The sequence below is a fragment of the Rhinolophus sinicus genome, linkage group LG05, assembly GCF_036562045.2.
Source record: "Rhinolophus sinicus isolate RSC01 linkage group LG05, ASM3656204v1, whole genome shotgun sequence".
NCBI lineage: Eukaryota > Metazoa > Chordata > Mammalia > Chiroptera > Rhinolophidae > Rhinolophus > Rhinolophus sinicus.
The window spans coordinates 11255657-11327745 of NC_133755.1; the positions used below are offsets into that span (position 1 = coordinate 11255657).

Sequence of the window (72089 nt, forward strand, 5' to 3'; positions counted from 1 at the left end):
TGGATAATGGAAGACCTTTAGAACACTTTAATTAAACTTACTCCTTCCTGATTTCTAGCTAAATATTATCAGCTATATTAAGCCTATTATTTTTCATAATCATTTTATATACCTTATTGCTTTTATATAATGTTTACATAATCCTGACTTTCTAATATAATTATCAGTTTTATACTTACTCAATAGTATTATTTTGGTGTTATTTCCTGTATCTCAGGACTTCCATCTGGAATTACTTGCCTTATGCCTGAAATGAATTGTTTAGAATGTCCTCTGATGCGGTTATTTGAGGCTAGTTCTCTCCATTTTTGTATGTTTGTTAACATTTTTATTTTACATCCATTCTGGATGTGTATTTTTCATTGAGTATAGAATTCTAGGTTGGCAGTTATTTTCATTCAGTCCATTACTATCTTTCATGTATGTATGTATTTTATATGTAGCCTTTCAGATTGGCTTCTTTCACTTAGCAATATACATTTAAGTTTCCTCCATGCCTTCTTATGGTTTGATAGTTCACTTCTTTTTAGCACAGAATAATATTTAATTGTGTGTATGTACCACAGTTTACTTATTCATTTACTTACTAATGTATATCTTTGTTGCTTCAAAGTTTTGGCACTTACAAATAAAGTTGCTATACATATCTGTGTGAGTTTGTGTATACCTTTATAATATTCCTGTTTAGAATTAGGCTTGTTGAAGCTGTGGATTATTGTTTTTCATCAGTTCTGGAAAATTCTCTCTCGTTATCCCTACAAATGTTGCCTCTGTCCCTATTCTCTCTGTTTTCTCTCTATAACTCCAATAAAAATGTATGATATATGTTCATTCTATCTACCACATTTCTTAACCCTTGTCCTAAAATTTCTGTATGTCTCTCTTTGCAGCGTTCTGGATCATTTTTTCTGATCTGTCCCTTTAGTTCATTGCATCTCTGTTCTGTTGTGTTAAGTCTGCAGCCAAATCCATCTTCTGAGTTTTTCGTTTTTTGTAAACGAAACTTTTCATTTCTAGAAGTTAAGTTATAAATTGTTCTAAAAGTTGTCACTTTTATAGATTTTTTTCCCTCTTCTGAAATTTTGAAGCTCATTTTTATTTCCTTAAATATAGTAAGCATGGTTATTCCATCATCTATGTCTGATGATTCTCATATCTGAAATTTTTGGATCAGTGTTCTCGTTCTCACTCATGGTGCCTGTACTTGTACCTTGTTGCTTGTCATTGCCCTTGATAAAATAATTCACAGAAGTTGTCCAAGCCCTTTTATAAATGTACCTCCCTCTGAAGAGGATTTTTTTCCCTTCCTGCTGGTCCTGTAAGGTATTACCAGTCTCTAACAATTTTAAAACAAATTGATGGTTTGACCTTTCTTGCATTGCTCTGGAGAAATCAGTTTGCATGACTGCATAGGGGTAGGGCTTGGTTTATAACCTTCCAGGGACAGGTTTCCTCCTTTTATGTGTACCCTCTTCTTCTCAGGGTTCAGACAACTCCCCTGTTCCATGGGGCAATTGGGAGTTTAATATACTGTTAATCCTTGCTGACCTTTACCTTGAGTGAGTAGTAGTTTAGAATTACAGTTTAATGTTAATTTGTGTGGGTGTCTATGAAGCCCCAGATTTTGTGTAGGCTTTCACTTCTGTCCTCCTTCAGGTTCTAGGCAGTCAAAACAAAACCTCATATTCATCATTGTCTCTTCCACGGTGACAAATGTCCTCCGGGAAAAAGTAATTTTGCCTTTTGTCTTGATTTTTAAGATTTTTACCTTCATGTTTACCTGATTTTGATTTAGGAATTTTCCACAATTTTGTCAGCACTTTGATGCTTTTTTGTTTTTTTAAATTTTTTCTTTCCTTTTTTCCTATTTTTATCAGAATTGTTAGTTGTTTTAAATAAGGATTGGTCTAAGTAACTGAGCCTGTCATTTCCAGAAGCCAAAGTCCCTGAAACAATTATTTGAAAAAGACACACAAAAATATTTTCTCTGTCACCACTCACATTATTCAGGAAATTTTACATGAAATAATATTGATATGTAAAGTGTGTTATCAGTTGCATATTAGGAAAACTATTCTAAGTATTTGAAATCTTTAATTAGTGGATTTTCACAAATAGGATATGTATAATGTCTGAATTCTCAGCAGATGTTGGAGAGTTAAAACTGTTGTATTTCAAAATAAATGGATGCATTTGCTATAAAGTACTGTAATATGGTTCTTTTGATCATTGTATTATGATTTAACTCAGACATCTTTATTGTTTGTGCAATTTCTCCAAACCCATGAAAGGTGATATATATCCCTCTGGCATGAGACCAACACTCTGGATTGGGCACTGGATTATTTAACCACCCTGCTAAATAATTTACACTTGGGGATATTATGCAGAAACCTTTTCAATTAACTTGTGTTGACAGAGAAACTAAATATAGTAGTCAATGAAAAAAAAATTAGCGCATTCTTGACCTATTGGGCAGAAAAAAAAAAAACTTATTCAAAATATTTTCTACTCTACAAAATAAAGGGAAAGATTGAAAATGATAATGATTATAAATGGGAGAATTAAATGTCTATTATTTTTATTTTAGAGAAAAGTTTAACTTTCTCTATGTTTATTATTTTAGTTCACTAAAAGAAGTAAACTGGTACAGTGGAAGGAGCCAGAGGCTCTGAAATCTGAAAAATTTTCGTTCAAATCCTGTGCTCATCAGGCTTCAGACAAGTCGTTTGGCTTTCTAAAGCTAACTTCCCTTATCTGTTAATTAGGAATAAGAATACCTTGCAGTGTTTTTATGAGAATTAAAGATGATATATGTTAAATATCTCAAGTAAATAGTAGTTAGTTTTCTAGAAAGAACTTTCTCCGGGCAGTTTAATCAAATCTCCTAATTTGTCCTATTATTGATGATCTTCGGTGTTAGTGATTTGCAAAAATGTGACATTATTTTGAAAATAAGCCCTTATAATATTTTTATACACATATACTTATTTGAAAATTAATTATGGGACCAAGTAAATACATACTGGTTGTGGTAGAATGAATTGTATTAGCGTTAGCAAATAATATCTAATCAACTAAAGGCAGATTGTTGACTGAAATGCACAGATATCTGCAGAAAAAAACTGGAAGACACTAGTCAATAATTTGACTGAACTGTAGAATAGCTTCCAGGGGAACGTGTGGCCTGATTAATTTTTTTTTTTTAGTCTGTGAGCTTTCTTTTTAGCTTTCCTCATACTAATACCAAATTTCCACTGACTATAGTTGTCAAAAATGATGACACACTTACTCAAAGCTTTTTCATACTTATCATTGCAAGTTTTGAATAAGAGTGTGAAGGAAAATCCAGCATTACTTTCACAAGCCAAAAGGGCCTGCTTCTCTCTGTGAAGATTGAACATATTTTCTAGAGTTTAGAAAGGAACCAGTTAAATCAGCTCCCTCTACTCTGACCATCAATAGAGTGACAGACATCTTAGTTTTTAGGTCATTAATTAACTAATTAAATGACCTAATATCTTGTGAGTAATTGATGTATTACAGTCCTGTCCCAGATGTTAGCAGGAGGCAGAGAATGTTTAAATCTGTCCCTGCCCTCAATACACTATAGTCTGCGTCTTGAAAACTCACATCCAGCCTTTGAATCTCCTCTTACCTTTACTTCTCTGACCTGATTTGCAGCAGATAAGTAGAAATAAATATTCCTAGAGTAGCCAGGGTTTCAGTTATGAATGTCTTTCTAATCCATTCACACTACCCAAAGCACTTAGGCAGGATTATCCATCACAAGTCATTCTACAATCTTAATCAAATTGCCTGCTGAAGGAAGCCCAGTATTTATTACATTTTTCCTAAATGGAAAACAGCTGTGATAAATTAATGTTCACCAGAAATCTCATATTAGGAAAGATTCTCAGATACTCTCTCAACTGTCACTTTTTCCCACTATGAATAATATATTCCTGTAGCCTAACCTGTGGCTAATTCACTTGGCCCCTTCCACCTCTCTGTGAGGTACACTGGAGATGAAATGTTTCCTGAACCAGACTGGCAATATTTAGAAGATAAACACATATTTTAAAAAGTAAAAAAGAAAATATCTCTAAGAAGGCGGCATCATTGGCAACAACGGAATGCACGTTACAAGGCTTACTTTAAGAGCCAAGTGTGTCCAGATCATAAATCTCCTGCCTATGGATTCACCAAATACAGGTATCACTGTGAATGTCACCAAACACTCCACCTCAGAATTAACTTCGTCTCCTCTGATCCTATAACTAATCAAGTTCAGATTGTAAATTGGGCTCCCCAAATGGATTTCCTCACTGGGGTACAATATGCTACCCAAAGGAGAGAGGTTTCCAATTCCTTTGGTGGTTTCTCATTGTGAATTGATATTTCAATAAATTCAAATATCTGAGGCTGCTGAGCTAAGACACAAGCATTGTATTATTGTGATTTCACCAAAGGAATTCCATGTTGACTGTATCTCTTTCATTAGCCCCCTCCCTTTCAAGCTGTAGTACTCAATTTCTTTGTGCCTTCTATATATGCTTTCACTTGCTCACTTGCAAGGTGCTTTTTATTTGCAAATTTATTTTTTTTCCTCTCTGGTCAGTAATCCTACTGATCTAGTTTCTTTATAGGGAACAGTATCCATCACAGATATTTTGAGGAGGAATGGATAGAGTACAGTAAAATAGGTGCCTACTCCTAATGGGATGGTCCGCAAAAGTGAGATAAGTTACAGTAACAGGAGTGACTCCAAAAATACTACAGCACTGACCCACGAGGAGAAGCTACTACTTCAGCCAGGATTAGGAAGGTGGGAAACTCCACAGTGCTGATGGAAACACTGGGTTACAGCACACAGCACCACAGCTACGAGTCAGCTATCGGGAAACCGGAAGCAGTATGCCACCATTTCTGTAACCTCCTCCCAGCATCCATTAAGAAGTGCAGGCTCTATCCCAATTGCCTCTTGTTATTAAAAAAACACACAAAAGAAACAAAACTAAACAAAAAGAGACATCTCAGTATCCACAACCTTTCTTGCCAGCAGAAAATAGCCAAAAACAGTAGGAAGAAGGCCTCTTTTTCAATTCCCTCTTTCAGAATCTCACTTTAGGGGCATCTGTTTGTTGGAAACTGGTTTCCATCCAGAACGTATGCAATGTGGTTTGTGTTTATTGTTTTAAAACTCTTCAGCCTATGAAAGATGAAAAGGGCACTCTAGCGGTAGGTAGGAAAAGAAAACGGAATGCCAATCGACCGTATCCTTCAGGTTCTATTTGTCTTCTTATGTTCTTAATAAACAATAGAAGTTGTATCGATGGTATCCTGTCTTGCACATAGCCTACTGCTCACACATAGTCTTTTAATGCATGCATATGCATATATGGATATGATCAAAATTGTGAACTGGAGTTAGTTGTAAGTTATACTTAGTGTAATGTACCGTGTGAGATCCTGGAGAGTTTCATACCCAAGGAGGCTACAACTATGATTAAGTGTGTAATGTGTGTATCATTGAACGTCCTCCTATCACATACAGTGTGGAGAAATAGCAAGACACACCCCCACTGAAAAGAAGAGCATACTTGCTTGACTTCTTAAATCTACATTTTCTGCACTGATATATAAATCCCCACGTCTGCTGTTCCTGTCCTTTCTACCCTGTTAGATATCCTTTTCTAACTTAAGTACAGTCACTCTTTTATAGCTTTGATTATTTCTTTCAAAATATTCAAATATAGTTTTCTTCTAGTTCACAGAGAACTGTAGAATTAAAAAAATATGCATTCAGAGAAATATGAAAAATAGATATCCAAGCTTTTCTCCACCCTCCTGCAAAAGGCTCCAGTGACTTTTGCAACACCCCTAACTTCATTTATCTATAGGATGGCTCTTGATAGCTTTGTGTGAGCTTTTGAAAGTTCAGCCAAGTCAGCTGCATGATGAACACAAAGACAATAGCTCCCACACACGGGGCTACATGGATTAAAGAACCCTATCCATCAGTAAATCTGCCAGATGGCAGTGGAAGAAAGCTTGTAACTCTCTCACTTTCATTTCAACAGCAGCAAACAATGTTCAATGTTTAAAATAAACTCTTCCAGATGAGCTAAAGATAAACTCTGAGGTGGGTGGACTTGAGCTTGCTAGGCTGCAGCTCTGAAGTGTTTGATTACATTAACACAAAACCCCTGGGTAGAACCCGCTTCTGTCAACAGAATGCTTAGACTGGAACACCTACTACATGGAGCCATTTCCTGTGCTTTCATGGGTTGGTGGCAGAAACGGGCTTTGCTTTAGGCACAAACTAATAATGATTCTGTATTTCTCTGTGCGCAGCATTTCCTCAAACCATGTGTACAGCTTCAAAATATACCTAAAACGCCAACACTATATTGGGCTGCACAGATAAAAATATTTTACATATATCTATAACTTAAACTTCTGGTGATTCATTCAGCCTATCATTCACCTTACTGTTCTCATAGTATCAGGAAATGCGCCATTAGGATGTAGAACCGTGCTGCTAATAACTGGATAACTATTTAGATATTGGAGGTATATAACTATTTAGATATGTGCAAAAAAAGGTGTATTTATTTTCTAAAGTCAGAATGTATACGGGAAGTTAGGAGTATTTTGTTGTTGTTGTTGTTTTTAATAGACTTTAAAACCTACAACTTAGGACAGGTCAGGCTGTAATACACTGTATGTAGCATGGCAACTTTTAAAGATAAAATGATGTACCGAAAAATAACTTTATTAAATATTCAGGAACATAGCTATTTAACACAATTAGTAGATGCCTTAAATGGGGAGAGAAGAAAACACAGGGTTGATGATGAAAATAAATATTAGGCTGCAAAGACACTCAGGAACAAATACATCAACAAATTATCAAGTGTACTGGGACGTATTAAAAAATAAAAATCCCAAATTTAGATTAGAAGTCTTAGGGAAAATATGATTCACACTATGGAGAAAACAGTTCTTGCGAATTCCTCTAAAATGAAACTTTTTTATGTCAGTGATAACTCTGTTTTATACAATGGAAGCGCTTTTCTTTGGAATCAGTTGGTTACGTGAAAAAGTTGATTAAAGAAGGAAATCATAAAGATGAGTCACATGCACCTCAGAATTATTATTTGGATTTAAAACATCTAACACGTTCATTCTTTTGCCTCTTCTGATGTAAAGTTAAGGGCTTGTCACTTGTTTTTCGGCGTGTGAGTTTACTTGGAATTCCACGTTCTTACATTATACTCAAATAGGATAGTCTATGCTTTCCAGCTTTTGTGTCTTTAAAAGGGAGTCAAAGTTTAAAGTCACTTGCAAAGCACTAAATATAGACCCTTTTAGATTTTTGTAGTATCTATTTTTAATATTTGACAGTTGTTTTGAAAGTTTGTTCAACAGTTTGTAGTAATTGGCCTTAGTTTTGCAAAACACTCAGCTTACTTTTCATAGAAATTCTCTCTCTTTGTACTCATAAGTCATTGGTTTGTATTATGATTAATAACTTCTACTATAAATGATAACAAGCACAGCTGACACAGACACACAAGTTTGGTGGGGTTTTCTCTGTTGCTTCCTGCATCCCCAGAGCCTAGGATAATGCATGACACGTAATAGGCATTCAATAAATTCTTGCAAAATGACAAATGAATGGTACATGACCCACTCTTCTTAAGTATATAATAGAACAGGTGGGAGCAGAAGTGCCAGGGGTGGTCTAGAGGGGAGACTGTCAGCCTAGAGTATTTGCATGCTATGGGCATCAGTCAGTATGTTTTACAAAAAAAAAAAAGAAAAAGAAAGAGAGAGAGAGAGAGAGAGAGAGAGAGAGAGAGAGAGAGAGAGAAATGGAGAACCAGTTATTACAGCAAGTCTGTTACATGGTGGTTGGTTAAGAGTGCTTCTACTATATTTTGATCAGATATCTAACTTAGCAAAAGCTCTTCCTTGCGGTCTGCATAAAACTGAGCACTCCATCTAACTTTCCTCTGGGAATAAACCACCTTCCTCCATGTTATAACCTGAAACTAATTTAACTCCCCATTGTCTAGAGAAGGTTTGTGAAACATCTGAAGCTGCCTGTGGGGGCCAAGTTCCTGAAGGGTGATTAGTAACATGTTCTCTCTTCAGTGTTCTTAGGACATTTGGAATCAATTAAATATTCAAATATAGGTTCTCTCAGATCTCTAGCCAGACCCAGCAAGTTTGTGAGGGGAGGGAGTTGAAAGCAGATAACTGGTATTCCTCACACCAAAATCTATAGCTGGAGATTTAAAAAATACTCTCTAGACTTCCTGGGACTGCAAGCAAATAGTCATACAAGATTAGACATAAGGAGAAACAGCAGGAGCCTTATTAAGAAGTAGGAGTTACAGCATACACGAGAACTGCTACCATACCCGGAGTCTTAAAGACAAATAAGTGACTACCTTGGGCTGTGGCATAAGTACAACAGTATGGCCCTGTGAGCTAAGAATGGTTTTCACATTTTTTAAAGGATTGTAAATATATATATATATATATATACCTGACTGTATATGGCCTAATAACTTAAAATATTTACAATCTGGCCTTTTATAAAAAGTTTGCTGACCCTTGCTTTAGTTTTGTTGCATATGTACTAATACAATTATTACTATTTCTAATTATTCTTAATAGTGATGATTAGGTGTAGGTGCATTAGGGAAGGGGAAATTGACGAGGGCTCACATGTGTCAGGCACTTTGCTAAATGCGTTACATACTCTGCCATTTCTTCACTAGGCAATCCTTTAAAGTTGGCATCATTTCAATGATAGAGATGGGAAAAACAGAAGCTCAGAGAGGTGAAGCAACTTGCCAACATCACAGATGGAATTAAGTAGTGGAGTAGTTGAACCCAACACGGTTGTATGTTTAAGCTGTGAAATTGCTTTTCCAATTAAACATTACTTAGAACTTCACTATATAGTTACTCTGAGTAAAATGGAGGCAGAAGACCCAGCAACCTCACCCCTTTCTAGAATAAGCTGCTTGAAACAGATGTCAGTATGTCAAAAGATGGTCAATAACCAACATGAAAATGAGTTTCCAACTCAGTTACTCCATTAGCTGGCACATTACACACTCTAACAATATTTTGCTAGGGGTCAGAGGAAGTATCAAAGTGACAGGATTGCCTTTTACTTCTTTGCCCAGTGAAATGGTTAGAAGTTAGTCAGGAGAAAGGAGAAAGAAGAGAGCAGCAAAAGGTTTAAATAATCTTCAAAATCTAACTAGTCATACTATAGCTATTAGTTCTCGATTCCATCAAACACCGGGTGGGAAGGACATCTTCCAAATGGCAGCTCGTTTTACCTTAATAGTTGGTGTTTCCAGATGAGTTTCTAGTTTTCCATCATGATAAATTAATATATCCTATTTTATTATGGTGCCACAAACAAGAGCTCTGAAAGGCTCAATTCTTACAAAAGGCCTAAATCCCCTGAAAAGCATCAGGTATCAAAATGCAGCCAGAAAAGATGGTATTAAAAGAGAAAAATAAAAAGGGCTCCTTTTTAATGAAGTTGAGGTGTAGGACAGATTTATTAGCTTCCATTTTTCCAAGTTGCATTCTGGTGTATTTCCTGCCCATATTTCTAAGTTCAGCAGGTCTCTTTGTAGGATTTTTAAAAAAATATGTTTCAAAGAACACGATGCAGCTCTACCCACTACACCTGCAAAGACACACCTGTGATGATACGTACAAACACGAAGTGTTCTTCATACTCGCAACATAATTCTCTGACAGAAAACAGACCTTCTGTATGCTCTGCCAAGTTCCCGCCATTTTCAGAAAGAACTGATTCTGGTAACCAGATATAAAAAGCCTTAAGAATAATAACCTATCAAAGATTACCTCTAACCAAAACGGCCATTAAATTCAGTGTAGTTCAGTCTATCTTTTACTGTCATAATTCCTTTTCCCCAAAATTGAGATGGTTAAGACAAATAATTATTTTTGATGCTGTAACACAGATGCCTACAGCATTCCTACTTATTTTTATGCACACTACTGATTCTTTATTATTCATTCAAATATTATCATTAAATGTTTACTGTGTGTCAGGTATACTTGACTCTTGAGGAAGAAAAACTGATGAGAATATAACAATAAAATCTTTCCTTGGAAAATTGCAATTGTCTAACTGGGCTTGTGAAAAAATAATCAGTGCACTAAATTCCTAGTAAAGCTGCCAAGATCAATGAAAACAAAGTAGAAAGAGAATTGGTTCTGCCTACAGGAACTGGATGGAGATGGGACATATTTCAAGGAAATGTTGAAGGGTAAGTAGTATTCCCAGTGAAAAGGAGGAGGGTATTCCAGACTGGATACGATAGAAGGAAAGGGCAAGAGGCAATTGAGTAGGTGACTGGTCTATACTGAGGACTGGATTATACAATAGAGATGGGCTAAGACATTAGTCACTAGGGACGTGTGCCTATTTAAGATTAGATATTCAGTTCTCAGTCATATTTCAAGTACCCAGTAACGTTACGTCAATTCTACCATATTAGACAGTGCAGAGAATTACTTTTCATTGTACAAAGTTCTACTGCACAGAACTAAGAATACAAGGTAAGCCTTTGGCAGTTCATGGAGAGTCTAAAATGTGTATTAAAGAGTTTAAACTTTAAGTAGACAGGATTTATAAATATGTTCTACCAAGCCCCTTCAGGAATAGCTTGGGGGGGACTGCATCCCTGTAGCATTTCTATGACCTCTTTTACCAATCCAGCTTCTACATTTGAGTGACTTATTTTAAAGAAAAGAATTCTGCAGCTTAAAAAAAAAAAAAATACTGGAAATTCACTGTTATGGATCATTGGAAACCACCACAGGTTTTTAAGCAGGGACATGACAACCTGACAAAGATTTGGGTTTTAGAAATACTCATTCTTAAAGCAGCAAGCAAGATATGTGGGAAGGAAAGACACTTGGCATACCAAGATCAGTAGAGGCTAATGAGATGATAAAGGGCTCATTTCAGTGAAATTTCTAAAGAAACAGACAATTAAGAATTTGCATCAGTAAATTTATTCCAATTAAGAACTGTGTACACACACCAGCCATATTATTTCCACACCAGCATTGTAATAAAAATATTTAACACTTTGGCCATGAAGTTCAAAGATATTTTAAAAACTTCTCAAGGGTCTATTTTAAGTGAGTTAACATTTGTAATCCATGCTTTATCAATTATAATTTTAAAAACATACTATAATTGTATTGTCCATTATGCTTATTGATCATAACATCTTTTCTGAAATTTAGTTTTCCAACATATAACTTTTTTGTAACTTCATTGAACTTATGTACCATCTAGCAGTACTATGTAAAACCAAAATTATGTTTTCAAGTAGCAAGTGCTCAAGCCACACCATTTCTGAACACAGATATAACTGATGTTCGGTTTTATAAATAGCTCTCTTACACTCCTTGTGCCTATTTTAAAATGCCAACCATTACTTCACTGATATCCCAGAGTTTCCTTGCAACAGACTCATCCATGGCTTTAGGCAGTAGTTCTTCCTCTTTACAGTCCCCAAAGTACTTTCCTGACACACCTTCAACCTCGGATGAAGAGGCTAAATAAATCGAAGTCTGGGCACCTTCCACTGGGGTTTTGAAGAAAGCCCATGACATCAAATTGAAAAGTGGTTTGACCAACAGTGGAATGTGTATGTGTCTCCCAAGATTAGTCCGCACAATTCCAGGATGTAAAACATTGACAGTAACATTTGTGCCTTCTAAGCGGCGGGCTAGTTCTCTGGTAAAAAGAATGTTAGCCAGTTTGCTCCGACTGTAACAAAAGCTTTTATTATAGCTTTGTTCACTGTTCAAGTCTTCAAAGTTGATGTCTCCGTATTTATAAAGTTTGGAAGACACTACCACAATCCTGCTGGGAGCTGAACTTTTGAGGAGACCAAGGAGAAGATTGGTGAGTAGGAAGTGCCCCAGATGGTTCACTCCAAACTGCATCTCAAAGCCATCTTCTGTCTTCATGTATGGGCACTGGAAGATCCCTGCATTATTGATCAAGACATCCAGTCTAGGCTCTTCCTTTAAACGTCAAAAAGAGAACGGCAGAATTATGAACATGGGCCTTAAATATACCTAAAATAAAAAAATTTTAAAGTCTGGCAAACTATTAAAATGCCTCTATCAGTTTTAAACAATTGAGAAATAAAACAAAAACAAAAAATGCTTGCATGCTTAATAGGGGCCTGGCCTTGTACTTTTCACACATTCTCATCTACGCTCAACAACTCTGTACGGAAACAGGAACACTGAAGTTAGGTGACTTGTCTAGTATCACAGGGCTCCTAAGTGGCCAACAAAAATCTGAAGATGACATCTTCTGACGCCAATGTCCGGGCTCTTAAATAATAAGCCAGCTTGCTTTTCTAATTGGCCTTTTCAAACCAGAGAGTCCCTATGAGCTAGAGAGTGGAAGACAGGTCAGCACTGTATATTCCCAGAGCTACAAGTGTCAACACCAGGGCAATTTAGGATTGCTATATTTTTTAGTTTTCTAAGGGTAAATGGTACCATGGAGATGGAGCAACTTCAAGTCGTTTTCCTTAAAACTGGGACAAGCAGTTGAGTGGGTCAGGGATGCAAATTAAGAAAGAAAATCATGAGTAAATCAAATAAATATTTTTAAAAAATTATGCTGGTAATATTAAAATATCAGAAACAACATAATGAATCATAAATACGAACGCTCACAATAACAGCAAAGGAGATTAACAGAGGGGGTAGGGCCAACACACACCTTTAACCTCTATTATGACTCTAGAATTCAGTTTTTTTTTCACTACATGAAACCTAGTTCTTTCATGCTTTGAGGGGCCCCCCAACTTAGGAGATCTACAGAGTCAAAATTCTGCTCTATGACCAGATCCTGCAGCAGCTTTCCAGATTAAAGGCCTAAAATTTAGGCTGTTTCAAAGGGAAATCTTTTCATTCCTTCAACCATATAAGTTGGTTTTCCCTAGTCTTTCCTGGCTCCTCTTTGTCTCTTTTGATGGGCAGAGAAAATAAATGTACAACATGTTCCAGGTGTAAAGACAGAGTGATGACCCACGATTAAATTAATTTGAGGTCAAATTTCAAATTTCACTGGCCCTTCTGCCAAGTGTAAGTGAAAAGAAAAATGTGTTAAATTTCACAACTGTTATCAAAGCCTACCCGTCAGAGGATTAACTATTTCTCATTCTGTCTGTCTAAGCACCTTTAGCTTTTCGAATAGTCAGCTTCAAAAAGAAGGCAAAAGTTCACCCGTGGGGGAAAGAAAGGAGTGTTCTTTTTCACTAATCCTTTGGAAGAGTTTCCTGTATTAATCATTTCTGAGCCATCATTCTTTGCTGGGCTTGTGTTATTTTAAGACTTTATCATTTACTATTTTTTAAATTCTAGGAGATAAATGACATAAATACCACGAATACCAACCTGTGGGAAATTTACATTTCAATTAAAAAAAAAATTCTGGTTATAGTCACTGAACTTCAGAGCCAGAAGGAGCTTAATATTTAGGAGCAAGGACAACTTACTTATCTCCTTAATTTTTAATTGGTTCTGTCCCAAGTGGCCAAAGTCGTAAAATACCACAGGTAGGTATCAGGAATGAGAAGTATATCCAGCCACACTTACATTTTAATGACGAATAGGAATACCCATTTTCAGTGCTTCTAACATCTTACACATCAGTGTTATTTCTTAATTTTAATGTTTTACCTGAAAATGAAGTGGCCATAAAAACAAAACACCCCCCCCAAAACAAAATAAAAACCTCTCTAGATCTGCAACAGCTCCCAACCTGTGCATCAAAGTACCCTCGAGTTACAAGAAACTCCCAGGGTGCTATGGAGTATTAAATGTTCAAGGGAAACAAAGTGATACTCTGCTCAACATCTCAAAAACCACTATTTCCAGGGGGTTCATAACTGCAGCATTATATTGTGCTGTATTCTTTTTGATGATGTCACATCTTTGCAAAGCTGTTTTTAGCAGTTGCTGCAATGAGACGAAAGTACAAGGTTAAAAATCAATGCAGAACAAGAAATGAGGGTGGCGATGTCCAGTCTGATTCAAGTCTGAGCAGCTAATGCAGTGAACAGGTACACATTTCCCGTTAGTAATTATGGTTACTGAAGAATGAAATAAATATCTTTTCTTTCATTATGTTATTATTTTTTTCAAACAGCTACTAAGTTGTTACGACATCAATACCTATTAGGTTGTTTGAACATAATTACTTAACATAAATGAACTGGTAGATATTTCTATTGGCCTAAGGACATTATGGACAAATTGGTACGTTTTGGAATCTCCAAACTTTCTCCAGACTCGAGATTCTACCATTTCATACAAGCACCTTTCCTATGCCGGCTGACTTTAAATCTCACTTTTCTGAATGCTCTCTTGCAAGTCACCTCTGTAGGAAACCCTTCTATCTCAATTTCAACAGAGGACATCCACTTCAGTGGAATATTTATAATCTTAACATAGAAATCTTCCATCTCACTGGCAGGCAGCGAAGTGATAAACAGGAGTTAAAAGCAAGGGCTCTGGAGACGTACTGGGCAAAGGAATTAACCTACTGATGCCTTAGTTCCCTTATGTTTTAAAATGGGGATAACAATGCTTATCTCACAGGGTTACTGTGAGGATTCGATGACTGTAATAGCCAAGGGCTCTTGAATTTCATTATTTTTTTTCCAAACTATCTGAAATGCTTGGAATAGTTCCTGGCATATAGGAAATTGTATAATGGTATTATATATTTATTTAACATGGTAAGAATTATATATTTATTTCTGTCTCTGTTTAGAGCACACGACCACTGGGATGCCAAGCTCCAGTCTATTTGGATCTGGCTAGAGCGTGGTTAAGAATGGTACTAACGAGACTGCTGGTGGCAGAAAGCTCAACTTCCTACCCCGGAAGGCGGGTGGGGGAAAGGCGTGTTCCAAGGTCCTTGCCTAGCAGCTTCCCCTACTTGCTCTCAGGCTTGGTGCCCATTCACTTGGAACACAGGGAAAGCAATCCGGAGACCTGGCTGATCTCCTGGGCCCTCGTCCTCACGTAACTAAAAGAAATGTTCTGACACTGGCTGATTTTCCTCTAGGGCCTGTTTTTTGCTCAACATCTTCGTGAGACAGAAGACTGCCCTACCAATTTTTCCAGTCTGCAACTCCCATGCCGCTTCACAATTATGTAATTGTTTCTACTCTTGGTCTCAGTCATTCCAAGGTCACACCCCCTCGAGTCCGGGCGGACGCCTCCTGGCTCAGCCCTGGGCTGCGAGGCCCCGCTTCACCCAGCCCTCCGAGGCCCCGCGCTCGTCCCCGATCTCCAGCTGGCTCACGGAGCCCACACCTGGAGCATCTCCTGACAGAAGGCGCGCACCGAGCGCAGCGAGGCGAGGTCCAACTCCTTGACGACGAGCTCGCCCGGCCCGCTGGCGTCAGGGCCTGGCTCCGAGCCACCTGCCTGGCGGAGGTCGCGGCGGAGCTGACCCGCCGCCTCCTCGGCGCGCGCGCGGTCCCGGCAGCCCATGATCACCCGCGCCCCCAGGCGCAGCAGCTCGGCGGCCGTGGCGCGGCCCAGGCCGCTGTTGGCCCCAGTGATCAGTACTGTCTTTCCGTGCATGCGGCCGGCGTCCCCGCCTCCGTGCAGCCGCTGGACGCTGGGCCCCATGAACCGCCGAGCCGCCAGCCACAGGGTCCCACCCAGTGCGGCCAGTATTGCCGCCACTGCAGCCACTGCCATAGCAGCCGGGGCTCAGGCCCCACCGGTCCCTGCACGGGACTTCCGGAGTCGCCGCGCGCCGCGGCCGAAAGCTGCCACCTGCACGCGAGGAACTCTGGGGCACAGCCTGTCGTCCCGTGACGGTGCGGCGTGGGGCATGCTGGGACTTGTAGTTTTCCTGCCGAAGGCATCTGCTTGGTTATGAGATGACCACCGTGTAGGTCTTGGTGACTCTTTGGAGGCGGTTTCCAGCCTGACATTGGAGGGTGAGCACAATCCTCGGTTTTCTGGCTGCCGGGGTTCCTGCCCATGGAAATCCCAGAGTGGTGGTGGCTTTCTCCGTGTGAATGCCTAATGAATACTTTGAATTTACAAATCTCTTTATAGGCTGGTTTACAGATCCCACACTTCAGGGCTGGCTTAGTGTTTTCCGTTAAGGACTTCTGGGACTTGTTAACCCTCAGTTCACTTTTATTTTCACCCTCTGGAGAATTGTCCCTGCCCACAGGGACAATTTATTCCACACTTATGTAATTTGAAGCTGCCGAAGTCTGAGGACGCGCTTGTTCTCCCCTCCCCCCGCCCCCATAGATTAGGCCAAGAACTTAGCAACATGAATTAGTTGAGATGGAATGGACCAGTGGTTATCAAACTTTAGCATCACATCAGAATTACCTGAAGGGCTTGTAGAAACAAAGTTAAAAAAAAAAAAAAAAGGTTTTGGGGCTCTGGTACCAGAGTTTCAAATTTAATGGGTCCAAGATGGGATCTGAGAATTAGAAGTTCTAACAAGTACCCAGGTTTCTGATGCTGCTGGTCTGAGGACTGCAGTTTGAGAACGGGAGACCGTTATGGTATTGATCCTTACAGAAAAAGGAATGCTCAAACGGTGTTATTTGACACTGGCACAGATACAGTAGGAGAAGCTCGCATTTACTGTAAACATAGACTTCTGAGCAGGCCACTTCATAAGTACTTCCCCACCCCCTCCACGAGAATATTAAATGTACAAATGGATGGGAAAGTGCTTTATACACTGAAAAATACTTCAGAAATGTCAGGGGTTATTGCCCAACCACTCTTAAGTGGTCACTCATCGACTCACCCATCTGATATGTGCCAGGCCCAGTGCCTTGTGAGACTCACAGGGAAATAGGGTGTTTATTGCCTGGTGCAGAAAATTTCACTGCCCCAGCACCATTCTAGAATCTTCAGAACAAGAGAAGAGACACAAAATGCGTATCTTTTGAAATATACTCCCTGTAAGGTGGGCCTTTATTCCACACTTCTATAATTTGAAGTTGCCTTTCAAACTCACTGAGCCCAGGACACGTCTGTTTCTTCTCTCCAGTTTTATTCGTTTTCTGTCCTTCACAGCCTGGCTCAGTTCCTTTCATTTCCTGACCACTGCCAGCCCATACAGATACCTGCTTCACCCTCACGTATGACCCTCACTTGGCACTGAGGACTAACAGCCCTCTGGTGTTGGCTATTTGAGTTTGCACGTTTGACTTCCCCTAGGGGATCATTACGGTTTTGCATTTCCTAAAGGATGGGATTATGCCTGAGACTCTTGTGGTCTTCACATCAGGGAGTGCATAAAACACACTAGGTACTCAATGAATGTCATGACTGATACAGTTTGGATTGGCTTACATCAAATTGGGAAGCAGATCAAAAGTTGTATTTCAGCAGGGGCCTTCTTTCACTAGAGCCAGGGTAGAATATGCATATGTAGGTGGGGTAGAGATGGAGGACCAACCGAGTGCAGGGAGAAGAGAGGAGAGGGACCCTCAGACCTGCTATGTTACTGCTGTGTAGCTTAAGCATAGAACTTAATGGAATGACTAATCTGTTCAGGGTGGGTCCTATATCCGTGGAAGCAATAGGAATAACTCAATTTGAAAGGCTGTATAACACAGGACAAGAAATAGACATGGCTTTTGAAGTAAATAAGACCTGAATTTGAACCTTAGTCCTACTATTTATTAGCTGCTATTCTTGGACACGGTAGTTAATCTTTTTTGCATCTTAGGTTCTTTATTGATTAAAAAGGAGGGTAACAATATGATGTCACAAATGTTTGGTTTGATGAGAAAATGAGGTAACATGAAAACAACCAGCTGACTGTGCCTTAACATGTCGATTATGGTTAAGAAACAATCAATGTTTTTTGAAAAGAAAAGAAAAATCACAACAGAATGAAAACAATGAAAGGCCAGGATACTGCATGCCACATTTTGAAGCAGTGGCCAAGGCTTATTGCCATGCAAACATTGGGCCTACTTGCCAGGCCTAAAACCAGAGACTTCAAATATGAAGCCCTGTGGTCCAGACGCAATGAACCCATCAAATAAGCTTCAAAATACCCTTCCTAGGGTGTTCTGTCTGGAGCTCATCTTAGGTGGCAAATGCCCTGTATGAATAACCAGCTGATTTATTTCTGAATGACTACTATCAAAATTGATGGATATATGCAGGTGGAGTCACATTTTCATTCTGCATTGATTTAAAGGCTGATCATAGAAGCAACAGACTAAAAAGCTCTAATTTTCAAGAGTGTACTTAACCATACTCTTTCCATCTTTGAAGACCACTGTTCCATAATGATGATGGGTAACAATTTATTCTACCAACATCCAAAAAAGAGCAAAACTTTGTCAGACTAAATAGGCTTCTGACATAGCCCTTAAAACATTCAGGCATTTAAGTTCTAAACATATTCTGCAAAGTCATCAGTATGACTTACGTACAAAGGTAGGTGCAGTCGTATTTGACAGCATTGACAGCTCAGAGTAGCTTGAAGGTAAATTGAGGTTTCAAAATGTTTTCAAAAAAATTAAGAGAAAATCTTTCCAATGAACTAAGTCCTGAGTCTAATCTTCTGAAATACCTATCTAATTACCCTAGAGAGCCACAAGAAGTGGCTTCTGTAATACCACGCTCACTGCTTTATTCCTCCTCCCCATCACTAATTGTTCATTTTTTGATTAACGCCATAAGGTACATGAGCTGTGACAGTGCCAAATTTCTGTGTGCTTTCACTGTGGAACATGCGGTCATCAAAGAAGATGTGGGGCCGTATTTTCACTAAGATGGGCCCTTTGGGGGCTCCAGCAAGGAAAAGAGCTTCGTCTATCTCTAGACCCCAGCGGCGAAGGGTTTTCAGCACTCGGGCACCTGAACTGGCTGCACTCCTGGCTGTAACCAGGTAGGTCCTGATGGGGCAACATAACCGTTCGTCTTTGGCATAGAACTTCTTTTGCAGTCTGCCTAATTCTTCCAGAAAGCCTTTCAAGGCACCCTGTAAAAGGAATATATGTCACAGCTGTGATTCAGTGGGTCAAAGGAAATGAATGCTAAAAAAGCAGAGGCTTATAAGAGCTTATAAACAAATACAATACTGCATGCAGTATTATAAAACCTATGGCACAATGCTGAAACCCATTGCATTTATGTAAGTATATTTCCTTATATGGAACCATCCTTGCATTCCTGGAATAAACGTAGGGTGATCATATAATTTATTGTCTAAATACAGATATTTTACGATTGAAAGAAGTCTCTATTAAAAAGTTAAACCAAGGCAAGAGACATAAACCACTGATGGCAAAGTGGGATACTCTAAATCAAATTCAGTTAATTACCAAAAGCACTATTCTTTTAATTTGCTTTTTGTGAATTGCACATTTTAATGTTAGGAGATGTATTCCTTTATCTTGTTTAATGTCCTGTTGGCTTGGATTTAGCCTTGTCTTATATTTACAAATACTTGGTATTTCGTCACACTTACTTTTATCTTCAGCCTTCCTGAACACTTAGTTTTTGCTGTAACTCTGGGATAGAGCATAGAATTGGATTTTGCTATGTGATCCAATCTGAAAGTCTTAATTTTTAAAATAAGAGTTTTAGGACATTTATATTTATTGGTATTACAAATATACATGGTAATGGTTCTGTCTTATGATTTTTATAGTATTTTTCACGTTTAAAGCTTTTAAAGGATTGTTAACCAAGTGTCTTTTTTTCTTTATGTGTGTATATATATGTTTCTTCTAACATTTAGGAAGGTTTGTATCATTTCCTTCTATTGATTACCTTTATAACCATAACTTTTTATAGTACCGTTAGTACTTTGTTTTTTAAAATCTAGGATCTGTTATTTTTTACAATGAGAAATGATGAAATTAGGGAACTTCTTTACCTCTCTCTTACTCTCTATTTCTTCTTTAGCCATCCAGTTATACTTGTTTCATCTTTTTTAGTGTTCACGTTTATATTAGGAAAGATTCTCATATTTCTACTTATCAGCTTTACATTTTATCCTTTGATTAGCTATTGTAAATGAACATATCAGCATACTTAGTCTTCCTTAGACCTTTTCCCTTCACATTTTTCCAGTTTTCATTAGTTACATAATTTCTACATTGTTAGGGCACATAATATTTCTGCTTCATAATCCCTACAATTGTTTTAGTTTTGGTTCTATGGTTAAATATATATATTTCAGGCCCAGTTGTGTCTCTGCATTTCTAGTCATCTACATATTGGCCAAATATGTCCAACTGTACTAGTTTTGTCAAGAAAGTCTTGTGGAAATAATAATTCCTGGAATATAGTATGTTCTCAACTATTGACCTATTTCCTTTTAACTTGAATGAACTTTTGGTTGGATATAGAATTTGTGACTTATATTTTCTCTATATATGATATGTAGTGATCCACTGTCTTTTACAATACTATTGAGTGCTTCTGTGGAGAAGACTGATTTCCCCCCTGCAACTTGGATGTGCAGGTTGCCCAAAGAATTATTTCTTCGCCTTTGAAGTCAAATAATTTTACTAGGTCATGTATTATAATCATTCTGTTCTATTTCCCTATTACGTAATGTGGCCTTTCATCTTTTAATTGTTTAATGTATGTATAAAAATCTTCTGGTAACTCAGGATTTTTTCTTGATTTATGTTTTTATACACATATGCATCTTTATGTTGACCACACACAACCCTCTTCTCCTCTCCCCAGAACATAATTTCAGTGTTTTTCTTTAAGGACTCCAATTATGCATATGTTGGATTTTCTTTACCTGTGATCTATTTCTGTCATTTTTCTATCTAAAATCTTACTTTTCAATTGTACTAATTTCCAGAGTTCTACCATTTAACATCTTATCATCTCTTCCCTGATTCTTGCATTTCCATTTTATGACCCTGCTTTTAACGTTTTTAAAATTCATGGCAAATGCCTAGTCACAACTTTCACCTGTACTTTGGCAGCTATTTGTAGTGAGAGTTTTTTATCTGTTACTTGATCTTGCTCTTCTTTGTCTGCCTTTTTCTCATAGTATCTTTGCATATGTTCTGTGCTGGTCCCCTTCTTATTATTCATCACCGAAGTAGATTGCTTTTCGTAGGAACCATTGGGGGGTTTCTGGGAAGGTGAGGCATAGTGTTTGAACACTGACTTGTTTTCACAATTCAAAAGGTCTCTTTTCTGCTGTCGTGGAAACAAACTTTTCTGTAAGCATGACTATGGATGTGATTATTTATTTTGCTTTCTCCGAGGCTGCATATATCAGAAAACAACAAATAAAAATTCACTTCCTAAAGGTGAAAGGCACGTACATAGGTGAAAAAAATATAACTTTTTTTGGCAGAACAACAGGAGCAAAGAGGTGTAGGGACCATTGGTAGGAGCCACTTTGCTCACAGTTTGGCTTTGAAACATGGAGGGACACAGTTTTTGAGTACCTCCCAAAAGTCAGTTTATGTCACCATATTAAAATCAGGTATCAGTCTCTCTTCTATTTTTGGGTATGTTTTATAATTTATATATTTGTACAGTAGTGTAAGCATATAATTTATCAATGACAATACAGAACTATGAAGGAGAGTTATTCAAAAATACCTTTTTGAAGAGCTGTGTGATTTAAAACATTTGGTATCTACGTAGGATGTAGAAAGCTGGAAAGACTGTTACTCCTAACAACAAGGAAAAGCCAGATAATCTGAAAAATCGTAACTTTTCTAGACTCTATTAGAGAGCTGAGGTAATAGAGCAACCGACTAATGTGAAATCTAAGGGGAAAAAAAAATCTAAGGAAACATCTAAGGTATCTTCAAGAGCAGATGGAATTCCAGAACTGGCATGTCTTTGGTAGAGCACTTGAAGGAAGGCATACCAGACGCCATACAAGCAAGTATGAAAAATTCAGGCAATTTAAAAACAATTAATAAAGGCAGTGTAGGCTAATGAGAGAGCATGGAAGTCCTGGAAGCCACAAACACAAGAAATACTTCCTTATGGGCTTTTTTCCATGGACTTGGCTAGTTGCTTATGAGAAAGACCGCAGGCAGGGTGAGAGATGAAAGAATGCAGTCCTTGGTGGTGCAGGCTTGGAAGAGAGGACCAACTGCCACTGTGAGAAAAGACTAAAGCTCCACATTGTCCCATATCTCCTAAGGAACAAAATGCAAACACTGTTACCCCCAGAGCACAGGTAAAGATACAATACTATGGGGTGAGGGGAAAGGAGAACTCTCCACTCCTGGGAAAGACAGGAGACTCTTATGGACCCAGACCATTAGATATCTGCGATCACTGTGGGGAAGGCAAGATCAATGATAAAACTTCATCCCTAAGACCTAGGGAGATATAGGTTCTGGCCTAGATTTAGGCTGAACTAGGACAGCAGAGAATCCCCCATCCCCCGCCCCCATACCACTGAGCTAGCTGGAACAGACAAACAAGCAACCACTGGAGTGGAGTAACAACATGGAGACCATCTCTGAGGCACATGCACAAAGGGAAGACAATACCTAAAGCTGAAAGTGGACCAGGAATATTGTGACAAACCCTTCACCACCCTATCAGAGGAATTTGAAGCCTGTGGAGAAATGAAGGTAACAGCAGCAACAACAAAATGCATAGCTAGTCAAACTCCTGATTTGTTTGATTCAAGCCATCACACTAATTCCTAGCAGAAGAGGAGGCATGCCTATAACCAGGCAAAAAGTTTTACCAATTTTTTTTTTTTTTTGGTATTTACCGAAATATATACTATTTACCAAAACCTGTAGTATATACACACTATGATTGGAAATTAATCAAAGATGTATGAGAATACAATAAAACAAAACAAACAAAAATCTTTCAAGAGAAAGTAATTAACAGATGAAGACTCAGTGATGACTTAGATCCATAAATATGAGAGAGGGAATTGCACACACACACATACACCCCACACCATATTCAAACTTCTGAAACACAGACAAATATAGAAAATCGTGAAGGCATCCAGAGAAAATTAGACACGTTACATATACAGGACCATAGATAAGAATCTCAAAACCATTTGTTGTCAGAATCTATGCAAGTGAGAAGACAAGGGATGGGTATCTTTAAAGTGCTGGGAAAAAAAAAAAAAAACATGATCAATGCAGAAAGTCGTATTAAGTCAAAATAAAATATTTTTCAAAAATGAAGGAGAATAAAGAGTTTTTCAGAAAAAGAAAAACTAAAAGTTTTTGGTTACAGCATGTGAGTTCTACATGGAATGTTCAAAGATGATCTTCTGGCAAAAGGAATATGCTACCTGGGAGCAACCTGGATCTACACAAAGAAATGAAGATCCCTGGAAATGTTGAAAATGAAGATGAGTACAAAAGACACATTTTTGTCTTAAAGATAATTGATTACCCAAATGAAAAATAGGAGCGAGGTATTGTGAGTTGATAGTATAGATGAAAGTAAAATGTATTACAACGGCACTATTGTAAGGTTCTTACGCTAGATATGATGTGACATAATGTTGTTTGGAAGTAGATTGGGATGACTTAAAGTTGTAGATTGTAAATGCCTAGCAAGGGCCATAAGACAAGAAAGAAAGATAAATGAAAGACATACAGAATGAAAACAGAAATAAAGGTGTTTTTATTCCCAGTCAACATTGTGTTCAAAGGAAATCTCAAATCTACAAAAGTTTTACTATGACTAACAAGTGACTTTAAGAAAGTTGCAGGATGCAAGGTTAATATACCAAACCAATTGTGTTTCTTTGTATTTTCAATAATCAAATTGGCAATTAAAAATTTAAAAGTATTATTTACCATAGCACCAAAAGTTATGAAATACTTAGTTATAAATCTAACAAAATATGGGTGATAGCTGTAGGAAACCTATAAAAAACTGATGAAAGAAATCAAAGATGACCTAAATAAATGGAGAGATACACCATGCCAGTGGGCTGCAAGACTTGATATTATTAAAATACCTATTCTTCCAAGACTAAGGTATAAATTCAACAAAATCACAGCTGGATTTATTTTTCCCCAGAAATGGACAAGCCAATTCTTAAATCTATGTGAAAATGCAAAGCAGTCGGAATATTCAAAGGATAATCGAAGAATAACAAATTTGGAGGACTTGCACCACCCGATCTCAAGAATTAGTATAAAACTATGGTAATTGATAAATTATCAATTTATCAAAACTATGATAAATAATTGCGACAGAGTGATATTGGTAAACAATAGATACCTATGTTAAAGGGACAGAAAGCCAGTCCTTTCCACAAATTGTGTTGGGATAAGTAGGATGCCTATGAGAGGCAAAAATGAACCTTAACCAAGTATTTTGCACAAATAGAAAATTAACTCACAATAGGTCAATTCCCCTCAAAAAACCCCTAAAATTATAAAACTTCTATACAAAAACAGACGAGGAAATTTTTGTGACATTGCACTAGGCAAAGATTTCTTAGGTATGACATTGAAAACATAATTCATAAAAGAACAAATTGGTAAATTGAGCTTCATCAAATTTATAAGTTTCTGTTCATGAAAGACACTGAAAGATGTTAAGAGAATGAAAAGGGAAGCACAGACTGAGAAAATATTTGCAAAACACATAACTGATAAAGAACTTGTATACAGAACATATACACTCTCAAACCTCAGTAATAAAGAAAAAAACTAAACAAGCCAATACAAATGAGCATGAGATTTGAACAGATATTTTTGTCAAAGAATACATATGATGGCAAATAAGCACCTGATACGAGATAGGGACATGCAAATTGAAACTACAATGAGATAGCATTATATAACCACAAGACCAGGTTAAAACAAGCAACCAAAAATCAACTGACACAGTACCAAACACTGGTGCGGATGCAGAGCAACTAAATCTCTCAAGACAGTGCTGTTGGGAATGCAAATTGGTATGGTTAGTTTGGAAAATTATTTTGCAGTATCCTACAAAGTTTAACATATATTTATGTGACCTCGTAATCCTACTCCTAGATATTTACCCATGAAAAATGAGATTTTATGTTTACATAGAAGCCTGCATGTAAATGCTTAAAATGGTTTCATTTATAAATGCCCCAAACTGAAAATGACCTAACTATCCTCCAACAGATCCACAGAACAGAATACTACTCAGCAGTAAAAAGGAACCAACTACTGATCCGTGGAATGATAGTAAGGAATCTGAAATGCATTACGCTAAATTAAAAAGTCAGATTTGAAAGATTGCATCCTATGTGGTTCCATTTATATGGCATCTGGAAAAGGCAAAACTATAGGGATAGAAATCAGATTTGCAGTTGACAGATCCTGGAGATAGGAGGTTAAGGATAACTTCAAAGAGGCCTGAGGGAATTTTGAATATTAAGTATTTGGCGTTTGGTTGTGTTTTCACAACTGTAAGCGTTTGCCAAAACTCTTAGACCCATTCACTAAAAATTATGAATTTTGCTGTATGTACATGTAAATTATACCTCAACAACTCTGACTAACACACACACACACACACACACACACACACACACACACACACAGTTTAAGTATCACTTGCTGTAATGTGAGGTGAGCTAGTAAAACTTTTCAGCTTTCAGTCTCGTAATACTTTTATAAATGTAACAAAAACAACAATATTTAAGTCTATCTTAAGCTCAAGAAGAGCTGAGAAAAAAAGGCCAATTCCTTGGTAAAATTCGTAGATTTAAATTGATCAGTGAGGATTCGGTTTGTAGAATATTTTGATATTTCAAATTTCCTTTGGTTCAGAAGCTGTAGGTTTTGTTCATTTCTGACCATGACTCTAACACTTTAGTTCATGGATTGATTAAAAAAAAAACAAAGAACTTACTCAGTTTCAGTTTGATTAGGTTTTCATAGTTTATACTTGTTTGAGGCTCATTATTTGATTGAATTGAAGTTCTCAGTTTTACAGATTTTCTCAATTAAGCGATGCCTTTAGGAGTTTGAGGTTATGGACAGAGAGGTTCAACAGATGTTTACTGACCTGTTGGAAATGGCCTTACTATTTTAAGAACCTATTATGTAGAAATGGCTTGTTGGTAAGTCATTATACCTCTGTTACTCAAAATTTGGAGGAGGTGAACTCATTATCATGAGATCATAGAAACATTTCCAAAGGCTAGATAAAAGAAGGTTAACATTAAAAAATAAAGTCAGCAGCAGATGCTTCAAAGTGAGTTCAGGAAAGAAAGAAAGGCAGAAAACTGCAAAGAATCAGAAGTGAGGAGTGGCCTGCCTAAAATAATTGGAAAGCCATCACAATGAACAATTATTTATATCTATATGTTGTAAAATAAGTAGATCAAAATTCATTCGAGCTCCTGGAACCTACCTGAGCCGTGCATTTATTCTCATGTGTTTCCTGTTGAAAGAATTTGTCCATCCCGTGGTCTTTGGTAGGATGTTCGCAGTCTTCTGAGAAGATGGTGGCATCCCCATCAAAAGCCACACGGAGCTGTGTGTCACAGTAAGCCATGTCTTTGCCTCCATCAAACATTGTTGCAGAAGCGATCCCTGGGGATTGATTAATACTCATCTCAGGGCCATGAGTTTTAGTTTCTACCATTAAAAAAATAATAAAAAGTCCTCCCAGACCTTGCATTTTCTCTCTAGCTATTCCCTGATGGCTCAACCCCTCTTCACAACCACACATTTCAAAACAGTTGTCTATGCACTGGCTCCACTTTTATAAGGAATGGAAATGTGTAATGGGTGGATGTCCACTTCTAGAAAGGTCAAAGCTCGGAAGGTCAAACTTGAATGCTGCTAAGGCGGAAACACCTTACAGAAAATCCAGCAAGGGCATAAGCGACATAGTCACGTGGGAAGCCCATTGTAAGTAACTGCTAGTGCAAACCTCTTTATTAGCTAGAGGGATAAAACCAAGCTAATACCTTCTTGAATTGCTTCGTGGACTGTTTCAGAATCCGCAGAAAGATACAAGTTGGTAAGATAGGTCTTCAAATAGCCAACGGGGCTTTTTCCACCAGTCATACAGAAGCGGTCAATTAGTAAGCCTATTATTATCGGGCAAGAAAGACTTTGTTATGCCAGAGACTAAAGACAAAGTACTTACCGGAAATGCAAATGAGTTACCTTAGGAATAACTGAGTTCCTACTGAGCTTTTGGAATTACCTTCTTAGTGCCATTATTGACAAACGTCTCAGCTGTTTTAGGTGATAGTGGATGTGTTTGGTGTGTGATAGTTTAGAAAGTCCATCCACATAGTAGGTCATGCTGATTTAGTCTCCCAAGTGTATGACAGCCTTCATTACCTCCTTACAGAATGGGAAACTGAGACATAAGACTTGTCTAAGCCCACTGGCTCATACTGACTCTTGCCCTTCAACTATAGCCTCCTCACTCGATGAAAGGACCAATTAGCGTGACTCTGTTTTAAGTACCATGTCTGCATTTCTTCAGTAAAAATACAAAAGAAATAACAGGTAGTGCTAGGAATAAACCACAAAATTTCTGAAAGTGTCTCTCCTGACTTGAAATTTTAAATGGAATTATTAGCAGACTAAACACTAATATACCATCAAATGCCTTTCAAATCAGCAACAATGAAAACAAAAACACTAGATGTTGGTGAGAGGTTTGTAAAATAGGTACCCAAATACACTGTGGATGAAAGTATAAATTGGTACAAACTGTCTAGAAAATAACTTGACTATACGTACCAAGAGCTTTTAATAGGTTTATACCTTTTTATCTAGGATTCCTTTATTTTATTTTTTTTTTCCTTAGGAGTTTATTCTAAGGGAATAATCTGAAACTCTGAAACTGATAGAGATTTATGTAGAAAGATCTCAGCCTCAGTGAAGGACTATTTATAAAAGCAAAACATTGTTCACCAATGTTAACACTTCGTAGTTAAATGAAGTGTAACGTTATACATATAAAATATTATGTACCCATTCACAGTGTTTTTCGATATGTGATAAACTGGGTAGCTGCACATGCTATAAAGCAGAATTTTGAGTCTAGTCCGTTGTTTATCATCTGTGTGGACCACGAGAGTAGATGGGGCCCACCAGCCGTTGAGGTGGACGTGTTTGCTGTGGTATTAATAAATTACTCTCACTTTTTCACTTAGGCCAACATTGCGCAGAACACAGACAATACCAGCGATATTCAAATTGCCTTCTGCGCCCAGAGAATGGAAGTAACTAACTCTTCCAAGTAAAAGGTTGTCATCCCATGAATAGGCTGCATGAGAAGATTGCGCTACATCAGTTATTAGCAGAATTAATAGATAAATAACTGTGATTTTTTTATACTACTACCCTCAATGGGCTCAGTGTGGTGAGGGGTAGATAGACCTAAATCACTTACTAAATCAAATAAGAGTACGTTTTATAAAAATAATAGCTGCAGTTTGTTGAATAATCACTATACCAGTCATTTGTGCTAAACCTTTTATGTATGTTCTCTCTTTTCGTGTCATAACACTTTGATGGCTGCATTTTGGAAAGACGAGCATTCTTTAAAGTATGTCTCAGTAAGACATCAGCCTTATAGTTAGGAAACATAATATAAAACTCATAGCTTGTAGTATATCTTTATGATTTATAAATATGCCAAATTTAAACCTTATTTTGGCTTGACATACCCACAAAACACAAGACATGTCCCTTAGAAAATAGGCTAAAAGTCCCCAAATAAGTAGTCAGGTAATTCCCTAACAGGAAAAATGGTGACTTTCTTTGCATGTCTCCAGCATACTGATGGGAATGCTATAAAGAGACTAGAGTCCATCCAATTTTTGCATGCAACTTTGCTGGCGTGAGTACGGATTTGATGTGTGGGGAAAGCAGCCAGGGAGAATCAGATTTTAAGAGTGGAAAGGAAAGGTGAAAACCTTTAAACCTTTAACATGTATCTGTGGTGAGCAAGAAGTTTGATCACACAGAGAAAGCCTCTGGGTTGACGGCTCCTTGAAGTCAAGTTCAGAAGTGAAAAACATAAAACAGAAATATATTACAGGACCTGGGATTAAGACTTTGAAATTCACACTTGACAAGTTAAGGCCAGAGCTTTGGGCCCAACTCTGTGCTGAAGTTAAAAATGAACATGGCCTCTCTTGTTCTGACATGGGCAAATAAACATTCCGTGCGCAGAAGGGGGTGTCAGTATCAAAGACACTGCCTTCGTTAGGCCGCAGTTAGCAAAATAACATGGCTTCTCTCCTCCCGAGCAACGACTGTACTTGCACATGGTATTTATTTTACTTACCATAGTGATTGACGCTGTTTATAAGCCGCACTCCCACTTGGGCATGGTTATTAGTCATCAGTACAATATCAAATAAGTCCTGTTCTTCAGGATACAGATCTCGGAGTCTAGCATTGACATGCTGCAGAGCCTGCCGGTTGCAAACACGAGTGTATGTAAAGAGGGCCAGGCAAGGTGGGCATTGAGAATCTGCAGAGAAGTGAGCTCATCAGCATCCCATTCAAGCTCTGAAGATACGGCTCCTTAAGGCCGGCTTCTGCCATACATTTCTGTATTTTCTGCCTCATACACAGGACTTCAGTTAATCGTCATCGAATAGATAGGTCATAGTTGTTGAAAATTGTTACATTTGGTTAACTAGAAATATCTCTTGTTGGGTTGGTAGAAAGAAGGAGCAGGCTAACCCTTTTGTGGTTTGTCTATTTTTTTGGGGGGGAGGATTTTGTAAAATTGGACTTTTTTGATCACCTGATAATGATTTTTTGTGAAAAATATAGAATGCTTCATGAATTTGCATGTTAACCTTGCACAGGAGCCACGCTAATGGTCTGTATTGTTCCAATTTTAGTGTATGCGCTGCCAAAGGGAACATGTTGTCTATTTTTAAACAGGGATCTTTAGAATAGGTGCATGGTTTTTTCCCTGCCCCTACCATAGCCCATAAGTACTTTCTACACAACTTGTGGAGATGTCATTTGTTTCTGCCTGGTGACGATGTTATTGGGTAATCTTCCTTTAAGTCATAAAGGGGATCACAGTTATAAATGCTATATACATTTCTGTATGTGTTCAGAGAACCTTACTTTCTCTCTTAATATCGTGCCCTTAAGTGCCAAGAGCATCTTGATTTTCTTAACATGCTACGTCTGGGGCAAGAGCCTCAAAGGTGACTTTCATTTCATTTTAAGCAGGCATTTTAGTTCTACTAGTACCCGGAAGTATAAGCTCATAGTGCTTCTGGCCACTGCTCTTCCCAGGGAGGGAACCAGGTTTCTGTCACACGGCGCATGATGAGGAGTCTGCTTAGGGAAGCCCAACCTCCCAAATCTAGGGACACAGCCCCTTCTTCAGCAGTCTGGAAGCCTCTATGAAAGCATAAACTGACCCAGGGTCAATGTGAAAAGGGCAAAAATGACAGAAGTGGACGAGACATTATGAGACAACATGGAGGAGATCCCAAAGGTCAGCCCGAATCCTCCACCTCACCATCGAGCGTCCTGGCAGCCCAAAGACCTCTGCAGAGTACCTTGACAAAGCGGAATGCGGGTCCTGGAGTCAGGATGACGTTCTCGTTGGTGAGCTGATACTCCATGTACTTTTCCAGACCCTCTTCCTCGTAGATTTTCTTGCCGTCCATCATGTTGAAGAGAATTCGGGATGACACAGAGATGGTGATGGCATGCTTGGGTTTGGGCTGCAGAGAGGGGCGCCAATGGGGTACAGTCACACAGACCCCAAGGGCTCAGAAACGGGGCTCAGCCTGGGGCAAGGTGAGAAGAAAACAGCGGGCCGTTGCTTGGAGCCCTGGGGTGCTGGAGCTAGGAGGCAGGTTTAGGGCGGAGAAGCAGGGGGCTGAGCTGACTTCCCTGCAGTAGGGAGAGGAGGGAGGCTGGGAGAGGCTTGGCCTCTGAGGCAAAGGGTCGCCCGAGGTACCAGGGGCGGTGGGCCCTGCTCACCGGCCGGGGTCGCGAGCAGCTTGGGGACTTCTCATACAGGGTCCTCACGGATGACCAGTAGGCTTCTTCATCGTCGTCCTCTTCCTCCCGCTGCCGGGGCAGGTCGGACATACAGTCACGGTCCAGCTGAGAGGAGTAGTGCGCCTTGCGCTGGGCATAGGGCTTCCATTCAGTGGGGGGTGTACGGGGATATTCTCGCTGCTGCATCTCCCGGGGGTCCCGGGGGTCCCGGGGGTCCCGCATCTCCCGCACGATGCCATGTGGCCAGGTGTCAGTGTTCTCATGCATCTTGCTGCTGCTATGGGGCACGGACTGGGGCTGGGGCTCCGGGGGTGTGGGAGGGCAGGAATCTATAGGCGCTGGTGGTGTGAGTGGCACGGATGGGGTGGGCGGGGAGGGCTGCGCGGACAGTTCTTGCTGAGACTCCTGCTGGCTGGGGGAGGCAGATGAAGTGCGGGAGGTGGCGGAGCTACTGTGGACCTGGAACAAGAAAATGGGCGTCTGAATTCCACGCTCGCCAGAGATCCCTGGCCCCATCTCTGCCCAGCTGGAGTCAGGGAGCTGTCCCCTTCCCTCTGTTCCATTCCTAGGCCTGAGATGGATCCTGGCTCATCTCGGCTCCTTTAAGTGGGGGCTTAAAGGGGTTTAGACATCTCAAGGCTCCAGATATTAAATATTTGTGTGAAATGGACACAGACAATTGCTTTCATTTCCTCTTAGCTCCCCCATTGGCACCTCATACTTTTTTTTTGAGTAGATAGGGTACAGGCCCTCTTCCCTGCCCTTAGGCAGATGACGTATAGTTTGCAAAGTTCTGTATGTATGCCTGCCCAGTCAGAGACCTCTGGGTAGGCAGAGGGCTTGTGTAAGGGACCTTGCTTGTCACTGCCTCCATCTGTGAGCTCCAGTTGGCTTGATGAGCAGCTAGACCAGATGTTCCCACCGGAAGACTCGACACACCCACTCGGGGCACCTGTCTGTCTTCACATTGCCCCTACTATTAATGCGCCGATTGCTGGAAGGTTGGCAGGTGGGAGAATCGAGTATCTCCCACTGTCTTCGGAGGTTTGTGTGTCTGTGGAGCTCCACTGGAGACAATCATCTTCCTAACCAGGAAGGAACCATTCTAGAGGAAGGGCTCTCACTAAGGTGTGCAATAAATGATTGAGCATCCTCACGTTATTTCAGTTGTTATGATGGTTTCACCTGTTTCAAAAGGCATGTTCTTGGTTAGATTATTGAACTAGTCCTCACAGAGATAGATGAATTGGTGGGAATACATGTTTTCCCAGTGGCTGGATCTGTGTCATCTCTCTGAATCCAAAAATTGGATCTCAAAACTAAGCTTTCTGTCTTATATGGCCAGGCTGAGTTAGGGACCCAGGCTTAGCCACACAAGGTAACACTCCTAAGTTATCTTCTTTGTTGACCGTTTCACACCCTCTCCTTGGTCTTGGGTACATAGTTGTTGAATGAAGGAAGGAATGAGAAGCCATAGAGTTTAATCATTAACTGTACAGCTTATAGACCTGGAGACCATGGGTTTTAATATAGCTCTATTAATGTTATTAATGTGAAATGTTATGCAAGTTATTCTGTGTTTCAATTTTCTTACCTGTAAAATAGGGCTTACAGGTGTGTGTGTGTTTTTTTTTCTGTGTGTGTGTGTGTGGGGGGTGGGTAAATTAGCTAAAACATCTAAAGTACGTAGAGCAGGTCCTGGCATATACAAAGCTTCAATAAACGTTAACCATCATCATCATCAGTATTTTGATGATGATGACGATGATGAAGATGGTGCAATCATGTATTCCATCCTTTCATGGCCATCTTTACCTTAAGACTGGCAGTCTTGCTTCTGTTCTCGTCTACTGATGGGGCTTTGGTGGATGGGCTCCGTGAAGTTCGGGACCACTCACTTCGCACGATGTACCCACGAGAATCTGTCTTTGGCAATGACAATTCTTGTGATCCCTTTCAAGGAGAGAAGAGACCCAGGAATGTCCTCCCATGCATGTGCCTACAGAATAGCCACGTCACGCTAAACACAGCAGCACCCAGTGAGAAGATCCCTGGCCTCTATCACCCTTAATTAACCTTGGCCCTGGTGTACTTGTCTAGCTCTGGCCCAATCCTAACTTCTGTGAGCAGCCACACAGTGGGGACCCACGTGGAAGAGCATTCAAAACCAAGAAACAGATCTGCCAGCTCACATTTTCTCATCTGTGCCTCCACTTCTGTGGTACTCAGTAGAGTTGACCATTTATTCTCTCTTTCCTCCACTTCTTCCCTTAAGGAGAAGCCCATTAACAGATGCTAAAAAGAAATAGGCACCATTTTTGAGCAGACTACAAAAATCAGGGCAGCTGGTAGCTACACAAGGCTGCAGCAGGAGCTGCGTAAGTGGGAATAGAACCCTCTAGCATTCCCTTCAGGAGGAACCGCAGGGAAGGAGACCATGGAGAGGCTAGTGGAAGTTTCCTTTCCCCACACCCTTCCCCTCACCCAGATTGACTGTGACACCCCTCCAAAATCAGTCGTTTGATCTCTGCTCACCCTGATCATGCCGCTCTGCCGGCCCTGCTCCCACAACAGGCCCATGTGAATGTAAATGTGTATTATGCAGCAGGGGCCAAGAAGGACTGTTCCCTCAGCTGCACTAAGGCAGTTTCTACACGGCGGGTGACCATGCATGGGGCAACGTCTCAGCAAGTGATTCGGTGTGACTGCATGCGTCATCTGAAAGATTGTGCAGAAAATGATCAATGCGATGGCCAGACTCCCCTCCCCTCCCTGATCTGAACAAAGACCAGTCTCCTCCCACAGGCTGAGCAGAGGAGACAGCAGGGTTTCTACTCCATCTATCTACATGAACGTGGGTGCGTGTACTGGATGGAAGGCAGGGACCAGCGTCGCCTAGCTTTGCCCTAACCTCTCCATGAGGGATATTAGCCCTTCATACAAATCTCGGCAGCTCAGTCCTCTTGCAGAACTCTCTGCCCCCTAATACCTTCTATTATGCTTTCCGCTGTTTAATTCTCTCACCAACTCTAGAGGTCAGCTCACCTGAGTGTTCAGACGAACTCCTGATTTCTCAGGCTCCCTTTTTTTCTCTGCTTCTAGACTGTCTCTTGAGTATTTTGTTCCAGATTCATTCTTAATATGGAAACAAAGAAAGTGTATTAATTTTAATCTCAGGGGCATTAGAAACCTAGGGTTTGGATTTAAAAGGATAAATCAACATTAGCATTTGTCTCTTTGCCAGTATCAAAAACTATATAAAGTTGAGGCATATTTTTTTGCCCCGTGCTAATAAGCATGAGTAAAAATGACATATGAGAGAACTATATAAATAATTTTTAATGTAGAAATGTGTTGGTTTATAGATTTGAAGCATGAGGCATTTATCACTTAAAAAATGATAACATGGGAAATGCTATGGAAGAATTTTCTAGGGCTCAGTGGTACTTGTATTTAAATGTGAGTTTGCTTACACAGAATACATTTTCCCCCCTCTGTCACTCTGAAGACTGCTACTTATGTAACTTATTTTACTGTGCAAAATTGAAACTTCTTATTTTCTTCCCCCCCCTTTTTTTTTCTGAATAAACCGTAAGTCCAATTTTCTGTGGATTTGAGGCCCACTGATGTTAGTCTGATTTTTAAAATCAAGGAACTTAATTCTGTGCAGACCCTGTATGGCTCTATTGACAGACATGCCTTACGTTCATATTATGTAATTACTCACAGCATCTAGAGTGAAAAGAGGTTTCTTATGAACAAACTAATAGAGACACTATCTAGGAGAGCACAAGAACTCACTTCATGGACACTTATTCAAAATCTGTTTTCATTTTCAATCGCAGGAAATACCATTATATTGGATCACTATTTGTGTCATTTCGTGCTAATTTGGTAGCCACAATGCGATCTAGGTTAGTGTTATTTATCTGTTCAAGGAGCTCAACCTCTGGCTTAGACCAAGGTGCTCAGGGGCGGTCTAGTCATCTCCTTGGACTCTGTGCATTATACCCAGGAAAACCTGATCAGTGTTAGTTGAATGGTTGAGTCTGTGACAGTGGAGAGTGGCATAGCTGTGTGGTCTTAGAACTAATCCTACAATTTTTCTATCTTAACCCCCCGCCTCCACGCACATTGTCACCATAAAATCCTGTCATAACTCCCAAAGGTATTTGAAATCCAATCCCTCTTTTCCATCTCTGTTATCATTGCCTTGGTCCAGGTCTCCAATCATCATGGGCCTATATTCTTACATACAGCCTTTTGATCTGGTTTCATGGCCTCAAATCCTCTCAACTTCTAGATCCATCCATCCCATTTATTTAGGTGATAGGTAGGAAACGTAAATTTAATTATTCTTCATTTTTGGAGACACTCTTCCTTCTTAGACAAAACAGGAGCCTCCTGATGTATCCTGTTTACTTCCCACTTGCATGGCTCCACTTCACGCCTTATCTCTACGTTCTACTTACGCCAAATCACTCGTGTTTGCCTATCTACCACCCTGTTTACTTGTAACCTCGTCTTCCTCTTAATGTTCATCAAACCCAGCTCAGCATGACCTGGGAGAACTTTCCTGAGTTACACGTTCCTCTGTGTTACCCTGTGTCTTTTGTATATAATTTTACTGAGCACTGCACTGCACTTTGTGTTTCTCTTTCCTACTAGGCTGTCCGTTCTTTAATGATGGCAACTGTTTTCACCTCTCATCATGAACATACAAGCATATGCACAATAAATGCTGACTTATTGGATTTAGTGATAACATATGCTTTCATCTCCTTTTTCTCTGCTCTCTTCATTTCCTTTACTTCTCCTTCCATTTTCTCTACATGTGGTCATCATCTGAAATTATTGGATTCTTTCAGAGAACTCCCAGAGGTAAATGGTGGACTGATATCTACTTTCCCTCGGCTCTTAGGTAAGATTCTAAGATGTTTAATTCACTCACCTTCTTCTTCTGTTTCAGAGATGTTTGACTCATTTCTTTAACTACTGAAATTCTTTTGCTGTTAAGCAGTTTTACACCTCCTCAGCTCCATTTCTTGTTGCTTCTGTTGTTTCTGTTGCTGAGTCTATGCACAGTAGGGCAGAATGTAGAATGTCAAATTTATGACATCATCTGAGATTCCATAGTAACAAAATGACTGTGAATACATGACTATAAAAATAGCAGTATTATTTATTCATATGTGAGTACTTCTACTCATGATTATTGTCTGGTTTTCAGGAACTGATGTCTAAACAATGTTCAAATGTTTAATATGTAGCAATATTCTTCTTTTAAAGTTTCTTTTAGTATTGCTATGTCACTTAGTCTCATTTGTGGCTGCATATTTTCTGGTCCTGCCAAAATTAATGGCAAACTCATTTGTGGACCTAATCATTTATTATTGTTCATTCTGACTGTTATTGGAGAACTTCCTCTGGAGACAGTTGAGATTTTGTTCTAGACATGGAGTTTAATGTGTGGTGTTTCTTTCCCAGCAAGGCCATTCCCATCTCACAAAGTCACAGCACTTTCCCTGTGGCTAGGCACAGTAGGGTAGAATGATAGTTGCACTGTCTTTCCTGCCGTTTGCCCCATCCTTAACCATTTAAACACACATATGTCCCTCTTGTGTACACAGGCTATGTAAATAAAACCCAGCTCCCAACTGGCTTACAGGGTCCAATCACGGCCTGCATTTCGCAGTTCTGATGTTATCTTCATCCAAGTTTTAGGTAAGAGACATGTGCCACGCCAACCTGAGTTGGTCAAACTTCATGAACTGAGACAGATTTCTTGACGTTGTCAACTTAGCTTGAATATCAGAAGTTTTTGGTAGCTTCAATCGAAGTCCTCCAAAAGGTCTTCTAGATAGTAAAACACGCAGGCTCTAAGTAAGACAGCGTGTTTACCTACCGTATCTCCCTGTGAGCCTGGGCAGGTTGTATAGTTTTTCTGTATCTCAATTTCCTTGTTTATGAAATGGAGATGACAGTGGTATCAACATCAGATGGTAATCGTGACAGTTGAAATAATATGAAGTACTTAAGACAATGACTGGCATTTATAAGTGATTACTAACTGTTAGTTATTACTTTTGTTCATAATTTTGCTACAGCTATACTGCAGAGTTCAAACAGAAAAATCTTTAATGTACAATCTACCACAATCTAATCTTAGGGCCAGAATTTTAAAGATACTGTTCATACACATCTATAACCAATCAAATGTCAGTTTCCTGACTCTTCCAATAGTCTGAAGTGATAAGACTTAAGGGCAGACTTAAGACCAATAAGTCTTAAGGGCAGACTGAGAAGGACCAGGCATTAGAGCAGCAGTTAGGAACCAAAGCTGGAGCGCTCTGACACTTGGGTTCTACACAACAGAGAAGGAAGATTTTGCAGAGATGAGGGCTTGACAGAGTCTTTGGTTTCTGACCAGTCCTTCTAGCCAACACCCAAGTTTAGCTTTTGGTTCCGGTCCTTTCCATGACTCTTCCATGTAACTCAGCCTTTATATATTCAGTAAGTTTTTTGATTATTGGTCGTTTCCCATCACACACAGGCTAGGATAGAATATTATCCTAATGGATGTTTTGAATCATTTTATGTATTGAGATATAAATAATAACTAATTGTTTTGCTCTGAGTGCTGAGGGTGCAATTAAAGAATTATTTGTATGTTTTTCTTCAGATTTTTAAATTTGTTTTTCTTTATTATCTTCTAATTCTCAACATTGTTATTGAGCATGGAAAACTACAGATACATGTGGGCAGCTGTATTAATCAGGGTTCTCCAGAGAAACAGAACCAATAGGATTTATATCTATATCTCTAGATATAAAGATCTAGATCTAGATTTCTAAGAGGGGATTTACTATGGGAATTGGTTCATGTGATTATGGACTCCAAGAAGTCTTACAATATGCCATCTGCAAGCTGGAGAGCAAGACAAGTTAGGTAATGATGCAATTCTGTCTGAGTCTGAAGGCCCAAAAAACAGGGGAGACAGTGGTGTAAGTCCCAGTCTGAGGTCAAAGGCCTGAGAACTTGAGGGGTCGTGGGTTTAAGTCCTGGAGTCCGAAGGCCCAAGTACTAGCAGCTCCAATGGCCAAGGGCAGGAGGAGAAGATGGGTATCTCTGTTCAAGTAGAGAGAGAATTTGCCCTCCCTGCAACTTTTTTGTTCTCTTTAGACCCTCAACAGATTGAATGATGCCCACCCACATTGCTGAGGGTGATGTTCTTTACTCAGTTTACAGATTCAAATGCTATTTTTTTCCAGAAACACCCTCACAGACACACACAGACATAAAGTTTTACCAGATATTTGGGCATTTCTTGATGCTGTCCGGTTGACATAAAATGAACCATCACAGCAGCATATCTTTTGTTTGGCGTAAGGTTCTCTCTCCATGAGTTCAACCTTGGTAATAAAGCCAAGATGCAGTGATATTAGGACGTTGTCATGCAGCCTTCCCAGATCTCCCAAAATTCGTTTTGATAATGAAATTACTGTTCTCAGTGCTAGTTGTGGATACATTTTAAAAAAGGAGCTCCATAAAAGGAATGAAGAGACATTTTGGAACACCACAAATATGGACAAGTCTAAGTGGGCATTCTCCATTTATTTTTGGCAAAGCTTTCTTGATTCTTACCATGGTTACAGAGAGGAATATAACCATTACCTTGACAATGCTAAAAGAATATTGTATAGTGATTTGTGGGACATGGATCCCTTCTGGCCATCCTCCTACTATTTCTTATGTTCTTGAGGAGTTGTGATGTGATTCAAAATTTCTCAGGACATTAGCAGATTCCTCTTTGGCTGGGAGATTTTCATAATACGGGACACAGATTGAGTATTACAACTAGGGAAGACTCCAAAGAATCTTTTCCTTCATCACGGCCATCCTGCTCCACACTCATCTGTAGAAATAAATGCTGTGGAAAGCGGCTCTATTGCCTTCATAGCTTTTCTTCTCTGAGTCTAAAGATACAAAAACCACTAATGTCAAAATGTGAACAAAGTTTTTTACTATTTTGAAGTATTTATATATGTAGACAGATAGGTTCAAAGGTAACAAAATTTAGTGAAAATTGCAGAGTTGGAAAAAGAAGGCATCTGTGAAGTCACTATTCTAAGATAGTCATAATTAAAATTATAACCTTCAAATTTTTTTTCATCCATTTGTCTAATGTTTTACATTCTCTCCTTTGTAAAATATTGTTAGAATTATGTAATATATGTAAGTCAGTATCCTGATTTTTCCTATATAATATTAAACACAAGTATTTTCTATGTTATTACTTGGTTTGAATAATCATAAATTTAATGACTCCATAATGTTCTAGAGTGGGGACACTATAATTTGTATGAGTGTTTTCCTGATATTTGGGGTATCTTTGACTTTTTGCTATTATAGATTACTTTTTCCTGAGTATCTTTTTTCATTAGCTAAAGTAAAAGTTCCTTAGTACAAAATCTTTCTTTCCACAATGACTAGAACATTCAAACATGAAGTTGGATGGGCCTATGAGACCCCAAGTTCTCGTGATAGAGCCTTACCTCTGTTCAGCAGCGCCAAATCTGGCTGGCTGGGTGACAAGCAGTTGACAAGCAGCAGCTGTGTCCTCTGCTGCCTCAACTGGAGAGGAACTGTCAAAGCGAGAGATTCTTATCCTTGGTCGCACGTTAGCATGACCTAGGAGCTTTAAAAAATCCTACTACACAGACCACAATCACAGGCAGGTTTAAGGAAAATCTCTGAGTGTAGGAGCCACATGTGAGTATTATTTGTGTTTGGCTAGAGGGCGCTAAGTATTATTTTTAAGGTGTGGAATTGCCTTGGGTCTAGCTCCCCAGATGCTACAGAGGGCCAGGCAGCAGCATCCTTGTGAAGCTGGGCTCCCAAGCAAGAAATCCCAGTCTTCTTTGACCCCTCCCTGTCTCTTATCTCAAGTTCTTACAAAGTCACCTCTCCTTTCTCGTAGCAGTATTTTTCAAACACTAGGCTTTCTTCCAGTCTATTAGCTTTAGGTCAAGTCTTCATCTTTCCAGTGAGCTAAGCAAGAGTCTCCTCACTAACATTCGGGTCTACAGTATTGCATTCTTCTCAAATTCATGCTTAGATAGCCACTAAAAGCAGTTTTGAAAAGCGCCAATAGGATCTTTCACTCCCTATTTAAAATGCTTTGTGGGGAACCATTATTTTTGAAGGATCAAATTTCAAACATATTAGCCTGATATGAAAGGTTTTCCATGACTTAGCCTCACCCGCATTCCTCACCTACTGCCTTAGCCTTAGATACCTCAACTTCACCTGCAAACCCCTTCTTGCTGCCCTTTTTAGAAAACTGCTTTATTGAGGTATAATTCACACGCCATATAATTCACCCATTTAAAATATATAATTCAATGATTTTTTAGCAGTCTCAGAGTTGTGCAACCATTACTACAGTCAATTTTAGAACATTTTCATTATCCCTTTTCAATTAACCCAGAGTCAACTACTGAGTAACTTAATTAAAGCTGTACAATCTTTTCTGCCATGTACAATAACATAATCATGGAAGTGGGGTCCCATTGTATTCACAAGGGAGGGAATTATTCAAGGATGAGGGTTTTTTGAGGGGTGGGTGTCATCTTAGAATTTTGCCCAATATGCTCATTTATCTGACTATATATTAGTGAACTTTCAAAACAGGGAGCTAAATTAATAAAATCCAGGCTTGCAAATTCATAGCTACCATCATCTACCTCAGAGAATATCGGCTAGCTGGAGCTGCTCTGGGCATTTGATTAAAATATATTTCCTATTTTTTGAGAGTATGGGCTGGGAACGGTAATAGATAAAGAGGTGTCTCAGCTTTTTTCTATGTCCCTTGGATTCATTCTTGTGTTTGGATATTTTTGGAGGAGTGGTGGACATTTTCCTGTAGCCTTCTGAGGTCTGTGATTATTGGATCAGACCTGGGGAACACCTTGACATCTAAAGAGATAATTTATAAACTCAAGATACCTTCTTTGGAATAGGCCTAAAAAGTAACTGTGAGGATAAAGTGATATATCCTTCTTAGTTCCTTTCTGTAGAAATGGAAGCATCTCTCATGATTGGCCTTCAAAATATGTATCTGAGGTATCAGTGTTAGTTTTAGAGTCAAATAAATCTGACTTAAAAGCTAGCCATGCTAGTAACCACTTGGTTAACCTCAGATAAGTTCCTTAATGTCTGAGATTTGTTTTCATGTCTGTAAAATGGGTATTATGACACCTAGTTGGAGGGTATTTTAGGGAGAAGTGCATGGGTAATGCACGTAATGCGCTTGGTCCAGAGTACCTGGTTCTGTGGCTTACTGCGTCATGTACAATATTTTGTAACCATTCCCATTAGGGAGTGGGTCTATTTCCCACCCCCTGAATCCAGGCCTGCCTGTGAATTGCTTTGTAACACTGTGTGAGTTCTACAGCCCAGGCCTTCAAAGGCTTGCAGTGACTACTTTTTCCCTTCTGGGATGCTGCTGTCATTGGGGTGGTTTGAAATCTTCATGGATGAAAGTCATGGACAATGAGAACTAATGTTTCTAAGCATATACTAGACACTTTATGTATTTTACGCTATATACTAGTTTTTAACTACCAAGCAGTGTAAAGTGAAGCAACCTGTCCGAAAACACAAAACTGTCAATTAGTAGAATCAGGATTCTAACTCAATCCTACCTGCCTCTAAAGCTTACGATGATTATTTGTTTGTTTAATTATACTTTCTCTTCAGGGAGATTTTCCAGTGGCCCATTTTTCTATACCCACCTTAACAAAAGGTCGATCTGAAATCTTGCGCAGTCAATTGACCGGTCTAAAAAATTGGATCAGACAGGTCTTTATAGTTTCTAAATATGATCCCTATCCACTGAGACTATATCTCTGCAAGTCTCAGGGTGTGATTGAGGAGCAGCTTCTCACATCAATCCTGTTCATGGCGCACATGCAAAGTACTCTTGCCAAAAGCTCGTAAGTGGAAATTTCTTGTCCAGAATATTGACTGGAGGCCAATGTGCATATGCCAGGCTCTGCCCAGATGGTGGTTATGTCAGCATTCTGCTTACGTAGGTCAAGTGTGCAAAGTACAAGTTCTGGGAAGGTTATCCAGAGAGGAGAGTATGCCATTCAGAATTCAGCAGTGAACAATATTTGTTTTTAAAGTTCATATTTCTTGAGTCAGTCCATCTTGATTATCCGCATGACTCAGGGGTTACCATGGATTCAGGGGCCAGGGACTCTGTGTGTGGCACACTGGGGTGGAATATGTTTGATGGATTAGGAAAGGAAAAAATATAGAACACTCGTACTTGAGCAAATAATTTTTAAAAAATTTCCTGGGGTGAGCCTTAAAGGTAATGATGCTTTATAAAATATATGGCCTTGAAAAATAAAAACGCCACTTTATTGCTGTGTAGATTAGGGCTCTGAGCTTTGATAGTCTCATCTGTAAGATAGGAATTCAATGCCTGTATACATCTCAGTTTTGTAAAAACTTGAATAAAATCATACAAGTAAAAGCACATAGCTCGGTTCACAGTAAGTTCTTAATAACACAGACAACTTCCATTTAACAAGAAACTCTGTGTGTTGAACAGGGAGAAAAGGTCAGTTGGAAGATGGCCAAAGGGCTGGGAAATCGGGCTGAATAGAAAGTGGCGGCCACTTCTCATAAAGGCAGGGGAGGTTAGTATCAGTGTGCCGTCCAGATCTTACTCCTTTTAAGAGAATCATGAGGAGTTTTTTCCACTTTTCATTCGGCTTAGCCAACATGGTCCATATTCACTTTTTTTTTTTCCTCCATCCTGCCTTCAACACTCACTTTCCTAAGTAAAGTTAACAAATGATCCCATTTCTCCCATTAGTAACAGCCATTAGCAAGAATGTTCGACACTCACCAGCATTAACCAAACCCTAATTAGCCAAATACTGCCTGCCACCCCCTCACAATGCACACCTTTCTTTTCCCAGGCCTGCTATGGCTCTCCTAAAAGAAACATTTGTAGAACTCCCCTCCTTAGCCCGCTCTCCCTCACATCATTAATCAGCTTGCTATGCCTCATCCAAAGGGGAAAAAAAAAATGATCCAGTTTCCTGTTGCATGCCGGCCAGATGAACAAGTGCTAAGTGGGACTTAAACGTGTGCCCTCCTGCACCTGGTGTGCTGGGGCGCACTTGTCCTGGGCTTCACAGAGGCTATCCTTACGCGGTTCCGTCCTGTGTGACGTCCCGATGATTCTGCTTTCCTGAGGCAGGCCTCGAGGAGAGCAAAGCCGGGCTGTCCCTCCTGTCCTTCCACCTTCAGGAGTTTATCTGCTTGCTCCAGGGACCCGTGATCTGAGAGGGATGAAGAGACTTTCTCTATTAGGTAGCTTTTAAAAAAGTAAAGAAAAAAGACGGGATTGAGATGTCTAACATACACACGTTTATCAGGCTTCCCCTGCATTGTCACCACGTCATTTCCTGCGTGGAGGTGGCTGGCGGGCCCCGGGAGCTCCCAGTCCACGAGCTCATATCCTTGTGACGGGCAACATGTTGCTGAGAAAAGAAACATCTCTGTCGTCTGCAGGCCTGGCTTTGAACATGAATGCTGCCACTGCGTAGGGGTCTCTGCAAGTTGCTTAACCTCACAGCCTGTCTCCTGATTTGTAAAATAAGATTGATGGTAATACCAGCCTCACAGAGAAAAGGGAAACCAGGAAAGTGAAGGCCGAAGTGCAGAGCCTGGCATAGAACAGACTCTGGACCATCCTCTCCCCTGGTCCCCTGCCTCCTGATTCACCTGCATAAACAAATTGCAGGGCCTCTGGGAGGATTGTATCTGGACCTCATGACCACCTAAGGAGGGCCTTGCCCTGAACTTCAGCGCCCCAGGAACAGGAGACTAGGAGTCTTGTCTCTTTGTTTTCTTTTGGCTTGTTTTGTTATTTGGGGTCTGTGTGACTTCCTGGCAACAGCCCCGCTGGTGGTGAGAAAATATGTGTGTTTGCTATTTGAGGAGCAAGCAGCTTGTTTCTAGATGTGCCCCTCCCCCAATATTGTTGCAAAATGTAGGTCAACGATGAATGTCCCTCAGTGCAGCACAGCTCAGCGTAGAGTCCCACGTCTAGTCCAGCTTGGATTCTATATTTTTGGTGATGCATCTGGACAAAATTGACTTTTGTGACAGTTTTCAGTTTTTTGTAGTTGGGCTTCAAGATTGATTGACTTTCCTTCCTTTTCAGGTCAGTCTCCTTGGCTGCCGGCTTCCTTTTCCCCCAGTGACATAGCAAAGGTTGCTTCTACTCCTGTGTTTCCCTTCCTGTGGATGGCACCGCCATCCTCCTGGTAGCTCAGGTAAAATCCCGGATGTATCCTGTGCCGCTGCTTCCTCCCTGTCTCATCCTGTCACTCGGGATCTTTTGGCTGGAATTTCTTCATATCCTTCAAAACAAGCCACAGCCCCACATTGCGTGTTCACTTTCTTACTGTGGTCGGTCCCTTCCACACTACCTTGTGCAGCCTTTACCCGAAGCTCCAACAGACTTATTGATAATTACTTGTTCTTGTCTTTTTCTTTTTCACTTGTCCATGAAATCCTGGGGGCACAGGGCCTGTGAATTAATTATCTCTGCATCTCCAGTGCCTCATATAGTGTTGGAAGTAAATGTTTCCTGGATGACTAGGGGTGGGAAATGAGTGTAAGACATTGTTTCCCCAATTGGAAATACTTTCTATGTCAGAGGACAGACTAGGGTTTGAGAAGGTGCTCGCGAAAACCCTAAAATTAGATTCCCCAATCCTATTTCCATCAATCTTGGGCTTGAACGGGATTGTAGCTATTTGAGTTTTTCTAATTTTCAGCCAAAATGTCCACAGTAATTAATTAGTCTACTCCACAGCTTGATAAAAACTATTGTAAATAAACGTAGGAATGAGGCTGCGTGATGACCATTGGACATCTAAAATTTGTCACATCCCAAATTGGACTTCTCTCCCTCCAAAATCTTTTCCTCATCCCATGTTTCTTATCCCAGTGAGCCCTGTTACCTGGGTGGGAACACGCGAGTCATGCCATGCCTCTCCTAACTCTATCATCCTACCATTCATTTGGTCACTGAGTTTTATTGATTCAATTTTTATAACATCTTGAATCTGTCACCTTCTCCGCATCATTGTCTCGTTCCTGCCCTCATCACTGCTGATAGGAGCTTGTGAGTTGGGTTCACTGACTTCCCCAACCAGCGGTGATCACTTCTTATTTGGCCCGTGGCTGTGCCTAGTGAATCTTTACCAACACAAGGTGTTTCTTGTATTTGTTTAAATTTTCCCTAGTATACTGTGAACTGATCGACAGCAAGAATTATACTTATTGAGTAAATGCCCGATATACTTGCATTTTAATGTAATTTGAAAGTTAAAGACAAGGAAATAGTAAAAGAAACTCTTGAATTCCCTTTACTCAGAGTCACTGATTTTTATCCCATTTAATTATTTTATCCCATTTAATTATCTCTTCCTCTCTCCTCCTAGATAGATAGTAGATAGATGACAGATAGATGGTAGATCGATCGATCGATCAATCGATAGATAATGTCTGGTTTTGTCTTGACAATTCAAGAGTGGAAGACACTGTGCTGCTTATACCCATAAATAACTCACTGTGCTTTTACTAAGATAGGAGGTTCTCTTACGTAACTACAGTGTAGCTATTACAATCGGGAAACTTAACATTGATGTAACATTATTGTTTAATCCAATGGCTGTATTCACATTTGGCAAATATCTCAATATAATGTTTCTTATAGTCATTGTTTTCCTTGTTCAAGATGAAATCCAGATCACAGATTACATTAGTTTTCATGTCTCTTTAACCTATGTCTGGTACATTTCTTCAATCTTTCTCTGTTTCTCTTTGTCCTTGACTTTTAAAAAAATTATTAGTAAAATATTTCTAGAATACCCCTGTACATGGGTTTGTCTGGTAGTTCCTGATTCATGTTAAGTATTTTTGGCAGTGATGTCACCGAAGCCATGTTCTACCCTTCTCAATGCATCTTATTAGAAGGATCATGATGTCACTGTGTCCCAATATTGGTGATATTAGTTTGATGACATGATTGAATTTGTGTTTTTCCATTATAAAGTTACTAATTGTTTCATGGTAAATAATATGTAATTCTTAGGGAATACGTGGAAAGATTGCATAAATATCCACTTCTTCTCCAACTTGCACCTCTAGTTTTAGCTTCCGTTGATTTTCCAGGTCCCTTATGCCTTCTTTTTTCTTTCTCTTTCTTTCTTTCTTTCTTTCTTTCTTTCTTTCTTTCTTTCTTTCTTTCTTTCTTTCTTTCTTTCTTTCTTTCTTTCTTTCTTTCTTTCTTTCTTCCTTCCTTCCTTCCTTCCTTCCTTCCTTCCTTCCTTCCTTCCTCTCCCTCTCCTCTCTCCCTCCCTCCCTCCTCCTCCTCCCTCCTCCTCCCTCCTCCTCCTCCCTCCCTCCCTCCTCCTCCTCCTCCCTCCCTCCTCCTCCCTCCCTCCCTCTCTCCCTCCCTCCCTCCCTCCCTCCCTCTCTCTCTCCCTCCCGGCCTTCCTTCCTTCCCTTCTTTTTTAATTTAAGATGGCATTCTACTTTAATAAAGCATATTCTCCGTGCACATTTACTAATTTCTATAAGGACACAGAAATTTGGCCACTAGCAGCCCTTCCTTCCAGGTGGTTTCCTATATGCCTTTGAAATGTCCCGTGATTCTTCTTTAGCACTTTCTTACTTTCTGGAATAACAGAAGTCCCTAGACTTAAGTGGCTTGTTGCTTCTAGTATGTCATTATTCTTGGCCCTTCCAATGGATAGAGCTATGTAACACGGACACACACACACACATCTATATTTATTTCCTTATTTTACTTATCTGCCTACCTATCTATAGTATTAAAAACCAGGAGTTTCTTCTGATATCTTCAAGTCATTGCAGCTCTACAGGGTTTATTCTTACCTCCCTTTCTATATTCATAACTTCCTTCTTCTGTCTTCCCTCAGTTTATTTATTCCTCAATTTTAGAGTATACCTAAGATAGTTTTAGAATTGCTAACCCGTAACACTGTGCAAATACAGTTCTGTTAAACAACTTAAGAGCCTTCTTCCCTGTCTCCCTGCCTCCAATGTTTCTTGCCCCAGTTTATTACCTCCACATAGGTACCAGACCAAACTTTACATATTTGACACTGCAGCCATTATTTTGCTCCTCAAGTGATAATGAAAGATAAAATGCACACCATCTCAAAAGAATTTAGTTCATGTTATTGAGAAAACTATATGGAAACAGAGTCAACACTTACTGTGTTTATAATAAGCACTATTTTAGAATTCTGCTAGTTTTGCTAGTCAGTTAGCAATTAAAAGGATCATTAAAGACTTGTTTTATATAACAGGTATTCATTATTAAGTCTGAATACTACTATTCTAATGTGAGAAATTCTTAGTTACCCATACTGACTTTGAATATATAAAGATTTTGTAGATCTTTAAAATATTTGTGTGTATGGACATTTTTGTAGTGATAAAAACACACACAAAAGCTTGATATGTTTTAATGTACAAATAAGTGTTGTTTATAAGAATTATTTTATGTCCATATGTAACTGTGAAATAATTTTTCACCTAAAATCCTATTACTTACATTCCTATGGAGGAAGTCAATTCTTTATTAAATTTGCCCTGCTTTAGAAAATAGCCTCGAGGGGAGATCTGGGTTTTCCCCCAGCACTAGATCCTTTCACTAATGCAGACAAAAGAGTTTTGAAACTCCCAGCTCTCCCCAGCATTGGGTGCTCCTGTAGCATCCCGGGCATCCGCTAGTATCAAACGCATTACATGACACTGTGATTTCTGTCTGTCTCCCTCGTAACACCTTTACTGTATTCTGTATTCTGATGCGTAATACCGTCCTGCTTCCACACCGGCCTCAATAAGTGTTTCTGAAGGAATGAAGGATGGGTGACTATTTCTGGAATGTGTGGCTTTCCTTTTCTTGAGGATGTGTTTAGCCCATTCACTTCCAGACCTGATCTCACAATGTGAAACTGTTATAGAAAAGAAAGGTCAGACATTCATTTCTGAAGTAAGATCTGCCAGGCAACAGATGGATTATAAGCAAAAACATCTATCGAGAAACTTCTAGTGCTGCATGAGTGCTTTATGTGTTTACCTGATTTCAGCCTTACAACAACTCAGTGATGGAGGAAGTGGGAATCTCACTTTGCTGATGCAAGTTTCATGGGAGCTAAGTAACTTTCTGAGGCAATGAAGGAACCAAAATCCAAACTCCGGTTGGTCTAACTTCAAAACATGAACATTTTTGGCTCTGTGACTCTGCCCACCAGAGTTTGGATGATATCAGAGCTATGACAGGTAGACAACTCAAGAGGAAACAGAACAGAGAAGTTAGCTCATAGATGAAATTCTGTTGAAGGGCATCGCCAAAATAAGTAAACTTATCAAGTAAATATAGTGGTGAATACACAAGGTTTGTTGTATTGGGGAAGAAGTGTGACACCTCTGGTGGAATAATAGGCTTTTAAAATTATAGATTAATAGAGTAGATTATACTTCAGATGCATCAAGAAAATAATGATCTCATTTTATAGGTAATGAAACCAAGGTCTAGAGAGAAGAACGGACTTATCCTAAAGTCACACAGCAAGTTGAAGTTGTAACCGGGACTAGAAAACAGGCCTGTGCCCTCTCTGTCTTCTACTATACATAGATGTTTACTTTTATTTCATGTCCTCTTAGTCAGTCCATCTTTCCCATGTGCTTCAGTTCACCAAGGAACCACTTCTTGGGAAACAGCTTTGTAAGAAAGCATTATACCAGGCACTGGAGATCCAAAGGGCAGGAGAACAGAGTCTGGGGTTAGCAAAACACGTCTGTCTCTCTGTGTCTGTTTCTCTCCAGTGGACGGCCTCCTCCCCGAGTGCAGACAGAGGTCACAGCGTGTGTGCACGTGAATATGGCCCTTCGTGTTTTATGCTCCTTATGACTGTGCATATGTTCCGAGGCTCAGTGTCACATTGTGCAGTGCCCACTGATAAATAGTAGGCAGAGAATGGATGAGAACGATTATGAAGAGGGAGAAAATGTCCAGATGTTAGTAGCTCATAATGTTTTAATTTAGAGTAGTGCTTTCGCCCAGTGCCATCACCAAAGGTTTGTCTTTGGTTTATTTGTGTTATCACAACAGTGACGATGGAGTTAAATACAGCCTTTGAAGAGAGGATTTTTGCTTGTTTCATTTATATTCTACTGTTCTTTCATTAAACATTTCTAAATATTCACGGGGCCCAATTCTTACAAAAATAAATCAGATAAACCTAGGGTTCTTGCCAAGTTAAATATCTACAGTTTCTGGCAATTATGTAATTTCCAAGCCTGCTACAGTAACTATTGCTGATAAGTAGATCGTCATAAAGAGAAATGTTCCAGACCAATCTTTATTAGTATGTCCTTCACTGATATATGCGGTCACTCTTTTTTTAAAAAGCAGAGTTGTAACTTTTTTTGGTCCCTAGTGAATAGCTTCTCATCATAACAATTTATATCTGGAGAATGTCATAGTGGAATGTAAAAATGGTAAATTAAAACCCATGAAATTAAGTTCTGCTGTTATTAATAAAAATGCTCTGGTTTTCACCATTTTGTCATGATGGCACGGTCTTATAAAGCAACTTTACAGTAATGTATTTCTGGCATTGCACGTTGACTTGGCCCAGACAAAAGCAATATTTAGAAAGTTCCTCTGTGGAACTTCTCTGGGAAAAAGGAATTGGAGAATCATGTGCTAATTTAAATACCTCCTTACCATCGAGGTTCAACACATTATTGATCGGAAAAGGCTTTTATGGAGAGAGGAACTGCACGGTGCTGTAGGCGTGGTCTAAAATAAACACATGGAAAATCCCAGCATGCCATTATTTTCCAGAGGTACATATCTGTTTGGTACAGATATACATTATTGAAAACACTTATATTAAAGGAATTCTTAGAGACTGACTCTCCTCTGTAGTGAGAGCTCACATGCTATGAACTTGGCTTTTATTGGGGTCATAGTGGTTTGCAGAGTATTTTTGCTCACATTAGCTCCTTCGTTTCCTACAACAGGCCTAGGGGGTAGTCAGCGTTTCATTCCTGTGTTATAGCTGAGGCAGCTGACACTCAATGGCCCTTGAACAATGTCCCTTACAGTGGTTCTAGGAACTCGAAGGCTTGGAACTCACCCAGACTTTCTGCCTTTGGACCACTTCCCAGCCCAGCACTGAGCTAAAGGAGGGAGATGGTCCTTTTATCATGCACAGCAGTAGAGTTTTATTCTCCTGATGAAGCTATCCGGTAGATTAACCCAGCTTTCATTTCTATGAAGGGAAAGTAGGCTGATGGAGTGATCTCGGTTTTGACACTACCCTCTCAGAAGAGAGCATGATGGGCAAGATGAAGTAGAAATCTTTTCCTACCTCACACTCACGTGGATTCAGTGAGGAAGGAGCAAACTGATGGGTGCCTGGGTGAATGGAGAGCCCAGACTTTTAGGTTCCCTAAATAGCAGGCTTGGTTTGCAAACTGTTATCAGAAGTATTCTACTGATGGAGACAGTACCTTCCAATTTCTTGAAGATTTTCAAAGTCGACCAGTTGTTGTTTTCTATGGAAAACCACTTTTCTTCGCCTGTGTCATTACAAAGATTGGAAAGATGGGAGAATAACGTATTCCTAATGGCTGGGAATCATTTCTTCCAGGTCTGTTTGGGTATGCTATAGGGCTGGCTGAATGGACACAGGACAGTTGGAGACAGTCAGCCTAGATGGGTAAGAAAATTTCAACTGAGAAGCCAGACTGGGTAAAGTGAACTGGAAACAGTTTCCAACAGTCTCATAAGGCCAGTGATATATAACTAAAGCATACAGTATTGCAAAGGATGATGATACAAGAAACACATACCTTGATAACATTGGCTTTTCAGCAAAAAAAAAATATGCAAATAGCTTGAAAGCAAATTTTATTTAAGTTGCAAAAATTAGAATACAGAAAGCATAGTTTCTGTTTCTTGGTTGGCATCCAGTTAGCGTTAGGCTGACAGTATAGATTTCAAACTGTTGGACAATGGTGATTAGCCTCACTTTGTGTGTGTTAGTACAGTGGCAGATGAACAGGACAGTTGCATGGTGAATACACGTGTAACTGAGGGACGATAAATGTATAATTTATCAGCTTGAGTCTTAAGGCCTTTTTGTGATTAAACAGCAGGCGTTAACCATGCTGCTGTCTACTTGTCCTTTTCTCCACTAAGCTATAAAAGCTCCTTACTGGGATTGGGCATGTGAGAACTGAGATCGGGAAGTTACCTAGGGAGGAACCTGGACCTGCCTTTGCGAGTATCTGATGGCATGGTAGGTCATCTGGTTAAAAGGTCAGATGGCGAACATGTCCTCTCTTGAGTCCCTCTGCTGGATTCCTTCCTACTCCTGCGGATCTGCCTCTCAGAGTTCAATATTGTCGTTGATCTTCCTCTGAAACAACTTTCCTAGCAGTAAGGCACCAAACAATGAGTAGATATCTTTTAAAGTTTGAGGTCAGGACTGTATAAAGGATCCAGAGAGCCACCTGGCTACCAAAGTCTTCAACCCTCATCTATATATGAGACAGAGGGTTTGAATAACTGCATCTCTTGTTGCGTATCTTTACTTATTGTCCATCCAACAATGGAATAAGAACCACAGGCCAATAATACATCATTTGTCTAAATGGCTTTCTTATCCTTGCCCAGCCTCTATTTTACTGTGATCACAATGTGAGATAAGCATCTTTGGAATAAGAAGAAGGAAGCCAGACGACGTCATCCTTGTTTGTCCCAGTGGCAGCGGGAATTGCTATGGCAATCCCTGACTCTCCTGCTTTCTCTGCTTTAGGGAGGAACCACAGCTGGTGCAGCCCCACCTTCCTGCAGCTGCTGGGTGGTGCAGCTTGCGGTGAAGTGGGCAGGCAGGGGAAGCTCTCACAGTGGGGAACGATTGCTGGGCTCCCACATATTTCATTTAAGATTAGTCTGGAAATGAGGGCGCTTGGATTCCCTGCTGCTGTTGTTTTATGTGAGACTGTGTAACAGGGATGGGGACAGGGAGAGGTTTGCAAAAGCAATTACAGTGCGGTGTACACAGCAAGCTTGGCATCTCATCGAGTGTCCTCCCTGGGAGTCTTTCCCTCTGAATTGGAAAGCTCCAGTTTTAGCTTGATGAACTGGTTTCTGGTTAATTCAATTGTTCTAGCCCCCGGTGGAACTAGAGTAATGGATATTCACAGCCGAGAACGTGGCTTTCTGAAGTGGCATTATGAATAGGGTTGCCAGATTGAGCCAATAAAATTTCAGGGTGGCTAATTAAATTGGTATTTCAGATAAACAATGAATAATGTCTTAGTTACATACTTGTGTTCCAAATGTCGCATGGATCCTCTCAAGTATTGCAAAAGACAAACTTATAATAAAATTTTTTTATCTGAAATTCAAATTTCATTGAACACACTATTTTATCTGACAACTCTAGTCATGGATAATTAACAGAGGATATTGTTCACAGAAAATTTATTGATCATTGATTAGGTTCACTAGAATCAATAGCTATATTAGACATTTGTCCCCATTTTTAGGTAAATTAAATAGGATAAAATATGTATTTTTTTTCTTTTATAATATAGACATAATGAGACATCCATAAGATGAATATTTCTTATCTATGTGGTAATATGTTGTACTTGTTTAGGTTTATTTTAGTTTAACCCATGATTGAAGAGTGATACCTAATATGAAATTCTTTTTTATCTTATGAAATTAGTATATGTGGTAAACATCATGGATTAGATACACTGGGAAAATTGAAAAAAAATTTACACTGATTTTATTAATAATATATGTTCCTTGTGGAACATTTGGAAAATATGTAATAATATGAGAAAAAATGCACCTGTAATGTTTTTTATCTATTTTATGTTTTTTTGTGAATATACTTTTAAAAAAAAGTTAGGATTATATTGTAATACAATTTTGTTGCCTTTTAAAAATTCACCATTACAACATGAATGTCTTTTCATGTTATTAAAAGCACTTATAAAACATTTTAATAGAGACATACTATTCCTTTCCTATTGTTTTGGTTTTTTCCTGCTCTAATATTAAAACAAAGATCTTGATACATAACTATTTGTATCCCTATGATTTTCTTTGGACATATTTCCGAAAGTGCAGTTCCTTGATCTAAAGATCAAAACATATTTAAGACATCAGATGTTGTTGTCAGTGTTGTTAGATGAAAGCCTAAACCCCCTATGCCTTCTGCTGCAGTGCTCTACCCCCTGGGTGTTTCTGCCCTTCCACCTCTACTCAGTCCTTCCCATTGGGATAGACACGACTTACCTAATGGGTGAATTTGGAAGCAGGCAGTTTGGTTTAGTAGTTTCTTGGTTCTGCTTTTTTCAGATGTGGCTGCCTACATAGAGGGTACCTCTGTGTTTTCCTTTTGCTGTGTGGTCAGATTACCAGGGCAGACCTTGGATGTGTGGGCGTGTCTACAGTTGTCTCCTCTGCTTATGTGGGTAAGTTGAAGTTTGGAGTGAATATTAGAAAGTCCACTGTGATTGTTCCTTTAATTCATATCCTGCCATGTAGTGATTTTCAGAAATACATCTGACGTTTGGTCTTTAGCTCTCTGACAGCCATGTCTGATTCTCAACCAGTTCCAAAGTCAAGTTGGGGAGAGAGGTGTGATTGTCACAAATTTAAACTCCAAATATGAGATCATTGGCCAGGAATAACTGACCCATAGTTAGAGCGCCTGGCATTTAGAGCTCTCAATCATGAGTAGAGTACGATTTCAAGTACCACCAGCGTTGGCCTAAGGCATTATAGCTTTCTTTGCAGAGGTCTTGCAGTTTTGGCCTTTAAGCTTGGCAGTTGGCATGGTGTATATTGCAATTGTGCAGCTGGGATTATTAATTGGTGTGGGCCATGCAAGCTCTGGTAAACATGATTTGTGTGGTCCTCCGTGTGTCAACTTGATCTGATTTACAAAAGTGTGGTTTGGGTGAGATAGGAATTAAGTTGCTGGGAAAAGGAGACTCTCAGTTCCTGTCAAAGATAATTTTAGAATCAGTATAGGCTTTTAACTATTTGCTGATAAAGATTTTTTTTTCCTTTCTTTCTCCACAGTGGAATTTTTTTTTAGCGTGGATAGCAGGCCAGAACTGAATACTTCAAAGATAGCTAAGTTCCATGAATAGTAGACAAGCACCGGTGTCCAGGTTCTTTCAGCTCTGTCTCATCTTGTGGAATGCCAGAGACAAAACATACTTTTCCTGAGTTGTTTTTTACTTCCTGACTCTTCTTCTGCCTCTCCGTCTTTAACACCCTAACTCCGGAGTTCTAGTCTAAATTTCTAGACATTTCACTGTCAAAGCTGTGAGAATTTCATCTGTTTCATCTTCTTTCACGGGACAGATCTAATTCTGGGGGCGGGGGGAGTGTCTGAAGCTTAAGAGAGAGAGAGAATACAAAACTATGGATACAAAATTATGTATGAAAGTAAATATTTATTTAAAATGTGAAACGAAGTCACAACAAATTACTAGAGGCTTGGAGATACTGATGTCTTATTTTAAAATCTCTTTGCCAGTTTATCGGAAATGCTTATCTAGAAAAGCTCCCTGATTGTGGCCTTGCTTTTCCTCTCCTGCCAGAATATTCTATGGCTCCCAGAACTCATAATGGTGGGCTCTGATGCTTAAGCTTTATTAAGCTCCATCGATCTTTCTGTGCATTCTTCAGGGTCTGCCCTTCCAGGCCCTGTAAGTTACCTGAGAGAGGATTCACCTCTTCCAAAGGGATGATAACTGAGGGAGAAGATTCTCCCCTCTCAGAATTCTGAGGTTCCTCGTGAACACAAAAAACAATCTAACACAGAACAAAACTGCTCACTTTACTGGGTGCTATAGGCTGAATTGGGCCTATATATGTTGTAGTCCTATCCACCTCCCTTGCCTCCAGCACATCAGAATGTGACACAGGGCCTTTAAAGAGGTAACTAATGTCAGATGAAGTCATATGGGCGAGCCCTAACCCAATATGACTGTCATCCTTATAAGAAGAGGAGGTTAGGACACAGACAGACACAGAGGAAAGACAATGTGAAGACACATGGAGAAGGTGGCTATTTACAAACCAAGGAGAGAGGCCTCGGAAGGAACCAACACTGCTGACACCTTGATCTCAGATTGCCAGCTTCCAGGACTGGAAGAAAATTCATTTCTGGTATTTAAGCCACCTCGTTGGTGGTGCTTGGTTACAGCAGCCCTAGAAAACTAACACGGTGGGATAGAGGCAGAAGGAGGGCCCATTGCTTTATAGTAGGATCGCATGCTAAATCGGACAGCTTCCGTGAGGGCAAGTGTAAGGGGGAAACGGGTTATCCTGAGTGCCAGGAGCCTACAGAATGCTGCGTCCTGAGGAGCCCTTTCTGAAGAACTGGGTCGGGTTCCCTGAGAGCAGCTCCCGCTTGTCCTCTGTCTTGCACTTTCTTGACTTGCTCTCCAACCTGTTGCAAAGTCATTGTAACCATCCTCCTGCCTCCTCTGAAGATCTCATTGCTGGGAGGGGTCACCGCTGACTATAGGCTGTGCCTGCTTTCTAACTGTGCCACCTATTGATTCCTTCTCTGTAAATTCATGCTTAACCACCTGCTATGCAGTGGAATGCTGAATTGTTCAAATAAACATTGCTGACAGAACTGAGATCAACAATTTAGTTGTTAGCAGTCACCCCCAAAAGAGAGTGGGGAAGCCCAGATTTTTGGTCCCAACTCCACTATTACTATCCCTGGTCATCCACTGCTTTCCCACATCCCCCTCCACCCCAAACCTGGCGAGTTAGGTACTTCCTCTCTGGAATTCCCATAGAGTTAACCCTGTGCTTCATTCCAACCTACTACTTACCACATTGTGTTGTGAATGTTTATTTAAACACACCTCCTTTACTAGAATGTAAGTCGCTTTAACTCATGGCCTGTGTCTAATTCATCTTTGCATCACTAGGGGCTATCACAATGCTTGTCAGAGAGTGGGTGCTGAAAAATTGAGCCTCAAGAAAGTTCTTCATCTGAAATAAAATGATTTTTACCTAGCATTAGCCAAGAACATATTCTTGTAGGCTTTTCTCCCTGTCAGTTTTTCCTGTAGGTCACTGCCAATCAACAAATGTGTTGAGTACCTACCATGTGCCAGCTGTTGTGTTAAACTTCAGGAATAAAATGATGAATCCAACTCAATCGGATGAGTTGGAGCTTCCAGGAGCTTCTAGTCTATCAGAGAGAGAAGACAAGTTCAAGCATGACTATCATGCAAGTGCATGCCATTCTAAGAGGAGTGGGAACAAAGCATCATACTCTGAGGGTCCAAAGGTGAGAAGGAAAGAATGAGGTTTGAAAGGGGCCCCAAGAAAAGGCTTCTTGGAGAAGGTAACATTGAGATAAATGAGTGGGTAGTACACTAGTTTTCTAGGGCTGCCATAACAAAGTAATACACACCAAGTGGCTTAAACAACAGGCATTTATCTTACACTTCTGGAAGCTAGAAGCTTGAGGTCAGCGTGTCGGCAGGGTTGGTTCCTTCTGAAGGCTATGAGGGAGAATCTCTGCTACATCTCTTGTCCAGCTTCTGGTGGTTTGCTGGCAATCTATGGCCTTCCTTGGCTTGTGGACGCATGTTTCTCATCTCTGCTTTTATCTTTGTTTGCATGGAGTTCTCTCTGCACGTGTCTGCATTCAAATAACCCTTTTTATAAAGACAGCAGTCACATTGGATGAGGGGTTTACCTTACTCCTATATGACATCATCTTAACTAGTTGCATCTGCAATGACCCTAATTCCAAATAGGGTCACAATCTGAGATACCTGGGTTAGAACTTCAACATATGAATTGGGGGTGGGGTACAATTCAACTCAGAACAGGTACGTTTCAGGAGGGAGAGACTATAGGAAGAGAGTAAGAAGGAAGACCCTTCCAGAAGTAAGAGCAATGTATACCTTCTGCTTCTGATAAACTTTTGAATTACTCGCTCCCTGACCATTCTCTTTGCTACCCTTCTAACATTTTGGTTATTTAGTTCCCTCTTCCAGGAATGCCGTCCTTTCTCCCCATCTCCTCCTTCCCGCTCCTATACTGTCTGTTGAATCCTATCTTATTGAGACTTGAAGAGGTGCTACCTTCTGGACAGCCAAGGCCCCAGCCTTGGGCCACACGCTGTAGGATCTCAAGAGGCCTTAGTGTGGCCACAGGGAACTCTTCAGAACTCCTGGAACATTTGAATGTCTGCACCATTCCTGTGCCATTACTGCTTGTTGCTGTGCATTACCATCTTTTCATTTGTACATGGTTTTCAGCTTGAGTACAGCACAAACTACATCTCAAAGCTTTGTGTATAGCCTTTAGTGCTGCATAATAATCAAGGTATCATATAGGCAGAAATCAAAGATGTCCTACCAAGTTTCTCACTACCTGGCGTGCACACTACAGGTACTCCCCTCTCCTTGAGTTTGGGCAGAATCTTTGTGTATAATGGATTCCAAAGGTGAAAAGGAGTTTTTACAGATGTAATTATGTACCTTAACCAGTTCACTTTGAATCAATTAAAGGAAAGATTGCACTGGGTGGGCGTGACCTAATCAGATGAGCTCTTGAAAAGAGACTAGAAATTTTAGAGAGTCTCTGCTTGAAGGAGTTTGAAGGAGCCACCGTGAGTTCTACAGCTGTAAGGAAACAAACTGTCAATAATCACGTGAGCTTGGAAGAACCCTTTTAACTGCAGATGACACTATCCTTCCAGCCAACACCCTGAGCGCAACTTGTGATACCAAACAGAGGACCCAGCCAAGCTGTGCCCACAGAAACTGGTGGCCCACAGAAACTGTGAGATATTAAATGAGTGTGGTTGTAAGCCACGGAGTTTGTGGTAGATGGTTATGCAGCACTAGAAACTCATAGAATATCTGTGCTGATTGTAGTTGGTTGTGCAAGATGATCTGGAAAGAGGGAAGCTGGTTCCTCCAAGCACGTGGTGGCCGACAGTGTGTTAGTCAGCTTCGGTTGTCCTGATGCAAAACCACACCTGGGGTGGCTCGAACAATAGAAACTTATTTTCTCACAGTTTTGGAAGCTGGGAGTCCAAGATCAAGGCTCCAGCAGACTTGGTTTCTGATGAGGCCTCTCTCCTCAGTGTGTAGGTGGTCACCTTCTCTCTGTGTCCTCACGTGGTCTTTGAGAGAGAAAGAGGAAATTGTTCTGCTGTTTCTTTTCTTATAGGAATTCAGTTTTATCAGATTATGGCCCTATCTTTATGACTTCTTCTCATCTTAATTACTTCTTTAAAAACCCCATCTGCACATATAATCACATGAGTATTAGGGCTTCAACATACGAATTTGGGGGGGGACACAGTTCAGTCCTATATTGCTTTATAGGAAATAGTTCTAATATGTGTATTATGCTTACCATTTTCTCAGTTATAAATAATTAAAATACTTCTGTAAGTTACTTAACACTATTTTACTTAGAATTTTATATATATATAATATATATATATATATATACATATATTATATATATCTGTATATATGTATGTATATATATGTATGTATATATCACACACACTCACGCACACACACAAACACACACACACACAGGAGTACATACCAGGGGTGCCAAAAAAATGTATACACATGACTTGTATTCATCTTTTGTTATCAGTATATACTGAGTATTACAATTTAATAGTTTTTTCCTTTCTTAACATATATTTTTTTTTTTTTTTTTTGGCACCCTCTGTATATATTTCTTCATCTTGTGGGATTGTGGGAGTAAGTGGATTAATTTCCGTCTTAAGCCTCCATTTGATATTAAAATTAGAACAACTTTTCAAATCCTGTAGTTTTTATCTTGAATAAATATTGCTAAATTTTCATTGAGCAACCGGCTAGAGTTTAGTTTTGGAAAGTCACCAAAATCTTTTCTTTCCTCACTTATTTCTTTAGATCTAAATTCATTTTCATTTTCTTTCTTGGGAGAGTTATTTCATTAAGCAGCTCTTGCTCAGCTATAAAAGTTACTTTTTTTTTTTTTGTAGTGGCTCATTTTAAGTAGCATACATTCTATGCTCTTATATTCGGGAGCACCGTATGTGTGTATGGTATAAATTTGGTCCCATATTAAATTATTACCAGACTCTTTCCATTTTAGAGCCATGAAGAATCCTTTGAGGTTCTCCTATGCTAACCCTTTCAGCCTACAGATGGGGAAAAAGAGGTCCAGAAGCGTAAATGGTGTGTCCAACATCGCATGACAAGTTAAAGCTGGGACATAACCAGAACTGTGATGCCTGAACTCCGTGTTCAGCGACTTTTTCCTATATCGTACCACCTTGCCTATAGCATTTGTTTTCATTTTAGATTCTAGGCTAGACTGCTTTACTATATCCCAAAAAGTACCTTACGTACATTATGCAAATTTCATAATTTAAAAAGTAGTCAACCAAATACTCCAAAAGGGCTTAGCAGAATCTTTAGGTTGATAGAGGCATAAGATCACGTATTCCCTCTCAAACAAAATCAGGTTAATTTGTAGTGATGTGAAGAAGGACTAAGTACTGAGCCCAAGGACACTGAGACCATTAGAGCACAGGACTTGGTTCTGCAGCCTCCACCCTGCACAAGAGGAGAAGATTCATAACCATATTGTTTGATTGTTTACACTTCTAGAAGGAAAAAAAAAAAAGATAACAAGACTTATCCATGGTAACTTGTAGAACATGATAATTATGGAGATTAAAGAGTAAAACAAATGTAACATTGTAAGCCTAGGTACTTCTACACTGTAGCGGTTACTCAGATTTCATTCATTCATTCAACAAGTGTTTACTGAGTTCCTATGGTCAGGTAGATGGGGATCAAAGATGTGATCCCCACCCTCCAGATGCTCATGATTTGAGGTATAAAAGGAAAGGTGACAGAGAGAAAGTTGGAGGGGAGAACTGGCAATATCTGGGCCCTTTTTTGGAATGAGAGGAAAAGTCAGCGCCCTTACAGTGATTTCCCTCCCGCTCGGTGCTTCCACTCAGCCGAGGTGGTTGTTCCTGTGCCATTTCTCCCTTCGCTGCCCATTATCCTTGTTCCCTGATTATTTCCATCCTTGCCAACCCTGCTGTAGCCCTAAAACTATTATAATTGTTCCTTGGAAGAACTTGAAGTACTGTGTTGAGAACCTTCATGTTTTCCAAGGAAAATACTATAAAAACTGCACGTAAACAAGAATTATTGTTTTAGACAAGCTCATCCAAGACAAATCATCCAGGCTACCAGTTTCTGGCACAGTCACATCGCTCACCATCCATCTTCGTGTTTGAGGCTCAAGTCCTGTTCTTACCTCATGCTCTTCCTTCCCTCCTCATTTGCTGACATTTCTAGTTCTTGCCAAATACTTTTTGATGGGAGGTTGCATAGGTCACTACCTGATCTGTGGTGATGTCCTCATTCGGGCTGAGATTCATGTACTGAAATTCTACAATGGGAGGTTGGTACTAGTTTAGTTGCCGGTCTTTTTCCTAAAGATTGTGCTGTTAATGCAATTGCTACTCAGACCTGAAATGACTGGTTATAAAGCCATTAGGTCAGTTATTGAACCAAGAACACACTTTATCTTTCGTGTAATATAATTTCTTTACAATGACAGTGGGGGATGAGAGAGGAAGGCTGGGAGCCTTGGAGATCAGAGCTGAGGATTGGCTGCAGTTTGATTTTCTTCCCTTTAGCTCATTGAAAAATAAGAATAATACCCCCTTTTATATATGTGCCCAATACTCTGCTAAGACGTTCAACGTGGATTATTCCATTTACTCTTTATAGTAACACTATAAAGTAGATATTGTATTACTGGTTCACAGATATGGAGACTGAGGCTTACTGAGTTTAAAATAAGTGCCTTGCCTGGTGACATATCCATTAAGTGTCAGAGTCCGGATTGAACCGAGGTCAGTCTGTTTCCAAGGGTTGAGCCCCTCATCACTGTGTTAAACTTGGATTCTCCTTCATTTTATTGGATATTACTTTTTCTTCTTTTAAGGAGTTTTATGCCCTTCTCCTCTCTCTTCATCCAAACCATGGGAGACGTAATGTACATTCCAAAACTATATATAGTAAAAGGGATCCTAAATTACTTCACAGGAATGAGCAGTCTGATATTAACTTAATTTTAAACAGAACATGGGGCTATGTGACCTCCAAAACCCCTCCCGCCCCTGACAGTTGTGTTCCAGAGAGAGAGATCTTGGTCTGAGTCACGGCTGTGCCATTTTCTAACTCCATCACCTCAGAAAAGAAACCTTACCTCTCAGAGCCCTAAGTCCTTTTCTGTAAAATGAGAAAAAGGGGACGTGTCTCAGAATTGATGTGATATCAGTGAAAGAACAGAGCAGTGTCTGGTGTTTCTCGTCTTGGTAGCTAGATTGTTCAAATGGCCAGTTTTCTTAGCAATAACTTAATTTTTTAAGGTGAAGCTTGTTTCTTCAGAGCTCATTAACTAGAAAAATCATGATCATTGCAGTTGAGGTAAAATATGTCTTTTCTTTTTTTAAATAAAATATGTCTTTTCCATAAAGACAAGGCTTTCACAACCAATGGCCAGCTCATAGAATCTCACAATGGTGAGTGACCCGTGAGATGCTATAACCCAATTCCATTACTTTGAGATCTCAGCACTAAAACCCAAAGAGGTTAAATGTATTTCACCAAATCACACAGCAAGTTGTTGGTAAATTCAAGGCCAGAATTTATTTCTCCTGATTCTAGGCCCAATGTTTGTGCTAAGAGTTCTAATAAACTCAAGATAAAGGTGGGGGGTTAGAGGGAAGGCTAATTTAACTACATTTAAAAAGAGACATTTTATATGCACTTTATTTCCATTTCTATCTTAATAATTATTTATGCTCTAAGTATTATTGGCAGTAAAGAATTAGGGGGAGAGAAACTCAGACTATAGCATCCAGCAGACCTTAAGATACAGATCTGTTACTTATTAGCTATGTGACCTTGAAGCTTAAACTCTGTCTCAAGTTTCCTGATAAGTAAAATGGGGATAATTAGCATAACTTTCTAGTGGTTGGGAGAATGAAATGAGATAATACAGGAGAGGTGCTTAATGAAGTGCCTAGTATACAGTCTCCATACCATAAATGGTAGCTTTAGTGGCAATAATATTAACATAAAAATCATGGGAACAACCTCAGCCATCACCACAACCACCCATCCATGGGTGAATTCATCCCATTCGAACTGAAAATGCCTCATTTCTAGTGAAAGTCAATAAATTCCAGAACCAAATAGACACATTGCATTTTGAGTTAGCCGAGATGTCCCTTGGCTACAGCCTGCTGACTGTCGCCAAGTCATCGCTGAGTCACTGACTGATTCAGGGAACTCTCCTGAAAATCCCAGATAGGGAGCGATAAGTAGTGAACCAGTCCATACAGTTCTAGTGTGTGGGTTTTTGCTGAATATAACCAGACAAGAGGTTGCTTTCACCAGAAAGCCACTCATTATGTCCCTTGTCTTTGGGTTAAAAAATGAAGCGTGAGTAAATTGTGTAAATTATCTATGGGTGATGGGAGATTCAAGGAAGAGATTCATGTCAGTACTAGCAATACGCTGAATGTTCAAATAAACCTAAAACTAGAGACAATTCCTGTTTGTCAGTTCTCGTATTTGAAGGGCTCTAATGCTTTCATGGATAGAATACAGATATATGCAAGAGTGTCCACCGCTATTTTTCAGGAAGATCATGGCTGAATGAGCTGGTTTTATAAAATGATAAATACAATTTTAAAAAAGCACTATCTTATTTTTTCTTTTTCTTGAATAATTAAATATGCTAGTGGATTTTTTTTTTTCCCCTCTTATTAAGAATGTCTTGAAAAGTGGGAAGAATATTAAATAATCCATTCTCATTGAATTCAAGGCAAATGATACCGGGTATCCTAGAAATGTGGGCATGCTATTTCAAATTGGAAGTTTTCTTAAAAGTAATACATTCCATAGTTCGTCTTATACCAAAGAAAGTCCAGTATCTCCTGAACTAGATTTTAACAACTTTCCGGTATCTGTTTGCATATTTTCTTTATGTTTACTTATGTTAACTGTATTGGTGAAAAGTTAGGATTATTAGTACAAAATAGTAGTTTGGTTATTTTAGCCCAGTGACAATGGAATCTAGAAGGAAGGGAGGATGCACCAAGGGGGAGGTTGGTGTCAGTGCAAAGTTTGTAAATTAATTCAGTGTGGAACCTTGGAACCCGCTCCCAGCGTCTACGTTGATTAGAAGCTGTAACAATACATTGTTAAAATGTAATAATGCATATGTAGAGACTGGCACATATTTTACCATTTATCCCTTCTATGTTTAACAATATTTTAGAAGAACTAATAAATATTCTGTGCTAGTAACATAATTTTTCATCCCTGAGTCATTAAACCTAGTCATTAAAGTTCAGGGGAAATCTAATGAGAAAGAGACAGAGATAGAGAGTAAAAGAGATAGAGATAGAGATAACGAAAGAGAGATTAAAAAAAAGAAGAAGAGGAGGAGGGGGAGAAATAGGAAGAAGAAATGTGACAGAGGAGGAGAAGAGGAAAGGACATGAAGAGACAGAGAGGGAAAGGGAACGAGAGACAGATCGAGAGAAATGAATCAAATGATGCTTGGCCAATGTCCAGAACAGCTACTTCTCACTTTAACTTTTTTCCTATGATCCAAAACGAAGCAAATGCCATTTGGCTGCAGCATCTCTGAAGTAGAAAAGTGCTCTGAGTCAGTTACTCTCAGAGAAGAAATGCCTAGGCTGAGAGATGTCCTCGGCGTTTTATGAACGGCCCTGTATCTGTCCAACTGTCAGCACACATTTGTCATCTCTGTCTTCTCTGTTCAGAACAATGGTGTCCCTTCTTGAATTTTGTGTCTTAGCTGTTTTCATTGCAGTGTAAATATTTCATGATTTGGAATATTTCCACTTGTAATCATGTCATCTTTAAGAAATTTGAACATGCTAAGAGTACATGTTATCTTCAGTTGTGATGAGTTGATTCATTACCGGACACTGGTTAGCCAAAGATAGAAGCAATTTTTAAGCTATTAATCATGTTTCCCACAAACTCTATGGTAGTTGTCAAAAAAGGGAAATTATACAAACATGTCATCCTTCCCGACATCCTAATGTTTGAAGAATGTTTCATGCTTCTTCAAGGAAGGCGTGGCGTAATTTTAGAACAATGTAGATTTATTAGTGCATAGTTTTAAAAAGGAAGTTGATGCTACATGTGCTACCCAAAGGGAAATCATTTGATGTTAGTAGGGAGCTCTATATAAGTCCTGAGTATTTTTGGATTGGGACATAGTCTCCTTAGTTCTGTGTTTTGTCTTATGTTACTAATAAGCTTAGAATTAGGGAAAGGAGCCTGTGCACGTTGGAATCGGTGAACTAGAATACAGCCAGGTTTTGAGCCTGGCCAGTGAACTTCATACTGCTTGCCTTTATGTCAATCTTGCACAAGTTAATGTTGCATGATTTCGCTATCTTCTGTGAGGTGGGAAAGTGAATTACATTCTTTCACCCACAATTTATGGGATGTCCACCATGAGTCACAAACTATGTTAGGCATTGAGGATGTAAAGATAAATAAGATAAATTCACACCCTTCAAAAGCACAGATGGTAAATGAAGATAAACATTGTAATGACAAAAGGCAGTCCTGGGACCAAGTCCAGATCCATCTTCTGCTAGCTGAGTGATGCTGGACCAGAGTACTTTGCCTCTCTGAGCCTGTTTTCTCATCTACAAATTGGGGATGACAATGGCAAAACTTCTCTAAGAAGGTTGCCACCAAGGTCAAACGAGAATAGACTAACAATGTCTTATAAATGATAAAGTGCTAAACGTATGGGAGTTATTTTAGGGAGGAAGTATGGTTTAGTGGAATGGTCATGGGTTTGGGGTTGCTAAACTCAGTCCAAATCTCATCTGTACCATTTAAAATTTATATGAAGCTGAGTTGTCATAAAGATTAAATAAAGTCATTTATTCATCCATGCAACGAAGTTCGTAAGTGCCTGCTACATGCTAGACACTGTTCTAGAACTGAGATGGGAGTACATGTTATCTTCTGTAAAGGGCCAGATAGTAAGTATTTTAGGCTTTGTGGGCTACATGGTCTTCATTGCAACTCCTCAACTCAGCTGTTGTAGAGTGAAAACAGCCATAGAGAATTCATAACAAACAGGTTTGCTTGGGTGCTCATACAACTTTATTTACAAGAACAGCAGGTGGTGGACAGGATTTGGCCTGTGGGCTGTGGTCTGCCCACTTACATACTAAACGTGGCCCTTGATCTCATGGTGGTTTTATTCTAGTGGGCAAGATAGGCAAGCATGTGTCAACAACAACAACAACAAAAAGACAAGATTACAGCAGAGACCCTTTCTCTAATCACCTGTGGAAATGGCCACTATATCTTTCAGTGTGTGGTGATGAGGAGAATGCTTATTGAGTTGATATATTTTCTACTTCTTTTCTAATCTCTGTAACTATGTTTCTTTCAGCATTGAATACACAGTTGACATTGAACAAAAGACACCGAGTGAATTTGTAAATTCTCACTTATAAATTATGTGCCTCAACAAGATTCTAAGACCAAACATACTACTCAGTGCTGATCTCGCGGGGGGTCACTTATTGTTTTCGGAACTTTCATGTGGGCAGTTGATATTAGTCAGCTTCAAAGTGAATTCTGACTCTGCATCAGGTGTGGGATACTGTGAACAAAGTTGGGGTGTCAGTGCTAGAGCTTTGAAAGGTGCCCTCGTTGTCTCCTGTAGAGTTGGAAGAGTCTCAGCAGAAAGGCAGAGAGGATTGTCTGTTCCGTTGTCCCAACATCTACTGAGCTCACTCCTATATACGACTAAGGAAGGAATAGCAAATGGATTAAAATTAAATTTCAAACTGTATTTTTATAGCAGAATCTTCTTTGGAGCCCTCTATGAGTTTGAAAAGCTATAGGAACAAGGTAATCATGGGATCTCAGATTTTGTAACTGTCACATTTTCAAGCTGTGTTGGATTTCATATGACCGCACTGTGCAGCCCTTCCCTGATCGTTCTCCACAGACGCACATGGGACATACGGACACACAGGAACAGCCTCAACTGTCCACCCACCCCCTCAACCCCCCCAAACCATATGAACTAAAGGAGATGGAGATGCACTGATTGGTCATTGAAATTATAAAATGGTTGACTTAAGTGTACTTAGATGTCGTTCCTTCCCAAACTGTTCATTCATGGGTAGAGAAACAGTCTCCTAGGGAAACTGATGATGATATTGATTCGGGGGTTTAGAATTTGGGAAGTGTTTAAAATGGAATTAATTTCCATTTGAAAATAAATGACTAGATTCTTTGTAATTTTTATCAATAATAATATTTTTAGAATTCAATATACAGTTCTGTATTATTATAAACATGAATAATAGCAAACGCGTATGTAATGCCTATGGTGGCTGGGGCACATTACACCCTCCCAGTCACCCAGGGAAGTGGGTGCTATTATTAGTTTTCCCATTCTGCAGACGACTCAACTAAAGAAGAAAGATCATGTCGTTTGCCTGAGAATACAAAGCAGTGAAATCGTGGAGCAGGGATTTGAACCCGGATCTTCAGCTTTGCACAGCGAGATGTGCTGTATGCTTTCCAACACGATTTTTCTCCCTCCGCCCTCACGACAACACAATGAGACAGAGCTTGGACCTTGAGCGGGATACGGAATTGTTTAAATATCAAGGGCATAGTGTGAGCATTAGCCTATGTGAGGCAGTCACAACGCAGTGCCGGATGTGTGTAGATGTCTTACTGCTGGTCGCAGTGAGAACAGCCCACTGTTACCTGAACTGTACTGAGTGGAAATCCATTTTGATCTGACCACTTGCATCTGAATCTGTGGATAATGAGCTGCATTATGGATGCGATCCGAAGGCATTTGAAGAATTTATCTGTGAGTTCTTAGCTGAGAGGCTCTCCAGGAAAGTGTCAGGGAAAATTGGATGTTTTCTTCTACTTGGCTCAGATTGGTACTTTCAGAGATTAAACTTTGTGAGAGTGAGTATATGAGAGTCTGGATACAGGAGGTTCTCCAAATCTGCATTGTTAGTATTTTAAGAAGTCAAATAATAGAACCAAGTGAATTAAGAACAAAGCCCTCACCGTGGCCTTTGACTGCCTCCTGATCTGGCCTGGACTGGATCCTGACCTCGTTGTCACTCTCCCTGTCCCTTCCTCCTGCTGTCTAGCCACACTGACAGCTTTCTGCTCTTCTTTGCCCCAGGACTGTGACGTGTTTCCCTCTGGTTGGGAGGCTGCTGACTCACTCCCATACTTTCTTCAGGTCTCTGCTCAGTTGTCACCTAATCAGAGGAGCGTTCTCCGAGCACCCTCAGTTGGACTGTCCCTGCCACCCACAAGTCCCTCACTGTGCTTTTTGGTATTCCATAGCCCTTACTATCATCTCACATATTGTATGTTTGTTTCATGTCTACAGTTTCCAGCACTAGAGAGACCTTAATGAGAAAAGGGACTTTTTGGTTCCCCGACATATTCCCTTGCTAGAATAGTGCTTGGGACCTAACAAACATTTTTTGGATGAATGAATCGATGATGAAAATGTAGAACATTTCCTTGGACTTGCTAAGGCTTTGCTGAGAACTGTAGCAGTGACCACTGGGTGGCCACAGCGGCCTTCACCATCCACTGCAGCCACTCTCCTTGCTGAGCACCTCGTGCCAGAGCTTTGCCTGCGGTCATTCTGCTGAATGGAGGGCCTCAGGCCGTTTGTCTTGGTTCTAACTGCCTGAGGGAAATGAGCCTTTAAGAGACTCGGTCAGATCACATGTACCAGGCTGCTTTGCAATCCACACTCATTCACTCACTGATATCAGACATTTACAGAGCATCTGTTGTGTGCCCCTTGCTCAGGAGACAGAGATGAACGCCCTAGGGTTCCTGCTTCTACAGAGCTGGCCCACGTCTACTGGTGGAGGTGAGAGAAGAGAAAGTCACCATCGTTCCTCATGAGCATTCTGACTGGGGACAGGATGACACAGGGACAGGACCTTGTGGAGTGGCAGGAAGAGCACCCCATCCAGCCCGTAGGGAGCAGTGTGAGAGATCAGGCTGCCGGAAGAAAATGACAAACACACAGAGCTTTGAAGGAAGCCAGGGCTTCTTTAGGTGGAGGTGGTAGCAGTCTTTCCAGGAAGAGGAAGCAGCATGCAGAAACTCCGGGAGCAAGAGACCTTGGAACGTTTGAAACTGCAGTGGATTATTCTGCCTGGAGACTGAGGTACCAGGTGGGAGAAGGAAGAGATGCGGCTGGAGGAAGAGGACTGAATGCTGTAAGGAGAAAATACGCTCATTTTAAAAAGCGAATTCCAAAAATGCAGACCTGTGGGTGGGTTTTCCACGGAACTATAACTTTAGGTGACAGCAGCCTGTCATTGTTTCTATGTGATTCAGGAAACAAAATATACCGGGGGAGCCACAAAAATGTGTACACATGCCTTGTATGCATCGGTATATATCAAGTTTTAAATTTTAATGCAGTTTTTTCCTTTCTTAAAATGTGTGTACCTGTATTGGGCACCCTCTGTACAGCACGTTCAGCTGCAGTCATGTATTCATGCTCCGTTCACCTACTAACTAGGGTATGAACACCCACCACGTGCCAGGTACTGTTAAGTTCTAGCGGTATGGAACGTGCTAGAAGCATAGAATTAAAATGCTGTCCACTTTATATCCAGGGAACTAGAAATACCATTAACATACGAATACATGACAGGCTGGCTTCATGGACGTGGGACCTGTGCAGTCACATTGGGCCCCACACCGAGTTGAATGTTCTGCTGTAGCTGTCTTAACATTCCTCATCATTTCTGAACATCCACGTTTTCATTTCGCGATGGGCCCTGCACATGACACAACTTCTCCTTATAACTGACGTGCAGTTGTGAAGTTGATCAAAGGTATGCAAACAACAGTGAAATCCAGCCTGTCTCCTATTTGTGGATGATTTGTGAGCTGTGAATAGTTTTTACATTTTAAAATCCTTGAAAAAAAATCAAAAAGAATTTCATTTCATGGCATGTGAAAATTGCATGAAACTCAAATTTCAATGTCCATAAAAGTAATGGTGCATAGGTGTGCTTTTTTTTTTTTTGTTTGTTTGTTTCCCATGTTGTCTATGACTGCTTTCACGGGACTATGGCATAACTGAGTAATTGCAGCAGAGACTGTATGGTCTGTAAAACCTAAAATATTTACTCTCTGAACTTTCATAGAAAAAGTGTGCTGACCCTTGATCTAGAGGACATTCTACTATTCTAATTATTACACTCCTTAGTTTCACGCATTTTCCATTTGCTGTTAGAGTTGTAACTTTACTCTCATTTATTTTCTGGCTGGAAACAACATAAGCTTCAAGCTCACTCACTGCCGTAGCCCCACATCTAGGGTGCCTGATAAGTACTAGGCACTCCAAAGTATTTAACACAACTTAGGTGTGAGGGATGATTGGTCTATATACTTCCTGTTTCCCATTATATTTCATGTCCTCCAGTCAGTGATTGCATGGGCGGGAGCCTCTTTCCCAAAGGCATCTTGTAGAGGGGTTTGTGCATAGAACGCACTCATGCGCCATAAATGTCTGTGACAATGCACAGGGGCCCAATGGTGGCTGTTTAGCACATATTGCTACTGGCTGCTGGACTGCTTTAGAAGGAGGCATCAGTGGATAAATTCTTAAAGTATGTTTGGAAGTTCCAAGATGAAAGACTAAAGATAAAATGCAATTTTTAATCTTAAGCCTTAAGGAAAAAAAAAAAGCAAATTACATGAAATGCCTTCTTGTGATAAGTGGAAGAAGCTCCTGGACGCATGGTAAGGATTCACGTCTTATTTCTGTGTTTGCAACTTTCAAATCTGTGTGTTTCAGCCCTGACTTCTCAGCATATATATCCAATTGTTACTTGACGTCTCCACTGGATGCTGAATAGACAATCGAAATTGAACAAATCCAAAACTGTACTCTTTGATTTTTTTCCCTCCAAATCTGTAGCCCCCACCCCATCTTCCCCGTGTCAGTAACGTTACCCCAACAGCTACTCAAGGTGACAACCACGAGTTATTTGGGGCCATGTGATGGAAAACTGATCTCCAAACCTGCTTCTTTTATTTAGGTTCCTGTTTGGAGATTTAGATGAATGTAGTGAGGCGTGTCTAGATCCTTTCTAAGATCCCTCTAAGTACTGCATCGATCCAGTAACCTATGCTTTTAACCTTTCCTTAAGAGTGTGAGGAAAGTACAGTCTTAAGCTATCTATATATCTATATCTATCTATCTATCTATCTATCTATCTATCTATCTATCTATCTATCTATCATCTATCTATCTATCTATCTATCTATCTATCTATCTATCTATCTATCTATCTATCTATATGCATTTTTAGAACTTACTGTGTGCTGAGACAGTATACTGGGTACGTAAATTTTGCTGGTTGAAGGCATGACTGAAAGAAATGCCCAAGACTTGCTTTGACGGAAGAGTTACTAACTCTGGGCTAGTGCCCTTCTCTCCCCAGCCATCATTGGTGGGAAGTCAAGGTTAGCTTCTTGGGCAGATTTGTGAGAAGTGGGGCCTCTCTTCCTTGCAGGCCCCTAATCCAGGGGGGCCGGTAAGGGCTAGCCCACCCCACATCATGTGCCCAGGGGTAAATGCAGGTGATTGTGTGACCTGGGACAGATTAACCCATCCCCCATGGTGAGGAAACAATAGGGCTACTCAATTTCCTTGTTTTCTTTGACTGAAACAGAAGCCATTGAAAAAAGAAAAAGAAAAACAAATTCATCCAGGGGTGGCCTGGGGTAAGTGAAGAGAATGTGGATCAAATACAAGTGTTTCTTCTAAGGAGCAGGAATTTAAGAGGGCTAATCCTTCCGGAATGTTCTTGCTGGTGTGGTTCATGGCTGTCTCGTTCACCCAGGCTGCCTGACGTCAGAATCCCGAGTTTGGGAGAAGCAGTGAGCGGACTTTGGCGGCGTGATGATGGACACCTTGGAGGGCTTGCAGGTGAGGCGTGGGTTTCCTAACTGACGCATCAGGTTGTGGATCCCAGGAAGGGGTTCCACACCAAGCAAAGAGCAATTTGATTGGGGCAGTTGGTCACGATAGAGGTGAAACCCTAACGTGCACAGGACTTAAGGAAAGGTGGGGTGGAGCTGTGAAGATACCGAACGTGATGTGAGTAATGGCCAGAGTCTCGTGAGTACCGAGAAGAACTGCTTCTGAAAAACTTGAGTGCCTCCCGCCATTGTAACTTGAGTTCTTTGGCAATAATGTCACTGACTAGTTAACACATGTGAAGATTCAATAATGTATAAAAAGCTCAGATGGGAAGGAAGATATGAGTTTCCCTGTGTTACATATCGGCTTTCTGGCAAAGTCTGGTCAACATAGTACAGGGGAACCCTTACCTTTCTTTCTAGTTGAACATTTTCCATGTTGTCTCATTTAATCCTCACATCAGTCTTCCTGGTCAGTGATTTTATTCCCAGGGTAAAGAAAGAGAAACAAAGGCTCAGAACATTTAAATAAGTTGCCAAGGGCACACACACACTCCAGGAAAGAGCCAAGATCTAAGCACATTTGTGTCTGGCTCCAGTGCCGCTCTTCTTAGTCAGTTTCCTCTACCTCTGCTGTTCTGCTTCTTCATACCCTCCAGCAGAGTGCTTGTCTCCTGTGATGGTCCTGTAACCCACTCTCCATTCCTGACCGCCCCTTTGCCT

General features: G+C 40.0%; 2 protein-coding genes, 1 long non-coding RNA gene and 1 other non-coding gene across 8 annotated transcripts; 1 reads left to right on the top strand and 3 right to left on the bottom strand.

The window, feature by feature from the left end:
- Positions 1 to 11069: 11069 nt before the first annotated feature.
- RDH14 (retinol dehydrogenase 14) lies at positions 11070 to 15931 on the bottom strand. Its single transcript, XM_019754491.2, has 2 exons — positions 15436 to 15931; positions 11070 to 12114 (listed from the first exon to the last, which is right to left on the bottom strand). The coding sequence occupies exons 1-2, from the start codon at positions 15826 to 15828 to the stop codon at positions 11497 to 11499; spliced, it is 1011 nt and encodes a 336-aa protein (XP_019610050.2). The 5' UTR covers positions 15829 to 15931; the 3' UTR covers positions 11070 to 11496.
- Positions 15932 to 15968: 37 nt separating this feature from the next.
- LOC141571506 (uncharacterized) lies at positions 15969 to 53701 on the top strand. Its single transcript, XR_012496252.1, has 3 exons — positions 15969 to 16073; positions 18811 to 19018; positions 53593 to 53701. It is a non-coding gene; the product is annotated as an uncharacterized LOC141571506 (long non-coding RNA).
- On the bottom strand, positions 18779 to 36051 carry NT5C1B (5'-nucleotidase, cytosolic IB). 5 transcript variants are annotated; one of them, XM_019754282.2, is made up of 10 exons: positions 36019 to 36051; positions 34113 to 34202; positions 33603 to 33734; positions 32883 to 33020; positions 31047 to 31526; positions 30617 to 30784; positions 29371 to 29500; positions 27026 to 27148; positions 26464 to 26645; positions 18779 to 19111 (listed from the first exon to the last, which is right to left on the bottom strand). In XM_019754282.2, exons 1-10 carry the CDS (start codon positions 36049 to 36051, stop codon positions 18779 to 18781), a joined length of 1809 nt encoding a protein of 602 aa, XP_019609841.2. The 5 variants fall into 5 exon arrangements, with proteins under 5 accessions (XP_019609841.2, XP_019609762.2, XP_019609678.2 ...); XM_019754203.2 differs by having other exon boundaries at positions 33603 to 33785; XM_019754119.2 differs by having other exon boundaries at positions 31047 to 31520; positions 32871 to 33020; positions 33603 to 33785.
- LOC141571951 (U6 spliceosomal RNA) lies at positions 29858 to 29960 on the bottom strand. The gene has a single exon (XR_012496988.1). It is a non-coding gene; the product is annotated as a U6 spliceosomal RNA (small nuclear RNA).
- Positions 53702 to 72089: the final 18388 nt, after the last annotated feature.

What these genes read in the sequence shown, in the direction of transcription:
- RDH14 (XM_019754491.2), bottom strand. Translation starts at nt 15,828, where the DNA reads ATGGCAGTGGCTGCAGTGGCGGCAATACTGGCCGCACTGGGTGGGACC. An exon ending in TCTGTCAGGAGATGCTCCAG is followed by an intron (nt 12,115 to 15,435) that starts GTGTGGGCTCCG and finishes TGACGTTTAAAG; the next exon opens with GAAGAGCCTAGACTGGATGT.
- NT5C1B (XM_019754036.2), bottom strand. Translation starts at nt 36,051, where the DNA reads ATGAGTCAAACATCTCTGAAACAGAAGAAGAAG. An exon ending in GCTGCTCGCGACCCCGGCCG is followed by an intron (nt 30,785 to 31,046) that starts GTGAGCAGGGCC and finishes CCCTCTCTGCAG; the next exon opens with CCCAAACCCAAGCATGCCAT. An exon ending in CCACGAAGCAATTCAAGAAG is followed by an intron (nt 26,646 to 27,025) that starts GTATTAGCTTGG and finishes ATCAATCCCCAG; the next exon opens with GGATCGCTTCTGCAACAATG.